This window comes from Theropithecus gelada, chromosome 3 (genome assembly GCF_003255815.1).
Source record: "Theropithecus gelada isolate Dixy chromosome 3, Tgel_1.0, whole genome shotgun sequence".
NCBI classification, from domain to species: Eukaryota; Metazoa; Chordata; class Mammalia; order Primates; family Cercopithecidae; genus Theropithecus; species Theropithecus gelada.
In genome coordinates, this window is record NC_037670.1 from 106,702,829 (window position 1) to 106,774,917 (window position 72,089).

Below are 72,089 nucleotides of genomic sequence, written 5' to 3' on the forward strand. Positions count from 1 at the left end.
AAACTCATATTCACATAGAAACTGCTACATGAATGTTTATAGCAGTCTTATTCATAAAAGCTTAAACAGGAAACAACCCAGATGTCCCTTAAGGCATGAGTTACACTGTGGTACATCTATACCATGGAAAAAGAGCAATGAAAAGGAACGGACCATTAATATGTATACCCTGTATGAATCTACAGAGAATTATGTATGAAATGTCAGTATCAATATCAAGGTTTAAAGTGTTCTGTAGTTTTGCAAGATGTTAAAATTGGGGGACATAGGGTAAAGGGTACATGTGATCTTTCTGTAGTACTTTCTATAACTGTATGTGAATCTACAATTATCCCACAATGAAAAGCTTTAAAAAAGCTTTAGACTGTTGACCAAAAATGAAGATTTCCACAAGAACGTTTGCCTTCTTGCAGCTAAACCACGTGATTCATCATTTGGGCACAACTTTCATGAAAGGATCTGAAAGTACTCCAAATTTCACCAAAGAATGAGTATCTTGAGAGCAATATTCAGCAAGTAGAACCACTGCTGCTTAAAATTATAGCCTTTTAGAAGGCAATGTAAGAACTATGGTATTTTTTGTCAGTAGTGTCTTATCGTTTTAATGTGTATTTTGATTGCACAAATGATGCCCCTTCATTCTTGAAAAAACAAACTTCATCTATTTATTTTACTGGTAACTTCCCTACCCACCCCCACATCTACTCCTTGACCCTCAAAACAACCTTCCCCTCCCCACCATGGATAACTGATACTGGACTTTTGTGGTAATAATTTTGTTGCTTTTCTCTATACTTTTCCCACCTAAATATGAGCTGCTATACACTGTAACTAGGCTTTCCAGGTTTTCAGTGAGATTATTCTTAATCTGAACTATGGAAAGAATCATTTCATTTACGTGAAGATTAAACACCTGGCAAGCTAAGCTACAGTGTTTAGCAGTTCCTGCTTAGATGGGAAAAGTATAGAGAAAAACTAGAAAATTATTACAACTTTGTAATAATTATTTTTAAATTGTAATAATTTTCTATTAAAATCAGTATTTTAAATTCATCCATGTTTCTTGTGCCTGTGATTTATCTTTTTAATTTTCATTTTTATTTCAGTAGTTTTTGGGGTACAGGTGGTTTTTGCTTACATGGATAAGTTCTCTAGTTGTAATTTCTGAGCTCGTAGTGCACCCGTCACCTGAGCAGTGTACATTTTACCTGATATTTAGTCTTTTATCCTTCACCTTCTCCCAATCTTCCCCAAGAAGTCCCCAATGTCCATTATATTCTTATGCCTTTGCATTCTTATAGCTTACCTCCCACCTTTATGTGACAATATAAGACATTTGGTTTCCCATTCCTGAGTTACTTCACTTAGAATGATGGTTGTTCATTTTTATTGCTCGATAGTATTTCATTGCATGTCTATTCCTCAATTTATTTCTTTTTATATTATAATTAACATAATTCTATGTTTATAGCATAGAATATGATATGTTGATATATGTATACATTGCGGAATGTCTAAACACCTTACTAATACTTTTTAAATCTTGCTAGTTATTATGGTAAAGAGATCCCCCAAGGGACACCATAATGACAGCAATTGTAAATCCTCGGTTATATCCTGGAGTTTTTAAATGGTGCATCTACTTTCCACTCTTAGAAAGGTAGGTGATCTCCCAATTACTCTTCTCTAGGGTCTTCTCCCCTCTCGTTATCTTAATTTTCCACTTCCATCTACCTTCCAAAGACCACCAAATTCAATGTGGCATTCCCATTTGGCATCCTTGTTGGCCGAAAGAGGAAACCCTGGGTTATGCATGGAGAAAATAAGTGCAGCCCGGAGACAGTAGCAGATTATTTCTCTGTCATGGCCCTCTTAGATTTTAACATGCCTCCCCCATGACTCCCTGCCAAGACCCTTTTCTTTGCAAAGGTAGCAAAGGTGTGTCTATGGTCTCAGCCTCCAGACTTTGGATGACTTCATCAACTTAGAAACACTGGGGATTCTGTAGAAACAGAGCTATAAAAGTCCTCTGAAGTTTAGAAAAAGTTTTGCATAATTCAGGCAAGAGTATTCTTACTGGTTCCTACAGTAACGTTTCAAATGATGACGAGTGTTTCCACTGACCTTTCCTGGGCAACATGCATGCTAATTGTTCCAGTAGGAAATGTCTTTGCATAGCTTGGTACACTTAGGTAAATTACCAATGGTAAGAACAGAAGCAACAGACTTCATCTTGAAAATAATTTTAGTTTTGAAATGAGTAATAGTTCTTTTTCACAAATTAACTTTTATTGGCACTGAACTGGTACCAATACTGTGTTTCATGGGAAATAAAGAACTCTGAGTAAACTTCTGAGTTCCTTATCTATGAGCCACTGACCCACATTACCTCCTTGAATATACATATCCAAACCTGGCCACTTACCTATGTTTCCTTTCAAAAGAGTGCTGTGGGCCACTGCTTTCTAATAATAAAACTACTATACACTTCTTATAATAATGTAGCTATATGAAAGTATGTGATATAAAATTAACTGTTTTGGCCAGGTGCGGTGGCTTGTGCCTGTGTTCCCAGCACTTTGGGAGGCCGAGGCGGACGCATCGTGAGGTCAGGAGATTGAGACCATCCTGGCTAACACGGTGAAAGCCCGTCTCTACTAAAAATGCAGAAAATTAGCTGGGCGTGGTGGTGGACACCTGTGGTCCCAGCTGCTCGGGAGGCTGACGCGGGAGAAAGGTGTGAACCCGGGAGGCGGAGCTTGCAGTGAGCCTAGATCACACCACTACACTCCAGCCTGGGTGACAGTGCGAGACTCAGTCGCAACAACAACAACAACAACAAAATTAACTCTTTCGATTTTAATTCATCTTTCTATGTTTATAGGAAATAGGTATATACACATATAAAGGTCCTTATATTTCTATTTTAATTTAAAAATCCAGACTACACATATTGTCCTAAAATTTTTTTCATATGACATATAGTAGACATTTTTCCAAATCAATCCTTTTTTGACCATATATCATAAATCACATATGCCACATATCCTCTGAGTTTCTTATAGTGGACAGGAATCCTCATATTGCCAGAAGCAGATAGAGCGGGTCTCCAGATAGCATGTGAGGACTACCATGTGCCTTTCAGAAATCCACACATTCATGATTAACATTTTCACATATACCTAGTCCTCTGTTTTTGGTGATAAAACCCCCCTCAAATAGAGCTCTTAATTGCTTGAGAGTAAAGGACAAGGGGAAAACACTGGGACTCTAAAAACGGAAACCAAACTTACAGCTTTTAAATTATAATCAAATTAGTGGCCCCAATGTATTCACTGTATCATAAGCATTGTGGTCAACAATTCACATACATTCTCACATCAGCTCTATGAAATGGCTGCTATTTTCCCATTTACAGGCGGGGGGCTGGGACATTGAGCAGTAACTTGCTCGAGGTTATCTGGCTCGTAACTGGTTACATTTTCAATTTGTTTTTTTTTTCTGATTAAAAAATATAATAGTACAAAGCAATCTACAATAGAAGATAAATACCAATTCTGCCCACCCAAATGTCAGTTCTATGTCAGGGATATCTTCTTTTAACTATTTCTAGTTTTGTATTTTCTGATGGTTACACAGCAATAAGTTAGATTAAACTCTATATTTTGAATTAACACCTTTGGGCATTGTCTACTGACTCGTAACTATGAAAGATGGAAATTTAAGTCCTTATGTTACCCCCAAACTGCCCAACATTCCTCTACATTTCTGACATATTATCTTCATCTTATTGTATACTTTTACGATATGGAACATACATAATCAATGCTTATGACTTTTATTAAAATGTTTCAAAAAACGTTCAAGTAAAAAGAAAAAAGATAATAACCAGTAGAGTTACTACTCCAGATGCTTAACTATTAACGTCAATTCCCTTTGCTAAAGAACCTCAGATATTTAAATTATGGTTAAGAAAAATGTACTGTATACTTCCAAATAGCTAAAAGAGAATGATTGTAATGTTCCCAACATAAAAAGATATTTGAGCTGAGGTGATGGATACCTCAATTACTCTGATTTGATCATTACGTATTGTATGCAAGTATCAAAATAATCACCTTTACCCCTAAAATGTGTACAACTATTATAGATCAGTAAAGAAACTTCTTTAAAAAAAGTTGTCATCTACCAGCAATGACTAAAATGCAAAAAGAAAGAATTTAAAACTTGAAAGTAAAAAAAAAAAAAATCAGATATAGAAGGTTTTAGATAAATTGGATATCACATATGAAATTCTGGAGTAGATGCTCAGTCATCTTGAGATTTTTGCTTCCCCATTCCACTTCTCAATTGATCAATGTAAACAGTTTCGTGTGTGTGTTTTCACACCTTAGATGGTGGTTTTAACATCAATGATGTATATAAAGGTAGACCTATACTTTGGTGGTGAGGGAGATTGTCATTGCTTTTTTTTTTTTTTTTTTTTTTTTTTTTTGAGACTGAGTCTCCCTCTGTCGCCCAGGCTGGAGTGCAGTGGTGCGATCTCGGCTCACTGCAAGCTCCACCTCCTGGGTTCAGGACATTCTCCTGCCTCAGCCTCCCAAGTAGCTGGGACTACAGGCACCTGCCACCACTCCCGGCTAATTTTTTGTATTTTTTAGTAGAGATGGAGTTTCACCATGTTAGCCAGGATGGTCTTGATCTCCTGACCTTGTGATCCACCCGCCTCAGCCTCCCAAAGTGCTGGGATTACAGGCATGAGCCACCGTGCCTGGCCTCCTTTTTTTTTCTTTCATGTGATAATCAATCAAATACGTTCCAGAGTCTTGTTTTTTTGTCACTCAGCCATACATGATGGAAATCTCTTCAAGTCTACTGTTACAGTTCAAGCTGGTTATGTGGTTTTTATTTTAATAAATATTAAGTTCCTTTCCAAAAGACTGTAGCACTTCCTATTTTCATTAGCAATATGAGTACCTTCTTCTCCACTTTCCCCAGTTAACTGCAAGCTCCATGAGGACAGAGGTTTTTGTCTCTCGGTCACTGCTGTATCCTCAACACCTAGAATCATGCCTGGCTCATGTAAGGCACTTAATAAATATGTGTTAAATAGAAGAATGCATGAATAAAGAAATCATGCCAGAACTAGGTTCTCACTCTTGTTAATTTTTGCCAATATGATGAACAAGAAGCGATACATCTATATTTAATTTGTATTTTCCTGCTTTTTAGCGAGGTGACACATCTCATGTTTATTAACTTCTAGGTTTTCTCTTCTGATTAACTGCTTTTTCATAGCACTTGTTCACTTCTCCATCGGGTTATCTTTCTCATATTGATTTACAGCGGCTTTTTGTAAATTAGTCTACTAACCTCTTTTTCCATCAGATATATTACAAATATTTTTTCACGATTGGCATTTGACTGTGGTTGTGGTGTTTCTTACCACACAAAAAATATTAAATTTTTCTACAGTCAAGTATTTCCATTTCTTCCTTTTGGGTATATTGGTAGTCAGGCCCAGTGGCATGCACTTGTAGTACCACCCAGCTATTCAAGAGGCTAAGGCAGAACGATCGTTTGAGGCCAGGACTTTGAGATTGTAGTGCACAATCACTGTACCTATGCATAGCCACTGCATTCCAGCCTGGGCAACACAGTGAGACCCCATCTCTTAAAAAATAGTCAAAATACAAACATTTAAAATTTTAAAAACTACCTGGTTCCTATTTTAAGATTATAGTCTCTGAAATTTTTTCAGATTTATATTATTATGTTTTAGTAAGTTTATTTTTAAATGTCTTTATTTAAACTGTGTGTGTGTGTGCATGCACACACACGTGTTCCAATAAAACTTTATTTGTAAAAACAGGCAGTGGGCCAGATTTGGCTCACGGGCCATAGTGAACACTTATTAGAACCCATCAGGATAAAGGTGGAAACCCATCTGCCATTGTTTTTTTCATGGGACTCTCCTAAAGCGTAATTCCTTATGTAAGTGCATTGGGCACACTCAGGCCACTCCAAGGAGACAGGAAGTGGGACGCACAGGAGCCTCAAGCACTGGCTTCACCTGTACCAGCCATGTGGCTGAAAGCAATTATTTTCAATCGCTCATGCCTTAGTTTCTCATCTGTGAAATATATAGTTTGAAATAAGTCATCCAACTTAATTTTTTCAAGTAGATAGCCATTGCTATCAATAAAGTTTATTAAACTATCCTTTTCATACTAAATTGAAATACTACATGTCATATATTAATTTTCTAATTACTGTGAAATGTATTATGATAGCCTCTATTTTGTCTCACTGACCTAAATGTATTTCTCTGGCTAATATGCTATTTCAATTGTGTGGCTTTATTTAATAAATTTCCCCCTCACAGCTTTTATTTTTGATAAGTTGTGACTGTTCATATAGTCTTGTATTAACATTTAAGATAATTTTATCCAATATTCCTCCCAAAAAAGCATTGGAATATTACAATTGAATTATATATCAAACTTGAAAGAATTGAATTTTTATCATTTGTTTTCCACTTAATAATGTTAAATTTCTCTTGTCTTTCAATAAGTAATTTCTTCATGTTGACCCTATATATTTTTTGTTGATTCATATCTAAATATTTTACAGCTTTATTGCTATTAATAACAGATTTTCTATCTCTTATATTACTCGAGAAGATGTTTGAACTTGTATATATTTATTTTGTATTCACTCACATTAATACCCTTTGATTTTTATACCTAAAGTTTTGATTTTTATAGTTTTTAAAGTTCTAGAGGTAAGCCCTCTAGAACTTAGGGCTTAAGATTAGGGTTCTAGAAGTAAACCCTCTAGAACTTTGTGGGGATACAATTTAGTGATCAGCAAAAGAGGTCACTTCTTTTTTTTTTTTTTTTTTCCAAAAGCTATGCCAATGATTTCATTTTCTCATCTTATATTCTATGTAATCTCTAGTGAAATGTAAATTATAAAGGTGATAGTTTTAAAATATATTTTTGTGGGAAACTTGAGTCTTATTGATTCCTGTTGTCTTCCGTTTCCATAATCATATAATTTTTATTGATAGTCTGATTTTAGATCATATTTGCATGCTAGGATAAAATTCTACTTGGTATTATTGCATTATAATTTTCCTATCTGGCTAGATTTAATTTGAATTTTTTTTTTTTCGAGACAGAGTCTCCCTTCGTAACCCAGGCTGGAGTACAGTGGTGCAATCTTAGCTCACTGCAACCTCCACCTCCTGGGTTCAAGCGATTGTCCTGCCTCAGCCTCCCAAGTAGCTGGGATTACAGGTGCACACCACTACACCTGGCTATTTTGTATTTTTAGTAGAGACAGGTTTTCACCATGTTGGCCAGGCTGGTCTTGAACTCCTGACCTCAAGAGATCCACCTGCCTCGGCCTCTCAAAGTGCTGGGATTACAGGCATGAGCCACCACACCCAGCCTGATAATATTTTTATATAGAATTTTTACACATGAGTCAGATTGGTCTACAGTTCTGTTTTTGTTATTGTCTTTGTTTTGAGACGGAGTCTCGCTCTATAGCCCAGGCTGGAGTGCAGTGGCTGGGTCACTGCAACCTCCGCATCCCGAGTCCTGGTTCAAGCAGTTCCACCTCAGCCTCCCAAGTAACTGGGATTACATACACATGCCACCATGCCCAGCTAATTTTTGTATTAGTAAAGACAGGAGTTCACCACATTGGCTAGGCTGGTCTTGAACTTCTGACCTCGTGATCTGCCCACCTCGGCTTCCCAAAGTGCTAGGATTATAGGCATGAGCCACCATGACCGGCCTAATTTTCCTTTTTTACACTGATTTCATCAACGTTTGCTATTTAACTTAAATGCTAGTTTCATGAAATTGTTGAAATATTCATGCTTTGTCTGAAATTGTTTAACATTGTAATTGGCTATTTGTGAAGCTATTTGCTTCTGGTATCTTTCGTAATGAAAAATCTTGACTCTCAATTTTTTTAATTGAATTGATCCATTGAAATTTTTAACTTATTCTTGGAATAATATGCTATTTTTTATCTTTTAACAAATTATCCTTTCCTGTAGGTTTTCAAATTTTTTGCCATAGAGTAGTTGCATATGGTACAGTGTTAGAATTATTTTAATCTCATTCACTTCCATGCTTATTTTCCTTATTTTGTCACTCATAATCTTGTATGATTTTGTTATTGCTGTGTTAATTTTTTCCCTATCAGGTTCTTGAAGGTATTACGTATTTTTTGTTGTTTTTTCATTTTCTAAAGATGGATACAAAATTCCTTTATTTTAGCATTGTATCTTTAATACTAAGTACTTTTAAACCTATAAATTTTTCTCTAAACTGCTTCAACTGAGTCCCATTGGTTTAATACGAAGTGTTCTGTTCTATTGCTTTGTAACTATCTTGTCATGTCAGTTTTAATGTTCTCTTTGATTCAGGGATTATTTAGACTCTTTAAATTTTAATCAATTAAGTTTTTATAATTCATCTTTTAATTTCTAATGTCATCAGATAAAGATCAGCGTTAGCCATAAGATTAGATAGCCTAAAGAATTCTCAACTTTTTTTTTTAAAATGGTAAGGTTTTCTTTGTGGTAAAATGCAAATTTATAAAGAAAAATATTTAGATATGTTATATCTATGGCACGAAAAGTTCTATACCTAGCTATTGAATAAAACTGTAGATTCTTCTATATTCCTTTTATTATTTTATAGTAGATCTTATTCTGAAAAAAACATTAAAATATTGTACTTTCATCAACATATTCTTGCATATCTAATAGTAGTTTCTTTATACAATTAGCTGCATTGTCATTGTATGCATATAATTCATCATTGTTAAATCATCTTCATAAACTGTACTTATGATGCAACTACTTTTTAAATTCATTTTTATTGGCAAAAATTGTATATATTTATGGTGTACAACATGTTTTCATATATATACATTGTAGAATGAATGTATCAATGTTAGTCAAGCTAATTATGCATTACTTACATTTTGTGATGAGAACACTTAAATCTACTCTTAGCAATTTTCAAGTATATAATACATTATTGTTAACTGTATTCACCATGATAGTTCTCCATGATAGATCTGTTGAACTTATTCCTTTTAGCTAAACTGAAGCTTTGTATCCTTTTATCAACATTTCCCTAATGCCCTCCCATCCCCACCCAAGCCCCTGGTAAGCATTATTCTACTCTCTACTTCTATGAGTTCAGCTTTTTTAGACTCCACATCTAAGTGAGATGATGCAGCAGTATTCAACCTTCTGTATCTGGTTAATGTCACTTAACATAATGTCCTCCAGGTTCATCCATGTTGTTGCAAATGGCAGAATTTCCTTTTTCAAGGCTGAATAGTATTCCATTGTATATATCTATATCACATATTCTTTATTCATCCATCTATCAATACATACTTTGGTTGATTCCATATCTTAGCTATTGTAAATAATGCCACAATGAATGTGGCATGCAGATATCTCTTCAATAAACTGAATTTGTTTCCTTTGGATATATACTCTTGCTGGATCATATGATTGTTTTATTTTTAACTTCTTGAGGAAACCCCATACTGTTTTCCATAATGGCTGTACTAACTGCTACCAATAGTGTACAAGGGTTCCTTTTTCTCCACATCCTTGCCAACACTTGCTATCTTTTCTTTTTGATAATAGCTATTCTAACAGATATGAGGTGATATCTCATTAAGGTTATAATTTGCATTTCCCTGATTAGTGATATTGAGCATTTTTATATAAAAAATGTGACCATTTCTATGTTTTATTTGGCTTAAATGTCTATTCAAGTCTTTTGCCCTTTCTTTGTTTTCTTACTATTGAATTGTTTTAGTTCCTTGTATATTTTGGATATTAAACCCTTGTCAGATGTATAGTTTGCCAATATTTTCTCCCATTCCATAGATTGTCTCATTACTCTGTTTTCTTCGCTGATAGATTGTCTCATTACTCTGTTTTCTTTGCTGTGTAGGAGCTTTTTAATTTGATACAATCCCATTTGTCTATTTTTGCTTTTGTTTGTGATTTGGGTCATATCCAGTCATTTTCCAGACCAATACCAAGAGGTTTTTTTCCATTTTGTTTGTTTGTTTTTAGTAGTGTACAGTTCAGGCCTTACATTTAAGTCTTTAATCCATTTTCAGTTGAATTTTACATATTATGTGAGATAAGTGTCTAATTTCATTCTTCTACATGTGGATATGCAATTTTTTCAACACCATTTATTGAAGAGGCTGTCCTCTTTACTGTGCATTCTTGATACCTTTGTCAAAGATCTGTTAACTATAAATGCATGAGGTTTATTTCTGTGCTCTGCATTCTGTGCTCTACATGGTCTATTTGTCTGTTTTTATGTTAGGATCATGCTGTCTTTGTAGTAGATTTTGAGATCAGTAGTATGAAGCCTCTAGTTTTGCTCTTTTTGCTCAGGGTTGCTTTGGCTACTTGGGGTTTTTTAGGGTTTATTTCTGTGAAAAAATGTCAATGGAATTTTGATAGCGATTGTATTAAATCTATAGATTACTTTGGGTCATATGGACATTTTAACAATATTCTTCCAATCCATGAACACTGGATATTTTTCCATTTATCTGTGTTTTCAATTTCTGCCATCAGCGTTTTATAGTTTTAGTATACAGATCTTTCCCTTCTTTGGTTAAAGTTATTCCTAAGTATTTTATTTTATTTTTGTAGCTATTGTAAACTGGATTGTTCTCTTCATTTCTTTTTCAGATTGTTCATTGTTAGTATACAGAAACACTACTTATTTCTGTACATTGATTTTTGTATCCTGCAATTTTACTGAATTTGTTTAGCAGTTCTAATGGGTTTTTTTGGTGGAATCTTTATGGTTTTCTATATACAATTATGTGTCACTTAAAGGTAGAATGCATTCTGAGAAATGCACTGGTAAGTGAATTTTGGCATTGTGTAAACATCATAGAGTGTACTTATACAAAACTAGTTTGTAGAGTAAAAATAAGGTATTTCATTATGGCCTTCTGGGGCCACCATTGTATATGCAATCTGTCATTGACAAACATAATTATGTGGTGCATGATTATATAAGATCATGGCATTTGAAAACAGGAACAATTTAGATTCTTCCTTTCTGGTTTGTATGCCTTTTATTTCTTTCTCCTTTGTAACTGCTGTGGCCAGGACTTCCAGTACTATGTTGAATAGAAGTGGTGATGCTATTTTTTCTGATATTAATATAGCCATTCATGGGAAGCCCATTGTTAAGTTTGTGGCTCCCAAAGTGTCAATATGTAGAAAACTACCATATGGCAGTATTAACACATAAACTATAAAACTTTCTATTTCCTAGATTATTCATTTAATTTCTCTAGAGTAAGCCTCTCAGATTTTTGGCCTGGGAATATATTCTCTCTGGTCTGTACTTAGGGAGGCTGAGGATAGGATTATATAGGAAGATATCTTTACTGGTAAATTTTTCTTTGTCAACCTCACTTTTTATTCCCAGCCTTGGTAACAACTGCTGAGTCTAAATCAGAATTAATCTGAGGTTCTCAAATGCAGAGAATAAGAAGGGATATGAATCTGAGAGCATTTATTTGCTTAGGAAACTTCAAGATCTGTTAGTACAAATACTTGTTAATATTCCTGAGGGCACAGGATTGGCAGAAGATGGAAGTTTGGCTGAAGAGCCAGGAAAATGTATTTTCTCTCCATTTGTCTATCATAAGAAGGCTTCTGTAGAGATTACTAGTTACCCTAACTTTTTCTTTCTCTTTCCTGACAACATGGTTGTTCCCAGTGCAATATCAGGACAATTAACAATGAGACATTTTGGTTTCTATCAGATTGTAACCACGGAATGATAGATTCTTGTCATGTTTCCATTATTGACTATGGATCTATAATTGGAAATAGTACCTAGTGGTAAAAGATATGAGTTTAGACATAGACTTCATTGACTCAAATCCTGGTTCCATCATTTAGCAATTGTTGTACCCTTGGCCAAGTGTCTTCATTTCTATAAACTTCAGTCTTCAGTTGAAGAGGTTGGCTATAATTATGCCTCTCTGACGGTTAACCTAAGGAGTAAATGATACAATGTGTTTGTGTTTAATACACCACCTGCCACCTAGAAACCTCTTAATAAGTAGTAGCTGTTGTTGCTACTATTAATATTGCTACATAACATCATGCTTCAGTTTTCTCAACTTAAGATGCAGTGGGTGGCAGTTAATTTAATTGTTATCTCCTTAGAAATGTGCACATACAGATTTTCTGACAGCCTCTCTGGCTTAGATGTATTTAAATTGATTTTAAATGTTGGGACATATAGTTCTTGTTGTCTGACGTGGTATTAGTTTCATCCCATTAGCAGCTCCCTGTGGTGCTCAATGCTTAGCACTTACTAATTACTATAGCCCACCTAGTACTTAGAACACCACTCTTGTAGCTTCATTTTCTCAGCAGCAATAGTCTGTTACACCTTTGACTAAAGGACTTGCGTTACATTCCTGGCCTTGAGGCACCAGAAAAGAGAGTGCCTCAATGTTGAGGGGGTCCATCTTTTTTTTTTTTTTTTAATCTAAAACAAAATGAGAATTACAAAGGAACTCTGAACTTACGCAGATCCCAAACAACACATTGGAATTTTGTTGGCCTTCACTAAGGACATGGAAAACCAGATTTATTTATTGACACGAGATGACAATAAAACACTTTAGAACTAACAGTGAGCACTTGGCTGAAGTCCATGAAGGGAGAAAGAAACGAGATTCAAATAAGCCTAAGAAAAGTTAAAGCAAAAATTTTAAGGACGAAACTGTGCAATATACTAATGCTATTTATATTAATATGTCAAATAGGCATTTTTTCTTTTAAAAATGCTCATAATGATATGACTAATACACATTTTTAGACTAAAAAATATGTTTAATCACAATTTAATGAATTAGGCAATAGTCATCAGTCTTGTCTATACTTTATAGAGTCCAAGGCAAATGCATCAGTCACAAAGTAAAACCAGCCATTTTGCAGAAGAGGACAGGTTTTGGAGTTAGGGCTGGCTCTGAAATCTGACTTCAGACATGTTTGTTCCACCTTTGAGCTCCAGTTTCCTCAATCATAAAATGCCAGAACAGCTAGCTTAAAATATTGCTGCGGTGACTGGAGATAAGTCTCATGGCTTAGAATATATCAGATAATTAAATGACAGCTATTGGGACCAAAGGATCTTGTGTTAGTACTGATGTGAAACGTATACAGGTATTTAAATTTGTGTTAAGATTTGTGTATCACCACCATGGAATACTATCTTGCCATATAAAGAAACGAGATCATATCCTTTGCAGGGACATGGATGGAGCTGAAAGCCATTATTATCAGCAAACTAATACAGGAATGGAAAACCAGACACTGCAGGCTCTCCCTTATAAGTGGGAGCCGAACAATGAGAACACATGGACACATGGGGATAGATAACACCCACTGGGGCCTGTCAGAGGGGAAGCAGGAGGGAAAGCATTGGGAAGAATAGTTCATGGATGCTGGGCTTAATACCTAGGTAATGGGTTAATCTGTACAGCAAATCACCATGGTACATGTTTACCTAAGTAACAAACCTGCACTTCCTGTACATGTACCCCACAACTTAAAGTTGAAAAGAAATGATTTATTGTGTATTGGAAAGAATTTAACCTTGCCTAAAGGGAGGTCTGGCCTATGCCCTCAGCTCCTGGGAGGTAATCTTCAAGCTCTTAGAATGTCCTGCCTCATAAAGATGTCTTCTTTTTCTTTTTTAACCTGGGGTCCTTGGATCACACCAGATAATCTAACAGTGTGACTGGAGTCCTGAGTTGAGTGAGACAGAGGTCAGCCATGTGGATGGTCAACCATGTCCACATGACTGAGCCCCATATAAATTCTGGACTCTAGGCTCAGGTGAGTTTCTCTGGTGGGCCCTATTCCATGTGTACTATCAGACGTAATTGTCAGGAGAAGCAAACAATGGCCAGGACTCCACAGGGAAAGGACAACTGGAAGATCAGTGCTTGAAACTTTCCTGGACTCTGCATTGGACATCTCTTCCCTTGCTTGATTTTGGTCTGTATCCTTTTGCTGTAGCAAACTGTGGCTCTGAGCATGATAGATTACAGTGAGTTCTACAAGTCCTTCTAATCAGCAATTAAACCTAATGGTAGAATTGGTGAACTCTGAACCTGCAACTGGTGTTAGAAGTGAGAGTGATCTTGGGAACCCAGAAATCTGTGTTTGGTGTCAGAAGTGAGAGTGATTTTGTGGACTGTTCCCTAACTTTCCAATTGGCTTTGAAACTTCTCTGTAAATCTAAAATTATTCCAACTAAAAAGTTTATTTAAAAGCAAAACTAAAAAGAACATGGAGTCTACTCTGGATAGATAAAGAAAAAAGGCTTGGGCTTAATATGGGATATTAGGTAAAGGATTTTCAAAGCTAAGGAATGAAGCACCAAACAGCACCATCAAATTTCCCTGTCAGCAGTAACTTGACTTCACTACAATCACTAGCAATGCTGCCACCAGGGCTACTGCTGCCTCAGAAACATAACTTCACATGTGAACTGTGGAAAATGACAACCACTGCTGCTCCTGTCACCTGTACCAGCAAAAATAAGAGACCCACTTACCAGTAGACCAATCAAATGTACCCTACCTATAAGGGAAGCTTAGAACTAGAGTTCTGACATCTCCCTTGTGGAGGGATGACTTATTTTGTGGGTAGAGTATTTTGTGGAAAAGAGGTATAACCAAGTAGATGATAGAACAAATATATCAAAGAAGAATGCAGAGGAATAACTTATTTATATATGATTAGAAAGATATTATTAACTTCACTGAGAGGTAGAGTTGGCAAATAAAATAGCAATAAGAGATATTATTAGTTCACCATCTATTATGTGCCACACACTGTGAATGCACTCCCTCTTAACTTCCAACCTCCCTGTATGGCAGGTATTACTATTCCCACACTATAAATGTCAAAACTGGAGTCAGAGAAGTTAAACATGACCAATATCACACAGCCAGCAGAGCTAACTGATTCCTCCCCTTCCTCATACTGCTGCTTTCAGCATGCCACCAAAACAGATACCTGAAATTGGGTAAACATTTTTACATAAATGTAGAGAAAATATATTTGAAGTTCATTTATATTCAGTTTTTCTGGAAGAATGATTTCGATTCTAAAATCTTAGTCAATGCCATGTGATCCAGGCATTGTTGTAGTAGAAATGTCTAAGCCCAACTAAATGCTAATGAGTAAGAAGTCAAGAAAGGCATCCACTGAGATGGTCACAGTGCAGAACGTTATACAGATGATGTTAGACATGAAGGATCAGGAGGGTCTATCTGGCTTCAGGAACAGTATGGAGGTTCTTCTTTTTCAGGAAGGGAAGTTTGAGTCAGGCCATCATCCTTCTGTTTAGTTCTCATCTGGTGGAGCCTGCTGGGGCCATGGTGATGACACACAGTAAAAATGACCTTGTCTGTTTTTACACTTACAACAAGTTTATCATTAGGAAATTGTTTATCTTTTACCTTGTGAACTGTCGTTAGGTTTTTTGCCAGAAACTTAAAAATATATATTTCTATATTTAGCTGAAATATTACTTGTTGAAGATTATAAAAATTTGCAATAGAAATTTACATATGGGAAAATACGAAGGTGGCAGGATAATTATTTTGACTTGCCACATTTGAAAATTTCTCTTATCTGTGAAGATTTCAATGATACGGACTTACTTTTGCAAGTCTGTGGTATATGGTTCGGTATCTATGAACAATGCTTTCTTTAGTATCTAAAAGAAAGTGTACCCAGAGTGATCTATTTAGTAGGTAAATTATATTAGCTGATTCCTGTGCTTAAAAACCATTTAATGGTTCTCCTTTGCTTTTAGAATAAAATCCAAATTTCATACCACAGTGAAAATTACTTGCTTGCATTTTTAAATTTTATTTTCTGATTATAATCATCTATAATTATGAAGTACACGTGATGTTATGATATATATACACATATATACACATGCACATACAGTATGGAATGGTTGAATCAAGCTAATTAACATATCCATCTTAAATATTTATTGCCTACCATCTAACTGCAACTTTCTACCCTTTTACAAACATCTCCCCATTTACCCCACCCTTCAGACTCTGGAAACCACCATTCTACCCTCTGCTTCTAAGAATTACATTGTTTTAGATATTTCACATGGAAGCGAGAACATGTGGTTTTTGTCTTTCTCTTCCTGGCTTATTTCAATTAATATAATGTTCTCAAAGTTCATCCACGTCATTGAAAATAGCAGAATTTCCTTATTTCTTAAGGCTTGAATAGTATTCCATTGGGTAAATCTATATTTTCTTTATCCATTCATCTGTTGGTGGACACTTAGATTGACTCTAAAACTTGGCGATTATAAATAACACTGCAATGAACAGGGGAGTGCAAATACCCTTGACACATAGTAATTTCAAGCTCTTAGAATATTTACCCAGAAGTGGGATTGCTGGATCATACAGTAGTTTTATTTTTGGTGTTTTCAGGAAATTACATATTATTTTCCATAATGGCTGTGCTAATTTATATTCCCATCAACAGTGTGCAAGGGTTTTCTTTTCTCCACATTCTAACCAACATTTGTTATTCATATTTTTCATGGAAAAAAAGACAGCCGCCACACCATTCTGAGACACGTGAAGTAAAATTTCATTGTGGTTTTAATTTGCATTTCCCTAATGATTACTGATGTCGAGCATGTTTTTCATATACTGGTTGGCCATTTGTATGTCTTCATTTGAGAAATGTCTATTCTGGTCCTTTGCCCATTTTAAAATCAGGTTATTTGTTTTTTGCTATTGAGTTTGAGTTCCTTATATTTTTGCATGTTAAGCCCTTACTAGCTGTGTTGCTTACAATAATTTCTCCTAATCTGTAGATTATCTCTTCACTCTGTTGACTTATTTGCTGTACGAAAGCTGTTACTTTGATTAAAATCCCAATTGTCTTTCTTCACTTTTGTTGCCTGAGCTTTTGGGGTCAAATCCAAAAAAATACTGCCCACACAAATGTCATATAGTTTTTCTCCTATGTTTTCCTTTAATATTTTTATAGTTGTAGGTCTTACATTTAAGTCCCTAAACCATTTTGAGTTGATTTTATTATGAGGTGAGATAGAATCCAATTTTATTCTTCTGCATAGTTTTTGTGATTGTCTAGTTTTTTTGGCACTCTACTGAAGAGACTCTTCTTTCCCCATTGTGTGTTCTTGGCACCTTTGTCAAAAATCAATTGAGGCCGGGCGCGGCGGCTCACGCCTGTAATCCCAGCACTTTGGGTGGCCGAGGTGGCAGATTACAAGGTCAGGAGATCGAGACCATCCTGGCTAACACGGTGAAACCCCATCTCTACTAAAAATACAAAAAATTAGCCGGGGCTGGTGGCAGGCACCTGTAGTCTCAGCTACTCAGGAGGCTGAGACAGGAGAATGGTGTGAACCCAGGAGGCGGAACTTGCAGTCAGCAGAGATCGCGCCACTGCACTCCAGCCTGGGCAAGAGTGCGAGACTCCATCTCAAAAAAAAAAATCAATTGAGTATAAATGCATAGGTTCATCTCTGGGAGCTCTATTCTGGTCCATTGCTTGCTGGCTTTGTTTTTATGCCAGCACCATGCTGTTTTAATTACTATAGCTTTGTAATATAGTTTGAAGTCAGGTAGTGTAATGTCTCTGGCCTTTTTGTTCATGATTGCCTTGGATATTCAGGATTTGTGGTTCCATATGAATTTTAGGGCTTGTTTTTCTATTTCTGTGAAAAACGACATGAGAATTTTGAGATTGTATTGCATTTATAGAAAATTTGGGGTAGTATGGATATTTTAACAATATTCTTTCAATCTATAAACATACAATATCTTTCCATTTATTTGTATCTTCAGTTTCTTGTATGAACAGTTTATAGCGCTCAGTGTACACATGTTTTATTTTGTAGCTATTATAAATGGGATTGTTTGGCCAGGTGCAGTGGCTCATGCCTGTAATCCCAGTACTCGGGAAGGTTGAAGCAGGTGGATCACTTGAGCTCAGGAGTTCCGGATCAACCTGGCCAACATGGCAAAACTTCATCTCTACTAAAAATACAAAAATTATCCAGGCATGATGGTGCATGCCTGTAGTCCCAGCTCCTCGGGAGGCTGAGGAAGGAGAATCACTTGAACTGGGGAGGTAGAGGTTGCAGTGAGGTGAGACAGCACCACTGTACCCCTGCCTGGGTGACACAGTGAGATTCTGTCTCAAAAAAAAAAAAAAAAAAAAAAGTAGGGGGGGATTGTTCTCTTGATTTCTTTTTTGGACAGTTTGTTAGTTCATAAGATCTTTGTATGTCGATTTTTTTTCTTTTTTTTTTTTCTCTCTGTCACACAAGCTGGAATGCAGTGGCACAATCTCGGCTCACTGCAAGCTCTGCCTCCCAGGTTAAGGCCATTCTCCTGCCTCAGCCTCTCGAGTAGCTGGGACTACAGGCACCCGCCACCATGCTCTGCTAATATTTTTTGCATTTTTAATAGAGACGGGGTTTCACCGTGTTAACCAGGATGGTCTCAACCTCCTGACCTCGTGATCCACCCGCCTTGGCCCCCCAGAGTGCTGGGATTACAGATGTGAGCCACTGTGCCCGGCCCATATGTTGATTTTTATATCCTGAAACATTATTGCTTTTTGTTATTAGTTCTATAATAGTGTTTTGGTAGAGTTCTTAGGATTATCTATGTATAAGATCATGTCTTCAACAATTTTGCTACTTCCTTTCCTATTTGTATGCCTTTTACTTATTTCTCTTGCCTAATTGCTCTGGCAAAAACCTCTATTACTATATTATATAGAGAAGTGATGCGAGTGAGCATCTTTGTCTTTCTCCTGATCTTAGAGGGAAAGCTATCACCTACTTCATTCCTTATGTGGATGCCTTTTATGTCTTTATCTTGTGTGATTGCTCTGGCAACACTATGTTTAATAGAAGTGGTAAGAGTAGGCATTCTTGTCTTATTCCAAAACTTAGAGAAAAGGTCTTTAATTGTTACTGTCGAACATAGTTAGTTGTGGGCTTGTCATATATGGCCTTTATTGTTTTGAGGTATATTTCTATACCTGATGTGTTGGGAGTTTTTATCATGCAAGATGTTGAGTTTTGTCAATTTTTTTTCTGCCTTTAATGAGACGACCATATCGTTTTTGTCCTTCATTCTGTTAACATGATGTGTCACACTTATAGACTTGTGTATGTTGAACCATATTTTAATGTGGTGTTATATTTGGTTTGCTAGTGTTTTCTTGAAGATTTTTGTGTCTATGTTCTTTAAGGTTACTGCACTGTAATTTTCTTTTTTTATAATGTTTTTGCTGGCTTCAAATTCAAGGTAATGCTAGCCTCACACAAAATGCTTGGAAGTGTTTCTTCCTCTTCAATTACCTGGGAGAGTTTGAGAAGGATTGGTATTAGTTCTTCTTTAAAGGTTTGGTAGGATTCAGCAATGAAGCCATCAGGTTCTGGCTTTCTCTATGATGAGAGATTTTTGGTAGTGATTCAATTTCCTTACTTGTCATTGGTCTTTGAAGATTTTTTATTTCTTATTGATTCAGTATTGGTAGGTTATGTGTGTCTAGGAATTTATTCATTTTTTTCTAGGATGTCCAATTTGTTCATATGACTGTTCATAGTAATATCTTATAATTCTTTGTGATATCGGTTTTATAATGTCTCCATTTTCACTTCTGATTTAATTTGTATCTTCTCTTTTTTTCTTAGTCTAGGTAAGAATTTGTCAATTTTCTTTTCAAAAAGCCAGCGTTGGAAGGAGGGGAGACAGTTTGATCAATGGGTACAAAATTACACTTATAAAAGAAGAATAAGTTCTGGTGTTCTATTGCACAGTAAGGTGATGATAGTTAACAGTAAGACATTGTATATTACAAAAACAGTGAAAAAAGAGGCTTTTAGATGTCCTCATCACAAAGAAATGATAAATGTATGAGGTGACAGATACATTTATCTGTATATGCTAAATATCCTGATTTGTTCATTATATAACATATATGTATTGATGCCTCAAATTGTACCCCATAAATATCTGCAATGACAATGTGTCAGTACAACAATTTAATAATTTAATTTTTTAAAACCAACTCTTTGCTGGGTGCAGTAGCTCACACCTGTAATCCCAGCACTTTGGGAGGCTGAGGCAGGCAGATCACGAGGTCAGGAGATCGAGACCACCCTGGCTAACACGGTGAAACCCCGTCTCTACTAAAAATACAAAAAATTAGCCAGACATGGTGATGGGTGCCTGTAGTCCCAGCTACTGGGGAGGCTGAGAAAGGAGAATGGTGTGAACCTGGGAAGTGGAGTTTGCAGTGTATCATTGATGGGCATTTGGGTTGGTTCCAAGTCTTTGCTATTGTGAACAGTGCTGCAGTAAACATATGTGTGCATGTGTCTTTATAGTAGAATGATTTATAATCCTTTGGGTTATAATCCCAGTAATGGGATTGCTGATCAAATGGTATCTCTAGTTCTAGATCCTTGAGGAATCACCACACTGTCTTCCACAATAGTTGAACTAATTTACCACCAACAGTGTAAAAGCGTTCCTATTTCTCCACATCCTCTCCAGCATCTATTGTTTCCTGACTTTTTGATGGCCATTTTAAGTGGCATGAGATGTTATCTCATTGCGGTTTTGATTTGTATTTCTCTAATGACCAGTGGTGATGAGCTTTATTTCATGTTTGTGGGCCGCATAAATGTCTTCTTTTGAGAAATGTCAGTTCATATCCTTCACCACTTTTTGATAGGGTTGTTTTTTTCCTGTAAATTTATTTCTTTGTAGTTTCTGAATATTAGCCCTTTGTCAGATAGATGGATTGCAGAAATTTCTCCCATTCTGTAGGTTGCCTATTCACTCTGATACTAGCTTCTTTTGCTGTGCAGAAGCTCTTTAGTTTAATTAGTTTAATTAGATCCCATTCGTCAATTTTGGTTTTTGTTGCCATTGCTTTTGGTGTTTTAGTCATGAAGTCTTTGCTGATGCCTATGTCCTGAATGATATTACCTAGGTTTTCTTCTAGGGGTTTTATGATTTTTGGTCTCACATTTAAGTCTTTTTTTCTTTTTTTTTTTTTTTTTTTTGAGATGGAGTCTCACTCTGTCACCCAGGCTGGAGTGCAGTGGCGTGACCTCAGCTCATTGCAACCTCCACTTCCCAGGTTCAAGCCATTCTCCTGCCTTAGCCTCCCAAGAAGCTGGAACTACAGGTGCCCCGCTACCATGCCCAGCTAATTTTTGCATTTTTAGTAGAGATGGGGTTTCACCATGTTAGCCAGGCTGGTCGTGAACTCCTTACCTTGTGATCCACCCACCTTGGCCTTCCAAAGTGCTGGGATTACAGGCATGAGCCACCACTCCTGGCACATTTAAGTCTTTAATCCATCTAGAGTTAATTTTTGAATAAGGTGTGAGGAAGGGGTCCAGTTTCAGTTTTCTGCCTATGGCTAGCCAGTTTTCCTAGCACCATTTATTAAATAGGGAATCCTTTCCCCATTGCTTGTTTTTGTCAGGTTTGTCAAAGATCAGATGGTTGGAGATGTGTGGCGTTATTTCTGAGGCCTCTGTTCTGTTCCATTGGTCTATATATGTGTTTTGGTACCAGTGCCATGCTGTTTTGGTTACTGTAGCCTTGTACTGTACTTCAAATTCAGGTAGCATGATGCCTCCACTGTGTTCTTTTTGCTTAGGATTGTGTTGGCTATACAGGCTCTTTTTTGGTTCCATGTGAAATTTAAAGTAGTTTTTTCTAATTCTGTGAAGAAAGTCAATGGTAGCTTGATAGGGATGGCATTGAATCTACAAATTACTTTGGGCAGTATGGCCATTTTCACAATACTGATTCTTCCTATCCTTTTTTTTTGAGTCTCACTCTGTTGCCTAGGCTGGAGTGCAGTAGTACAATCTCGGCTCACTGCAACCTCCACCTCCTGGGTTCAAGCAGTTCTCCTGCCTCAGCCTCCTGAGTAGCTAGGATTATAGGCACATACCACCACACCTGGCTAATTTTTATATTTTTAGTAGAGACAGGGTTTCACCATGTTGGTCAGGCTGGTCTCGAACTTCTGACTTCGTGATCTGCCCGCCTTGGCCTCCCAAAGTGCTGGGATTACAGGCGTGAGCCACCTCTCCTGGCTGATTCTTCCTATCAATGAGCATGGAGTGCTTTTCCATTTGTTTGTGTCCTCTCTTATTTCCTTGAGCAGTGGTTGGTAGTTCTCTTTGAAGAGGTCCTTCACATCCCTTGTAAGTTGTATTTCTAGGTATTTTATTCTCTTTATAGTAATTGTGAATGGGAGTTCACTCATGATTTGGCTCTCTGTCTATTATTGGTGTATAGGAATGCTTGTGATTTTTGCACATTGATTATGTATCCTGAGACCTTGCTGAAGTTGTTTATCAGCTTAAGGGGATTTTGGCTGAGTCGATGGGGTTTTCTTAACATACAATCATGTCATCTGCAAACAGATAATTTGACTTCCTCTCTTCCTATTTGAATAGCTGTATTTCTTTCTTTTGCCTGATTGCCTGGGCCAGAACTTCCAATACTGTGTTGAATAGGAGTGGTGAGAGAGTGCATCCTTGTCTTTTGCAGGTTTTCAAAGGGAATGCTTCCAGTTTTTGCCCATTCAATATGATATTGGCTGTGGGTTTGTCATAAATAGCTCTTAATTATTTTGAGATAGTCCATCAATACCTAGTTTGAGAGTTTTTAGCACGAAGGGGTGTTGAATTTTGTCAGTGGCCTTTTCTGCGTCTATTGAGATAATCATGTGGTTTTTGTCATTGGTTCTGTTTGTGATGGATTACGTTTATTGATTTGTATATGTTGAACCAGCCTTGAATCTCAGGGATGAAACCGACTTGATCATGGTAGATAAGCATTTTGTGCTGCTGGATTCAGTTTGCCAGTATTTTATTGAGGATTTTCACATCCGTGTTCATCAGGGATATTGGCCTGAAATTTTCTTTTTTTGTTGTGTCTCTGCCAGGTTTTGGTATCAGGATGATGCTGGCATCATAAAATGAGTTGGGAAGGAGTCCCTCTTTTTCTATTCTTTGGAATAGTTTCAGAAGGAATGGTACCAGCTCCTCTTTGTACCTCTGGTAGAATTCAGCTGTGAATCAGTCTGGTCCTGGGCTTTTTTTTTTTTTTTTTTTTTTGTGGGCTATTAATTACTGCCTCAATTTCAGAACTTGTTATTGGTCTATTCAGGGATTCGACTTCTTCCTGGTTTAGTCTTGGAGGGGGTGCATGTGTCCAGGAATGCATCTATTTCTTCTAGATTTTCCAGTTTATTTACACAGAAGTATTTATAGTATTCTCTGATGGTAGTTTGTTTTTCTGTGCAATCAGTGGTGATGTCCCCTTTATCATTTTTGTGTCTATTTGATTATTCTCTTTTCTTTGTCTGGCTAGTAGTCAATTTCACTAATCTTTTCTTTTTTTATATTCAATCATTCAATATTTTATTTATTGCACGTTTACTGCCAAGTACTTAACTAGTCACTGTGAATACAAACTTGAATAATTAAAAAATGGTAGCAAATGTTTATATCATACATATAGCAGGTATCAACTCATTTCATCTTCACAACAACATCATGAAGTAGGTACCTCAAATTACTTTTTTTCATTCTGACAGCATTTATTGAGCACCTAGTATTTTCTTCAAGCCATTCTATAAATACAATGCAATTCTAATCAAAATCTAATTGGGGTTTTTTCATGGAACTTGACTCCAGGGCTAATTCTGGACATACGCCCTAATGCAGAGACCTACTTCCAGCCTCTTTAGGCCTTTTCAACTCCATCAACAGGGGCTAGAAGGAAGCTGTTACATAGTTGGAGGAAGATCTGGCCTCCCCTGATCAGCTTGCCTTCATCAGCCAAGCGTCAAGTGAGAGCCCCATATACTTGTAGAAAGACTTCTCTCCTGGCAGGAGTCAAGACTCATCCAAGGACATTGGATCTAATTGCTGTTGTCAGGACCAAGAGAGGAATCCTTGAGCCTGAGGAAGACTCTGCCTTCCTAGATGTCTTTGCCTCCTTCTGTAGGATCAAGAGGAATTCCTGGAAAACCACTATTCCTTGTTCCTCAACGCTTACAGCCTTACCACTAGCCTCTGCCTTCAGCCCTCTAAAATTAGTCTGAGATTAAATCTGCATATAGCACAATACTCTGTTTCTCATTCATTTTCCATTCTAATTTCTTTTTTTGTCACTTTTTTTTACATATACTTTAAATTCTAGAGTACATGTGCACAACGTGCAGGTTTGTTACATATGTATACATGTGCCATGTTGGTGTGCTGCACCCATTTACTCATCATTTACATTAGGTATATCTCCTAATGCTATCCCTCCCCCCTTCCCCACCCCACTACAGGCTCCAGTGTGTGATGTTCCCCTTCCTGTGTCCAAGTGTTCTCATTGTTCAGTTTCCACCTAGTGAGAACATGCAGTGTTTGGTTTTTTGTCCTTGCGATAGTTTACTAAGAATGATGATTTCCAGCTTCATCCATGTCCCTACAAAGGACATGAACTCATCCTTTATGGTTAAATAGTATTCCATGGTGTATACGTACCACATTTTCTTAATCCATTCTATCATTGATGGACATTTGGGTTGGTTCCAAGTAAGTTTTTGCTATTGTGAATAGTACCACAATAAACATACGTGTGCATATGTCTTTATAACAGCATGATTTACAATCCTTTGGGTATATATCCTGTAATGGGATGGCTGGGTCAAATGGTATTTCTAGGGCTAATATCCAGAATCTACAAAGAACTCAAACAAATTTACAAGAAAAAAACAACCCCATCAAAAAGTGGGCGAAGGATATGAACAGACACTTCTCAAAAGAAGACATTTATGCAGCCACCAGACACATGAAAAAATGCTCATCATCTCTGGCCATCAAAGAAATGCAAATCAAAACCACAATGAGATACCATCTCACACCAGTTACAATGATGATCATTAAAAAGTCAGGAAACAACAGGTGCTGGAGAGGATGTGGAGAAATAGGAACACTTTTACACTGTTGGTGGGACTGTAAACTAGTTCAACCATTGTGGAAGACAGTGTGGAAATTCCTCAAGGATATTTTGTTAATATTTTCAAACAACCAGCTCCAACCAGATGCAGTAGCTCACACCTGTAATCCTAGCACTTTGAGAGACCAAGGCAGGAAGATCACTTTGAGAGACCAACGCAGGAAGATCATGAGGTCAGGAGATTAAGACCATCCTGGCTAACATGGTGAAACCTTGTCTCTACTAAAAATACAAAAAATTAGCCAGGCATGGTAGCGTGTGCCTGTAGTCCCAGCTACTCAGAAGGCTGAGACAGGAGAATTGCTGGAACCAGGGAGGTGGAGGTTGCAGTGAGCTAGATTTTGCCACTTCACTCCAGCCTGGGCAACAGAGCAACACTGGGTCTCAAAAAAAAAAAAAAAGTTTCTGTAATCATTGATTTTTTTTTTTAAGGGTTTTTCATGTTTCTGTATCCTTCAGTTCTGCTCTGATCTTAGTTATTTCTTGTCTTCTGCTAGCTTTTGAATTTGTTTGCTCTTCGTTCTCTAGTTCTTTTAATTGTGATATTAGGGTGTTGATTTTAGATCTTTCCTGCTTTCTCCTGTGGGTATTTAGTGCTATAAATTTCCCTCTGCACACTACTTTAGCTGTGTCCCAGAGATTCCGGTATGTTGTGTCTTTGTTCTCATTGGCTTCAAAGAATCTATTTATTTCTGGCTTAATTTCCTTATTTACCCAGCAGTCATCTGGGAGCAGGTTGTTCAGTTTCCATGTAGTTGTGTGGTTTTGAGTGAGTTTCTTAATCCTGAGTCCTAATTAGATTGCACTCTGGTCTGAGAGACTGTTTATGATTTCTGTTCTTTCACATTGGCTGAGGAGTGTTTTACTTCCAATTATGTGGTTGATTTTAGAATAAGTGCTATGTGGTGCTAAGAAGAATGTGTATTCTGCTGATTTGGGGTGGAGGGTTCTGTACATGTCTGTTAGGTCTGCTTGGTCCAGAGTTGAGTTCAAGTCCTGAATATCCTTGTTAATTTTCTGTTTCGTCGATCTGTCTAATGTTGACAGTGGGGTGTTAAAGTCTCCCACTATTATTGTGTGGCAGTCTGGATTTCTTTGCGGGTCTTGAAGAACTTGATTTATGAATCTGGGTGCTCCTATATTGGGTGCATGTATATTTAGGATGGTTAGCTCTTCTTGTTGCATTGATCCCTTTACCATTATGTAATGCCCTTCTTTGTCTTTTTTGATCTTTGTTGGTTTAAAGTCTGTTTTATTAGAGACTAGGACTGCAACCCTTGCTGTTTTTGCTTTCCACTTGCTTGATAAATATTCCTCCATCCCTTTATTTTGAGCCTATGTATGTCTTTGCACGTGAGATGGGTCTCCTGAATACAGCACACTGATGGTTCTTGACTCTTTATCCAGTTTGTCAGTCTGTGTCTTTTAATTAGGGCATTTAGCCTGTTTACATTTAACGTTAATATTGTTATGTGTGAATTTGATCCTGTCATTATGATGTTCGCTGGTTATCTTGCCCATTAATTGATACAGTTTCTTCATAGCATCCATGGGCTTTACAATTTGGCATGTTTTTGCAGTGTCTAGTACTGGTTGTTTCTTTCCATGTTTAGTGCTTCCTTCAAGAGTTCTTGTAAGACAGACCTGGTGGTGACAAAAATCTCTCAGCATTTGCTTTTCTGTAAAGGATTTTATTTCTCCTTTGCTTATGAAGCTTAGTTTGGCTGGGTATGAAATTCTGGGTTGAAAATTCTTTAAGAATGTTGAATATTGGCCCCCACTCTCTTCTGGCTTGTAGGATTTCTGCATAGCGATCCACTGTTAGTCTGATGGGCTTCCTTTTGTGGGTAACCCAACCTTTGTCTCTGGCTGCCCTTAACATTTTTTCCTTAATTTCAACCTTGGTGAATCTGACGATTATGTGTCTTGGGGTTGCTCTTCACGAGGAGTATCTTGGTGGTGTTCTCTGTATTTCCTGAATTTGAATGTCAGCCTGTCTTGTTAGGTTGGATAAGTTCTCCTGGATATTAGCCTGAAGAATGTTTTCTAACTTGATTCCATTCTCTCTGTCACTTTCAGGTACACCAATTAAATGTAATCAATCAAACACCAATCAGACCTCTTTTTGGAGCCCCAGCAGACAGGAGTCCAGCTGCCCATATCAGTAACCCCTCATCAACACACCCTTTAGTGACTCTTTCTTCACTGTTGCACTTCTCCATCCCCTCACCATGCTTCCACCACCCACCTGCCCAATAAATTCTTGCACCTAAATGTTGTCATCCATCAATAACGTGTTGCTCTTTCAGTACAATTGTTTGCTACTCATAGACTGCTTGTACTACCGAGACAGTGGTACTGCAGTTCTAGGAAACACATGACGATTTTGTTGTCCTGGCTTGATGTTCTTGTCACATCAAGTTCTTCCCAATCTACACTGAATTCCAAGACCCTTTCAGCCCACATTCTCTCTGATAGAGCTCAAGTAGTCTCAGTTGGAGCAACAACAGATTTTATACACAGATTAGTTTTACACACTGATTTATGAAGGATTAGTGGTCCTAAATATATAACTACATCTTATAAGCAACAGAGTCTTTGAATGGTTTTTAAGCAAGGAATAACATGAATTTTATTTTACAAAAATCACTCTGGAAGCTAGAGTGGAACATGGGATGAAGGAGGGTAAGAATGAGGATAAAAAGCAAGGAGGCCATTTATAATAAACCAGTTAAGAAAATGAATTCAGGGAATACAGTTGGTGACCAGGAGACAGATTAGAAATCATAGTATTCTCAAAATACTCTACTATGCACCTAGAGGCAGTAAGCACAAATGTCTCTAGTTGCCATAGACATTTGAGGACATCAAGTTTTTGTTTATATTCAAAACTATGAGTTCTACAAAAGGAAAATTAATAACATACAACATATCAAAGTCTACAACTGCCTCAAATGGTCTCTAGAGCTGGGACTTAACTTCTTAGGGAGTGCTATGAAAGAGTTTTCCAGAATCTGGAAACTACTGAAGATGTGTATGTGTAATTATGCGTACTTTTGTGGAGAGATGGTTCATAGCTTTACGAATACTCAAATGGGTCCAAGACTCAAAAAAGAAAGTTTTAGCCCAAGACATGTGACGGATTTCAAACACCATTCCTTCTCAATGAAGCCTGTAAGCCAGCTGTTGGTGCTTGTTATGCAGAGCTTCTTCAGAAAGGAGAGTGACTAAGCCCTGCAATGTGCAAGTTTACATTGAGAAGATTCTAATTAATGAAGAAGACAAGCCCTGGATATTAAGGCAGGAGAGTATTTGGCAGTAACTGATGGGAAAGCTTGAGATGGAGATACAGCACAAAGGCCTTCTTAAGTTTATGTCAAGTACCTCCATCAGAGCTGACTGAGAAAATCAGGTTGCATGCAGTGGCTCATGTCTGTAATCCCAGGACTTTGAGAAGCCAAGGCAGGAAGATCTCTTGAGCTCAGGAACTTGAGACCAGCCTGGGCAACATAATGAGACCCCATCTGGAATAAAAATAAAAATTATCTGGGTATGGTGGCACACTTAGATCCAGCTCCTTAGGAGGCAGAGGCAGGAGGACTGCTTGAGCCCAGGAGGCTGAGCCTTCAGTGAGCCATGATTGTACCACTGCACTCCAGCCTGAGTGAGAGAGTGAGAACACCTCTCATTAAAAAAAAAAAAAAAGAGAGAGAGAAAAAAAAAGCATGGCTACAGGCTTTACAGAATGGGTGAGGGTAAACAAGAGCTGTTTTCAAATATGGGAGGGGAAGATGGAAGCAGTATCAGAGCCTAAGGGGCCAAAAAGTGACCAGAAAAAATGCTATTGGTCAAAACTATACTAGCCAATGTGGTGCTATGTGGATTTTAAAAAGCCTCCCTATTTCTTCCAAGGGGATGCCATCTTGAGATAAGGCCCACAGCTTAGTGTGAGGCATCCAGACTGGATTCCAAACCCCCACCAACATGCTCAGCTTGCTGTTTAGTGCAGGGCTACACCTGCACAGCAGTACACATGGTCCTGCCTCTGGCCTACATGGACATTTGGGTCAGCATATCTGCAGCCCTCCTGCCACATCCTTGCAACCTTCCCTAGCCATTCCCTTCTCTACACCCAGCTCTTCAGACCCCTGACAGCTATCAGAGCCATGCTGGATATTCCCTACACCCTTCCCATTATCTAGACAAAAAGTTTGTTTACCTATTATCACCCTCTAACAGGCTTCTTAGCCAGGTCTCCCAACATCTTCCCAACCTCGCCCTTCTCAAGGCCACCTCTATTACATTTACACCCTGTCGTTGAGATCATCCCTAATATTAGGTACCCATGATTTTCCCAGAAACCTCTCTTCCCTTTTCTCCTTTTTTTCTTCACATTTCTCTCTTGCTTTCCTGATGTGTGTTATGTGAACATTTCTTTGCTACTCATTGGCATCTGCCATTTCTTCCCCTGTGGTCTAGTTTAGTTTGGTGGTGGTTTACAGAAGAGGATGGTCCCCCAGCAAAGGCCCCAACCTCAAGCTTGGATACCCATGGGCCTAGGTGAGAAGTATTCCTGCTTTTGTGCCCAAAAAGTTGCCTTTTGGCCTGCCATGCCCCCTATCCTGTACCCATATAAACCCCAAACCCCAGGCTCCAGAAGCAGCAGACAAGGAGACAAATGGTAGAATGATAGCACAGAGAAAGAGAAGGAATGTCAGGAGGAGTTCAAGTGGGGACAGTTAGAGAATCAGCCACTGGACAGCCAAACTCCAGGGGAAGATAATCTTCCCACTACATCCGCTGTCCAGCTCCCCATTCATCCTGCTGAGAGCCACCTCTACCACTCAGTAAAACTCTCACATTCATGCTTCAAGTCTGTATGTTTCCCAATTCTTCCAAGATGCTGGACAAGAGCTCAGGACACAGAAAGCTGTCACACTGGCCCCCGTCTTTGCAAAAAGGCAGAGGGCCCACTGAGCTGGTTAACCCTTAAGCCATCCCTGGACAGCGAGGCTAAAAGAACGCACTGTAACACGTGTCCACTTGGGCTTTGGGAGTCTCAGACACCCACCCATAGATGCTGCTGTGGGGCTGGAGCTCAAAAGCACTCACCCCAGTTCCTGCACCTGCCTGTGTGCCACCCCTCTGGTAAGGGGTTTAAGCTTGCAGCTGCTGAACAGAGAGCCACACCCTGGTCACATGTCCTGTGAGGGGGGCCAGATAACTCTCCGATTTCACTAGGACCCTCATGGCAGTTACACTGCCAAGGTCTGCAAGATCCTCTGTTGCTCCTGCCTAGAGCTAGGCTGTCAATGATCAATGTCAAAAGGGCTGATGTCTGCCCCAGGGGGTGTCATCTGCCATTGATGCTGACACTCATACTGCTAACATCTTGGCTATCACCATCTCATTATCCCTTTATCTTTTTATTTTTTATTTTGAGGCAAGGTCTTGCTCTGACACCCAGGCTAGAGTGCAGTGGCAGGACCACATCTCATTTGTAGCCTTGACCTCCTGGGTTGAAGCAATCCTCCTGCCTCAGCCTCCCAAGTAGCTGGGTCTACAGGTGTCCACCACTGCATCCAGCTTCACCATTCTTTTCAATATATTCCCATGCTATCTTCAATAATTAATTAACCTGCTTTTCTCTTGTTATTTACCAAAGTTATTAGAATTTGAGCTGCTAACAGTTTGGTAAATTATCAAAGAAATTTTAGTTAACATGAAATAGCAGTGAATATTTGTGAATCTAATATCTGGGTCAAACCTGTGTAAACAGTAAATGGTATTTCATTCCACTGACAATTATAAAGACTTCAGTTTAGTTAATTTTCATTCATTTAATATTAGAGGGGAACTCTAGGTGAGAAATACATTTATACCACTTGAGAGATTAATGAATTTCCTGCTACAGTACTTTCACCTCTTTTCCCTAAAAATGTTCCATTTCTGGCTACTATTTATTAAAGCTGCCTGTGATCTTAATTCTAAATCAGGATTCAATTGTACAAAAAGTGGAAGGCATAGACCATGCCTGCTATGGGATTTCCCCTAAGATCCTTACTATATGTTTTGGATTGAAGTGTACCCCCAGAAAGATGAAGCCCTAACCTTCAGTATCTCAGAATATGAGCTTATTTGGGAATGACATCATTGCTGAGGCAATTAGTTAATACATGATCATACTGGAATAGGGTGGGTCCTTAACAAATATGGCTGGTGTCCTCATAAGAAGATAAAAATTTGGACAGAGAAGGGAGACAACCATGTGAGGACTGAGGTAGAGATTGAAGATTTGCTGCCACCAGCCAAAAAACACCTCAGGCTACCAGAAGCTGAAAGAGACAAGGTAATCCCGGCACTTTGGGAGGCTGAGGTGGGTGGATCACCTGAGGTTAGAAGTTCAAGACCAGCCTGGCCAACACAGTGAAACCCTGTCTTTACTAAAAATACAAAAAGTTATCTGAGCATGGTGGTGGGCGCCTGTAATCCCAGCTACTAGGGAGGCTGAGGCAGCAGGAGAATTGCTTGAACCTGAGAGGCGGAGGTTGCAGCGAGCCAAGATAGCACCATTGTACTCCAGCCTGGGTGACAGAGTGAGACGCCATCTGGGGAAAGAAAAAAAAAAAAAAAGACAAGGATAGATTTTCTGCTTTGAGAGGGGAGAGCTCCCTGGCACCCCTCATAGGATGTGCGACGGGGTGTGATTCTCTGTTCAGCCACTGCAAGCTCAAACCCCTTACAGGACAGGGAGCACGCACACAGGCAGGTGCAGGAACCAGGGTGAACACTTTTGGTCTCCGCCCCCACAGCAGCATCTAGGGATGGGTGCCTGCAACTCCTGAAGCCCCAGTGTTACAGTGCCTTTTTAGGTCTGCCATCCGCAGACAGCTTAAGTGTTAACCAGCTCAGTGGCTCCTTGATACCTTGGCCCTTGTCCAGCATCCCAGAAGAACTGGGTCACACACGACTTGAAGGATGAATGCAGGGGTTTTATCGAGTGGTACAGGTGGCTCTTAGCAGGATGGATAGGGAGCTGGAATGGGGAATTGGGAAGATTATCTTCCCCTAGAGTTTGGTCGTCCAGCAGCTGAAGTCCTCTCTGACCACCCCAAGTTGAACTCCTCTCGGTGTTCAAACATTCTTTCTCTCCTCTCTTTCTCTACTGTGCTCTTCTGCCATTTGTCTGCTTGTCTCCTCATCTACTATTCTGGAGCCTGGGGGTTGAGGTTGATATGGGGACAGGATAGGGGGCATGGCAGGCCACAAGGCAACTTTTTGGGCACAAAAACCGTCATGCCTGTCCTCATTTAGGGCCATGGGTATCCAGGCCTGAGGGGAGGCCTTTGCTGAGGAACCACCCTCTTCTACCTAGTATTTTCCTGTCTCCTGTTCATATCACCTAGAGAATTCAGAGGGAGCATGACCCTGCTGACTGTAGAACCATAGGAGAATACATTTCTGTTGTGTAAGCCACCCAGTTGGTGATACTTAGTTACAGTAGCTCTAGGAAACTAAAACACCATCCAAGCAACAACTCTGCCATTAATTCATTTGTTGAATTAGTCAGCAACCACTTATTAGGTGTCCACTGCTGGCTCTCTAGGCTAAGTGCTAGGAAAACAGAGATGAATGACATGGTTTCTGCTTTTGAGGAACTCACAATCCCAGGGAAGGGGTGTCAGGGGCAGGGGGCAGACACACCAGCAGCCAGCACTATCCAGAGAGATACATGGTAAAAGACAGAAGCAGGTACCAGACACTATAAAAGTAAACATATGAACTTAATGCCTAAGGGAACTGAGGAAGTCTTCATGGAGGTGACAATCTAAGGAAGGAGTAAGAATTCTATACAATGAAAGGAATAAGGGCTTTCAGAGACAGAGGGAACAGCAATAGGAAAGGAATTCAATGTGATATTTTGCTGGCATGGCAAGTTAGATCCGATTATCAGCTACATTCAAATCCACAGGGATAACCTCCTATGTTGGCATTGAGGAAAACAATCATAGAGCTCTGACTTTTAATATTACAGGGAATTATCTTAAAGTATTTGTTTGACTGCTCGAAACAAGTAACTGTTGTCAAATGGTAGACTCCTTCAAAAACATCTGGCTTAGGCCAGGAGCGATGGCTCATGCCTGTAATCCCAGCACTTTGAGAGGCTGAGGTGGGTGAATCGGCTGAGGTTGGGAGTTCGAGACCAGCCTGGCCAACATGGTGATACCCCATCTCTACTGAAAATAGAAAAATTAGCCAGGCATGGTAGCACATGTCTGTAATCCTAGCTACTCAGGAGGCTGAGGCAGGAGAATCGCTTGATCCTGGGAGGTGGAGGTTGCAATGAGCCAAGATCGTGCCATTCTACTCTAGCCTAGGAGACAGAGACTCTGTCTCAAAAACAAAAAACAAAAACACCTGGCTTAGATAAGGTACAATTCTACTCCCTAAACTGTCCACCTTAAAGAAATAATTTTAGTATTACATGTCTTCTAGAAATAATAGGATCCAAAACAGTCACTAGTACCAAATAACAGGTTCCTATGGTGAGACACACTGGGGCTTTTGCTGCTAGTAAGACTGGAAGAGGACCATTGCATTTCTGTCAGATTGATTAGCTGACTAGCAGAGGGTCATCTGGACTAAATGGGAGCTAAATGAGTTCATTTAGGTGGTGTCCATCTGTGGCAGAATGATTCATATGTTTTTTATGCAGAACTCCAAGGGAACAATCCCAATTATTTCCACAAATTGAAAGGAAAAATCCAGCTATCTGGAGAGTGTCTTTAACATGCCTATTCCTTTAGGGAATTAGACGTTTCTTTCTTCTTTCCTTTCCCTCCCCATTCTTCTACTTTCCTTTCTTCCTTTCTTTCATCCTTCTTTAGGAAAATTATTTTGAAAATTAAAAAGGTAAAACTCAACATAAGTTTAAATTCTTCCTAGGCCTTTGTTAGGAACAGTGACATTGTCAGGGACATCAATTGTTAGCATTTATTGACTACTTTTTATTTGCCAAGCACCATGTTAAGAGCTTTACAAGTTCTACCTCATTTCATCCTAATAGCTCTTTGAGGTAGGTATTACACTTCCATTGTGTTGCAAATAAAAAAATTGAGGCTTAATGATATGGAGTAACTTGCCCACAGTGGCACCTTTAGAAGAATGACTATGACAGGTAGGACTCGACTCAGTCCTTCTAACATCATAATCCATCTTTCCAATTGCAGTCCCAGTGCTTCCTAAACTTAATGTGCATGGAAACCACCTGAGACCCTTAAAATGAGAGGCCTGAGATCATGCATTTCTACCAAGTTCCAGGTGATAAGTCAGTAGACCACCTTTTGAATCACTAGGCTATGTACTGGCATAATCTGCTCTTTCAAGAAAAGCAGAATCCCAGTTTTCTGGAATGCTGAAAGTCAAATTGTGAAACTACCTGTCCAATTTAAAGTCTTCAAATAGCTTCTATTCCTTTGTGCTCTGCTGATTCATTCCTCCCTCTCTACTAATAGACTTCTCTACTAACTCTCATCCCTTTTTGTCTTTCCCCTGTCATTTAGGACAACCCTTAAATTAGCAGAGGAATGTTCTTTCCATAAATCCTTCCTCTGTACCATCATACTCCCAGGTAAAACCTCAGGTTCTTAGTCTGTATTTTGAAGTCTTTCCCCATCTTTATTTAGCCTCTTTCACTTCCTGCTATTCATCCTACTCTTTATTTACCCAATCCTGAAATACACGTTCTCAGTCCTTCCTTTAATTCATCAGGAACAAAACACTACTTAAATTTAAACCTGCAATCTGTTATATGTTAGAATCATTTTTGTGAGAAAACAAGTTTAGAACCAATGTCATAAAATAATAAATATTTGATTAGCCTCAGATTTTATGAAGTCATCACAATTGAATCTTTGGGCACATTTTAAGTGTGAAATGAAGACCTGTGGACCTCAAGAAGGCTTGGCAATTTGTTTTCATGTCACTGAGGTCAACAAACGAAAGGAATCATATTGTATTCATTTTTCCCGGGGGTTGATAAAGTTCCAAAGAGCTCTTCTGAGCCCCCATTCTTCTGGCCTCTCCATATTCTCTCCATTCCCCAGTCAATAAAGTCTCTCAGACCTTTTCAGGCAAAAGTATAGCATATACTGGTCTTTTCGCGTTGCTATAAAACTAAGGGGAAAAAGCCAAAAGAGCTGGAGGTCATTCTGAGAACTAAGTAACTCAAGATCTATAACATAGGTTATTAGTTTCAAAACTGAGAGCTGAGGCTGGGCACGGTGGCTCAGGCCTGGAATCTCCCAGCACTTTGGAAGGTCTAGGCGAGTGAATCACTTGAGCCCAGGAGATGGAGACTGGCCTGGCCAACATGACGAATCCTCAGCTCTACTAAAAATACCAAAAAGTTAGCTGGGCTTGGTGGCACATACCTATTGTCCCAGCTACTCAGGAGGTGAGGCAGAAGAATTACTTGAACCTAGGAGGTAGAGGTCACAGTGAGCCGAGATCACACCACTGCACTACAGCCTGGGTGACAGAGCAAGACACTGTCTCAAAACAACAACAACAAAAAGAATGGCCCATGAAAAACAGTGAAAGCAAAACTCAGGACACAAAACTCTCAGTGGTTGAACTTCACCAACTGTGTCCTCAAAAGAACTGGTTTCAACTGCACAGGAAGTCAGTCCAGTTATTAACATGTTGCATAATTTATATATACTGTCCAATTAATCACCTACTGTATTTGCCAAGCTTTACTATTTTCCAAAATTGAACTCATCTTCAAATGAAAACAGCCCCTAAGAAATACTCACAATAATTTGCCAAGGATATTTATGTTCTGCCCCCACCCTGCGAGATGGAGTCTTGCTCTGTCACCCAGGCTGGATTGCAGTGGTGCAATCTTGGCTCACTGCAACCTCTGCCTCCCTGGTTCAAGTGATTCTCCTGTCTCAGCCTCCTGAGTAGCTGGGAGTACAGGCGTGTGCCACCACACCCGGCTAATTTGTGTTTTGTTTTTTTTTTTCAGTAGAGATGGGGTTTCACCACGTTAGTTAGGCTGGTCTCCAACTCCTGACTTCTTGATCCACCCGCCTCGGCCTCCCAAGAGTTTTATGTTCTTTATTTCTTCTTAGTTATCTTTGTAATCTGGACCAAATGAATTGCTACAACTAGGTTTCAGTTCATTAAGGTTATAAACATACGCTGAACTGAGATTTTTGGTGAGCATGCTGCGGAGAGGTGAATACCATTTGTCAGTGAGAGGATTTTCATTTCTAAACTACTTAAATCATCTTTCCCAGTCCTCCTTCTGTAATAATTATGCCCCTTCAACATCTTTCTGAATCTTTATATCGTTCTAAGTAGGTAAGGTTATTCCTATGGCGGGGACTTAGGAAACAAGTTGATGAAGAAAGGTAAGCCAGATAGATCCCAAAGTAGCAAATAAATGGTTACATCGATACTCATTCATTGATTTTTGTTTTGTTTTGTTTTGACTTGTGTACCACAGTTCCTTTAGGGATTTTTTTTTTTTTTAAGAGACAGGGTCTCATTCTGTCCTCCAGGCCATCATAGCTCACTGCTGCCTCAAATTCAAGGGATCCTCTGGCCTCAGCCTTGCAAGCATATGGGACTACAGGCCCATGCCACCATGTGTAGCTAACTTTTAAAGTTTTTGTAGACATGAGGCCTCACCTTGTTGCCCAGGCTGGTCTCAAACGTATGGGCTCAAGCAATCCTCCGACCTCAGTCTTCCAAACTGCTGGGATTACACAGGTGGACCGCCATGCCCAGGCGCTTTAGAGATTTTGACTCAGAGTATAATGATCTGGGACTTCTCTTCATCCTGCGTTTTAGGTCCCACTGAGGCAGTGCTGTGGACTGAATTGTGTCCCCAACCCAAGTTTAAAAATTAAAGCTCTAACCCCCAATGTGACTGTATTTGGAGAAAGGGGCTTTAAGGAAGTAATTAAAATAAAATTAATCTTGGACATCCAGCCTCCAGAACTGTGAGAAAAGAAATTTCTGCTGTTTAAGCCAACAACTCTGTACTCTGTTAACTGCACTGCTATGGCAACCCAAGCAGTTTCACTTTTGCTTCAAGTTGATAAAGTGCCACCCAACACAATTTTTTGTATATATTGCTATTAATAAAATTTTTCCAGAAATTAAATGTGTTCAAAAGAATATAAAATATGCTTACAGAGTTTAGGTTTGTAAAACTGAATATTATAAATATGAATTAAAACCAACTGACTTCTATACAAGTCACATTAGAGTAAGAGTGAGTAAAATACTTCACAAATCTGAAAATAGCACAAAGATTAGAGCCAAGTTCTGACATGTCATGATATTTTAATTCAAAAGTATCAATTACACACAGCCAGTCATGTGTCTTCTGTGGTGCTGAAGCTCAGAGATTTAGAATACATTTGCTCCCAAATTATGGAATTAAATAATGTTACAGCTGAACTGCTAAAGCAATACAGTCTGAATCTCTCGTGGCAGCTAAGGAAGCTGAAAAACAAAGTGAGCAGGTAATTTGTCCAAAGTCACAACTTAGGGCAGATAGTTTTAATGGCCCATCGCCAGACACCAAGTCTGGAGAATTTTTAGGTTACCTTGTTTTTGCTTTTAAGTGGTATTTTGGTTCACACAACATCTTTTCTAACCTCCTTATTTGATTTCCTGGACCACTGATGTCAGAAAAGCTCAAAACTGCAATTCCCAGACTCCCTTTCAGCCAGAATTCCACAAGTGACCTGGTGAAAGATAAGAATTAACAGCTGGACTGTCACTCTTAGAGTCTCAGGGACGCTTGAACATAGTTTGATCTTTAGTTGAACTTCTTGACATATCCACTGTGGCTAAATAAGCCTTCGTAAGACATTCCTAAGTATTGTACCTAGTTGTCAAGATGGTTCATCGTGGAACCTGTAATTTATGGACTGTAGCTGCACTAAAGAATGGAAGCATGGCATGCAGCCTTTGGGATGCTGAGGATTAGCAGAGACTTCAGGCTTCAGGGATCCTAAACTCTATGCCTTTCCTATGCTGATGTGATCCCCATTCACTTCAGCTTGTCATTTGTTGTGACCAAAACATGCCCCAATGTATGTGCTTGGGGACATCAGAAACTGCACCCAAGGCTTCTGAGACACTGTTGTTCTGGATTCGGTCTCTTCTGTATCCTTTCTAAGAGCTAGTTAAATGTTGTGGTGGTAAGTTTGTGCCTTGAAAGTTTGACTAACAATCCAAACTAGGAACCCACGCTAATGACCATGCACCTAGGGTCTGCCAAGCAGATCCACCTGCATGAGACTTGGAGGCAGAAGTGAGCGCCAGGTGACCAGGTGATGAAGCCCACAGGAAAAGACATCAGATGTTTTAGTGGGCATGACAAAAGTATTTGTTTTTTCTGGGGCAACTCCAGTGTCTATCGTCCAGTCTCTAGCATCATAAGTACAAGCAGCAAGCTATTGCAGCAGGGATTTTTTTCCGTTATAACTAACTCAGGTATGGTGGGATACTTTTCTCGACTCTTTGCTCCTGACTACTTAAATTCTGTGGGTGAATCAATTCCTTTAAATATGCATCTTTCTATTAGGTAGAAGGGACTCTTTCTGCATTAAGAACCCTGGTCGGCCGGGCGTGGTGGCTCATGCCTGTAATCCCAGCTCTTTGGGAGGCCGAGGCGGGTGGATCACGAGGTCAGGAGATCGAGACCATCCTGGCTAATACGGTGAAACCCCGTCTCTACTAAAAATACCAAAAATTAGCCAGGCGAGGTGGCAGCGTCTGTAGTCCCAGCTACTCGGGAGGCTGAGGCAAGAGAATGGCGTGAACCCGGGAGACAGACCTTGCAGTGAGCCGAGATCGCGCCACTGCACTCCAGCCTGGGTGACAGAGCAAGACTCCGTCTCAAAGAAAAAAAAAGAACCCTGGTCAATAAAATTAGAACCTTTTGTCTGTCACATTGAAGGGATTGTTTTAAACATTTTACTTCAGTTTGGCTTTAACTCCTATGTAAAACCCAGGTCTGAATAAAAGCTGTTCACCTACACACTGTAAGGTTCAAGACTTGTTTCTAAAGGCTTCTACCTGAAATTCAAACTCCCACAAAGCTGCCTACGACTTGTTTATGATTCTTTGATCATCTACTGAGGTTTTCAATCAGGCAGTCAGACAACCACTGGAAGAGGAAAGGAAACTGAGGCCCATGGTTAGCTCTTTCTTGGGACTCGACTGCTGTGAGATGTTTGGATAATTTGGTAGACTCTCTGGCCTCGTGAACATTAAAACAGTCAAAAACAAGGAAGCTTTGGGGGAAAAATGTTTCACAAGAGCCTGCCTTACATGACAGAGGAGCGAAGAAAACTAGTGCAATGGAGCAGTCCCTATGCATCTCGCCAAAGTAAAAATGCTTCACCCTGACTCTCATTGGCTACCACTTATCACATCAACAAGGCTTAGGCTTTAATAGTCAGTGGAATAATTAGCCAAAATATGTTTATAGACCATCTGATAGGTATTGAGACATTGTGAAAGCTACAAAAAGACACACAAGAAGCTTATGTATAAGAATTAAAGTCTCTTTCAGTGTGTTTGGCAGTGTTAGAAAAATTCCAGTGAAGGAGACAGAGATCAGTATGGAGACAGATGGAGACAGAGAAGGCAGAATGGGTTGGCCCATGGTAAGGATGCTGAAGCTGCAGGTCTCTAAAAATGAAGAGGCATTGATGGAAAGGAGAGGAGGAAGGCAGAAGGCTTTCTATACAGGGGGAAAATGGTTTGAACAAAGTACCAGAGGAAACAGAAACAGAGACAGAACTGAAACTCAGTGGACTTATTTGCTTACAGAGAGATGATTACATGGGTGAAGCAGGAAAAAAATGAAATGAAGGACAGTGGCTAGAATAGAGTCCTAAGACTTTCATTCTATTGCTCTGCCTGCCCTCAGATAGAGAAATGCAATACTGCAGCAAGTAGCAAGGCTCTTTTCAGTGTGCAGCTGCCTCCTTTATGTCTTCTGAACTTAGGATTCAAATTGAGTGGCTACAAATATGTAAGCAAAGCCTATAAGCTTTCAAATGAAATAAGGAACTACCGGCTATCTCTAATTCTGATGTGTGTAGGGAAATGTTTCCATCCCTTTGCTTATTTATTCAATAAGCATTAAGTACCCAAGAATTAAGTATTAATTACAACTGAGCACTTACCTGTGTCTGGCTCAATGCATTAACAGCAGAGACAGACAACTGCTTCTCATTTAACAGAACCCAGGACTTAACGCTTTTTGTATTAGAAATGACAGTGAATTCAGCTAAAAGACTGTATTCCTCAGCCTCCTTTGTGGATGTGGCTGTGTGGCTCAGATGGGGCTAGGAGGAGTTGGATACAGGGCTTCTGGGAAAACTCCTTAGAAGGGATGTAGACTCAGTCCTTGATCCACCCTCCTTTCTGTTGCCTGAAACATGACTATGTTAATGGACCTTCTCCTGCTGCATCATGGTAGCATAAGGAAGCCACAGTCAGCCTGGGACTCTAATGACAACATGAAGCAGCCATACTAGGTCTTTGCCGCCCACTTCTCCTTTTTTTTGTTTTTTGTGTTTTGAGACGGAGTCTCGCTCTGTCACCCAGGCTGGAGTGCAGTGGCACGATCTCGGCTCACTGCAAACTCCACCTCCCAGGTTCATGCCATTCTCCTGCCTCAGCCTCCAAAGTAGCTGGGACTACAGGCACCCGCCACCATGCCTGGCTAACTTTTTTGTATTTTTTTTTTTTTTTTTTTTAGCAGAGACGGGGTTTCACCGTATTAGCCAGGATGGTCTCAATCTCCTGACCTTGTGATCCGCCAGCCTTGGCCTCCCAAAGTGCTGGGATTACAGGCGTGAGCCACTGCGCCCAGCCCTCCTTTTCTTATTGTACAATATAAAAATGAATGCCTACTTATCTTTTTTAAACTGACCACAATTCCTAACTGATGTTATCTCATTTAGTATTCATCACCCTATGCCCTTACCATATGTAAGAGCAGGAAGAATCCATTACAAACAAACAACAAACCTTACTATCTGAGAGTTAAGTTCATTCACAGAATCCAAGAAAGAAGAAGAAAGGTTGTCTCTTAGTCACCTGTCAGTCCGTACTCACTTCTTATACGAGCAAACATAAATCCCACCTTTTTCTTTTCTTCATTCAAGTATTGTCAATTCATCTTTTAATCTCTTATCTCTTCCCCTAGGGTTCCACTTCTTTTCTGACTCTGTTCCCCCAGAGCAGGTCATTCTGAGTTCTCTGCTTTGCACTTTGGCCAAGCTGGAATGGAGTTAGAGTAGGGAGAAGAGGTTGGGGGTGAGGGACTGAGGGGGAAATGGGATCAGGTGAAGAGCCCTCTAAGCAGGAAAAAAATGGGATAAACAAAATACAGAAAAAATAGGAATGGGGAGGGAACTGTGAGTGACCCCCCTGTTTGCTTAGTGAGAGAGGATCGATATGGACAAACAGAGGGGATAATGAAAAAGGAAAAAAGCTTGAGCCAAATCCTGAGAGTCTAAATGTAGGAGAATCAGACTCGGGAGGAAATCAGTCCTTTATGGGTCAGTTTGATGATAAAGCATTTATTTATTTATTTATTTATTTATTTATTTATTGAATAATTTATTCCCTGTATTATGATAGTAATGGGAGCAAATACACAATTTTTTATTAATAAAACAAAAAAAGATGAAAAACAGAAGCAACAAATGAAGACATCCATACTGCCCATAATACATCAGCCATGCGATCAGAAAACCCATTTCTAAAGAACAACGGTTGCTGGTGTCCGAGTTTTATTGCATTCATCGGGGGAAAGGGATATGGTTGGAATGAAAAAGATCCATCAGTCTTCTGACAGGAAGATGTTATAAGGGGGCTCCAACCCCAATGGGTACGCCTCTTGTTACCACCTTTGGAGCAGAAGATGAAGGGGAGAGAGAGCTTCTCCCTATGGCCTCATGGCTTCTTGTGAGACAGATCAGTCCAGCCAGATACAGAGCAAAGCAGCTTTGCATCACCACAGGCCAGTTGCTGGTGCCCACCTTTATGTTTAAAAAAAAAAAAAAAGTGGAAGCCTCAAGAGGGATGGAGGATACCAAGAAGAATGGGTGCCTTGGCCCCAGAGGCATTGTAGCGAGGGGAAGATAATATATCTCATCAGGGTTCTCAACATTATGAGAATATCACACATCAACTCAACTATCTTTGGAGGGGCTGAGTGATTGAGTTATGGCTCTGACTCCTCTCTGGGGGTGGAGAGTGAAGATGACAAAGAAGGCCATCTGTCCCCTAGGAGACACAGTTGCAGTATAAGACAGGACAGAAGAGAACAGAAAAACAAATCCAACTGGAAAAAAGGGGAGGGAGAAGGAAGTGTGCTAGGCACACACATCCAGGGAGTAGGGGAAGTTCCCACACTTGAGGCCTCCATCCTCTTGAAATGACCAGAATTGATCCAAGTAGAGATATTCCTTTCTTCTGGAAATAAACCTTGGGGATGGCTAGGCAGGATGAAAGGAAATTTAACATGGAGAATGAATCTTACACCCTGGCCCATCATCCCAGCCTCCAAAACTGGCCACAAACCCACTGAAGGGTTCCAGTCCCAGGAGAGGTGTGAGGTTCTGGTGAAGAGCAGCAGTAGTCAAACACCTTCCCCCAGGCTTGAATGATTTTGGCCATCTCTGGGCTCCTGTGCCCAGATGTAGAGATGAGTGGAGATGGAATTGAGGTGAGGGAAGAGATTACTCAATCTTTGACAGAGACCCAATCCAATTATCTGCATAATCACAAGAGTTCTCTTAGGTCCCACCTCTGTGAGGTGCCAGTTTGCTGACCCACTCTTTACCCCACCTGGGTAGGACTGGCCATATTCCATCGTGTGTGTGCATGCCTGCACCCACATCTGTAGTATCCTGACTGTCATCCATCCTAGGGCCCACCAGGAGGGAAGCATGCCATAGTGAGTTCTATAAAGTTATCAGCAAAATTCAGACACTTTTAGTTCATCCCACACAGCAACGTGCATCCAGAGTAGTTGCTTGAGCCAGGTCCATCTGTCCAGTCAGGTCCTGAAGATGACAAACAACCCCCTTCCCCTAGCTCCTATATCATAGAAACAACAGGAGATATTACAAAGATCAAGGCACTTGGGAGAGAGTCAACAATGACATTCTAATACTACAAGCAGACTTCTTGTGGGGAGGGAGAGGGAAGAAAAATGGGCAAAGGGGGAAAAGGGACAATGTATTTCTGAGGGTCAGAAACAGCCTACTCAACAGGATGGAGTTATCTGGATGGAAGGAGCCTGCAGCCTGAATTTAGCAAAGGAATAAGAGAAGTGGTGGCTAGAATATCCACAATTCCCCCAAGCGTCTCAGAACCCCACCACCTTGAACATCAGAGAGAATCAGGCAGTCTCTTAGGCAAAGATGTTGGTAATAAAATCCAGGAATCGCTTAGCATACTGCTCCGGATGGACAGTAGAGATCACTGCCCCAGCCCCATGCTTGACAGTTTTGGCTGCATGAGCTGCTTTCTTCTTGGCATCATACTGTGTAAGGATATCAATGAGGCCCATGAAATAGACCTCCTTCTGGGGGGCTCCTTCAGCACTCCGGATGGCATAGACATCAATGAAGGACTCAAACTCTCCTGGGCCCAGGGGCCGATGGGAATGGATGTAGCCTCTGATACCCTCTGGGGAGGTGCCATAGGAGCCCACCAGAGCAGGAGGTCCAGTCAGGCTGCAGTCCCCATCCACCTCTGACTCATCCTCCCGCACGGGCCCTTCCTCCTCTGGTTCAGAGCCCCGAATGATGTCGTGGATGCCCAGCAGAAGGCTGTAGTCCATGATCTTCAGCTGCACTAGAAACTCCACATCTCTCTTTAGCTTCTCCAGAAATATTTTCTTCTCTTCTTCACCAATATATACTTTCTGGTTCTTGTTGAGAAAGTCCATATCCTTAAGGGTGGGCAATTCTTTAACCTTTTCCTTATCGCTGGCTTCCCGGGACACTAGGGAACCCTTTAGGTCATACTTCCTGTGCACAGGAAGACGGTGGCTAAACATATTGCGCATCACAAGCATGTAGCTGTCTTCATTGTCCACACTGACTTGGTACATCCCCAGGAACTGGGGCAGAAGTGTGTTGCCATGGCACTTCACAATGTACTGGTGATAGTTGGAGAGGTTGCTATGCATGTCAGCAATGTCCTCACTGGATACTTCTTTGATGACCAGAGTCCGATCGTAGGAGATAAGGAAGCGACCACCACTGCCTTCACTTTTGCTGGGGGGGTTTCGGGTAAGGGACACCAAGTAATCTTGGTCATCAATGCCAAATCGATCACGGAGGTTCCTGAAGACCTGGGGACAATACTCCTTGAACTTGAAATGACTGGGTAGATTTTTCCTGTGGAAAAGGTGATTGTTGACCTTGATCTTGGAGCTGGCCTTAAAGTCATCTGGCAGTAGCATCACTGGGAGAGGCACCTGGCTGAGCTCATTGATCGAGTGGGCTACGCCCCACAGGAACACACCCATCAGCGGGTCGGCCGCCCGGAACACCTTCACCTTCTGCTGCACAAAATGCTTCTTCTTGGTTTTGGAGGCAAAGCCGAAACCTGGGCCGGGGCCTGCTGTCGCCGCCGGTACCGTGGCTGGTGGGACCGAGGAGGACGCCATAGTCTCCCACGCAACCGACTAAGTGCTGATAAAGCATTTATAACAAACATTTTAATTCTAAGATTGTCCCCTCTTAGTATAATCAATTGCATTTCCCAGCTAACAGAATGTGTACTCTTCTCTGTATTACCAAAGGTCCCCTTTTATTATCCTAGTCTGGCATAGACCAGAGACCCAGGAGTGTGGATGTACACTCCACTTTAGCAGTGGGATGTCTACTCCTTTGATATAGTTACTATTATTTCCATTTATCATATGATAAAAGAGACCAATAATTTAAGTAATTTGCCAAAGATCACAAGTGGTCAAAGGCAAAGGGAGAACTCAAATATGGACATGCCTCTACTACTCCACTATTTCCTTTGATGTCTGAAACCATGTGTGGCACAGGAGATACAAGACTGGGTAAAAAGTGGTTCTTGCCTTAGGGGATTTCTCAGTCTGTCTGGTAGCTTGATATACAGTAAACACAAATAAATAATACTAAGAGAGCATAGAGGAAGAAACAAACAAATAGGCAATGGTTTATAGAAAAGTCTCTTACAGGCCGGGCATGGTGGCACATGCCTATAATCCCAGCACTTTGGGAGGCTGAGGCAGGTGAATCACGAGGTCAGGTTAACACGGTGAAACCCCGTCTCTACTAAAAATACAAAAAATAAGCAGGGCGTGGTGGCGGGCGCCTGTAGTCCCAGCTACTCGGGAGGCTGAGGCAGGAGAATGACGTGAACCTGGGGGGCAGAACTTGCAGTGAGCTGAGATCACACACTGCACTGCAGCCTGGGTGACAGAGCGAGACTCCGTCTCAGAAAAAAAAAATCTCTTACAGCCTTGAAGCGAAGTCCCAGTGAAATCACCTTTCTTTATTATTATTATTATTATTATTATTATATTTTAAGTTCTAGGGTACATGTGCACAACGTGCAGGTTTGTTACATATGTATACATGTACCATGTTGGTGTGCTGCACCCATTAACTCACCTTTCTTTTTTGACCCCGTCCTTAGGGTTTAATTGAAAACTAATGATTTTCTGGAAAGTCTTAACTTATTCACTTGAATATTTCAATGAATATTCATTGAATACCTTCTGTGTGCAAAGCCCTGTGATTTATGTTTCTCCAAGGGGTTGACAAATGGATGAGGAATGGTTCTAGCCTTCAAAAAGTTTACAAGAAAAAGTATAAAAAATTAAAGGCATAAAAATCATAGCCTAGCAAATTCTGTAAGGGGAATCAAAGGTAAAAGGTAGGAATACCAATCTGCTTTCATCTGTGATCTTAGGTCTCCTTTAAAAGTTGATTCATTCATTTACTAACTCATTTGTTAACATTTTTATTGAGTCTTTACTAGATAAGTACCATGCTAAGCTCTGGTAAGTCAACAAAGAACAAGACACAACGTATGTCTCAGGAGTGCTTAGAGACCAGGCATTCCCGAGAAGGGGCGTCGGAGAGGGGGAAAGTAATACCACCCACAGAGCGGATGAAAGTTGGCTCTTGGTGGAGGTGAAAGAAAATCTTTTTTTTTTTTTTTTTTTTTTTTTTTTTTTTTGAGACGGGAGTCTTGCTCTGTCGCCCAAGCTGGAGTGCAGTGGCGCGATCTCGGCTCACTGCAAGCTCCGCCTCCCGGGTTCACGCCATTCTCCTGCCTCAGCCTCCCGAGTAGCTGGGACTACAGGCGCCCGCCACCATGCCTGGCTAATTTTTTGTATTTTTCAGTAGAGACGGGGTTTCACCGTGTTAGCCAGGATGGTCTCGATCTCCTGACCTCGTGATCTGCCTGCCTCGGCCTCCCAAAGTGCTAGGATTACAGGCGTGAGCCACCGCACCCGGCCAAAAGAAAATATTTTTAAGAAACATATAGGACACAGATATACATGGAGTACAAAAATATATAGCATATACAGGTCATTAAATTTTCAAAGAGGAGGGGAATGGTGATTAGGAACAAAATGTCTAAAAAGACTCTAGATGGGTGATAATAAAAAGGGCTGAGAAACACTGATATAAACAATCCACCAAGGAATTTCAACATAATATGCTAAATGCTGTGATAAGAATAAGTCAGGTGGGCTGTGGGAACACAAGGAAGGGACACCTAACCCAGGCTTAGGAAGACAGGAAAGGCTGCTTAGCAGGCAGTATCTAAGGTCAAAAAGCACATAAGGACCAGAAAAGGGATAAAAATGTACTCTAGATACATGGAGCAGTATATGCAAAGTTCTAGGGTTGAGAAAGAAAGCATGCTGCACTAATGGTACAAACTTCACCATGAAGTTCAAGTTTGAAAGGGAAAGAGATGATAGGGGGCTTCTACTCTTATCCAATAACTGTTTTTAAAAAAATTCTAATAGGCCACTTGGCTGAGACAGCCACTATGCTTTAGGTTTCTATGTGAGCAGACCAAAGCCCAATGTAAACAGTAAAATGAAACAAGAGACTTAGCCAATCAGAAACTGCCAACTAACCTCTGAGATTGTTTCCATGTGAAACTAATCAATGTCTTTGTCTTCCCTCCACATAAAACCTCGCTGCCCATGCTGCTGTGGTGGTGCACTCTGAACCTCTCCTGAGTTCTACCAGATTAATGAATCATTCTTTGCTCAAATAAACTCTATTAAATGTATATTGTCCAAAATGTTTCTTTAAGGGTATTGCATAAGGGTGCCACCTTTGAGTGTCATCCAAAGCAATAAAGGGCTCTGTAGCAAGTCAAGACTGCAGAACAAGCTACTCTTCTACTTGGGACTTATGATTAGCAGATCCAACGAGACATAAAATGTCTGTAGCAAATAGAAATGACGTATGGAGTCTCTGACAAACAAAATATGAAAAATCACAGCATAGGCTTCTAGGGTTGAAGCAAACTCACACTCCCTTCAGCAGATAACTATCCTCGTTTTGAGAAACAATCTTTTCTATGAGGCAATGATATAGACTAAATGCTAACTATATCAAGTGAGCATGCAACCTGGGATGTCTATAAAAAACTGGGTGTTACCTAATTTGCTGAGCCATAATTTGAATATATACAGCAGCCATCTATTTTCAAGTTCTATAACTAGATGGCTCAGATTTCTTTGATACTTCTGTTGCATTCCCTCATATTTTTTTTTCTTTTTTTTTTCTTTTTTTTTTTCAATCCACACTTATGGCCCCATGGGAGTTCCTATGACTAACTGAGAAGGAAAAAAGTCAGTATTGGTTTATAGATGTTTCTATATAGTATACTAGTACCCACCAGAAGTGAGTGGCTATAGCATTATAATCCCTCTTGAGAGGATTGGCAATGAAGGGCAGTAGTAATAGAAATTTATCTCAATGGGCAAAACTTCAGCCAGTTCGTTTGATCACTTTGCCTCAGAAGGTGGACAAAAGAATGTGTCTATATTGATTTATGGGGATTTGTTAACACTTGGGCCTGATGATCAGGGATTTAGAAAGAACAAGATTAGAAGATTGGTGACAGCAAGGTCTGGAGAAGTATGAGGGTAGACCTCTCAGAATGGGCACAGTGTGAAAATATTTGTATTTCAACTGATGGCTTATCAAAAAATATCCAAAGCATGTCAACCACAAAGCAAAAATCTATATTAGATGCACAAAACAAAAATATAAAGGATTTAAAGCATGCCACTCCAAAAAATAATCACACTACGAAGTCAGCAAGAGAGTAAAAAAGAAAAAAGTCTACAAAACAACCAGAAAACAATTAACAAAATGGCAGTAATAAGTTCTTACCTATCATTTTCTTGAAAATAAATAGATAAAATTATCCAATAAAAAGTCATAATGACTGAATAGACAAACAACAAGACCCAAATATACGCTGCATTCAAGGAATTCATATCAGTTTTAAGGACACACATAAGCTGAAAGTAAAAAGATGAAAAAACATTTCATGCAAATAGAAACCACAAAGAACAGGGGTAGCTCTACTTAGCAGACAAACTAGACTTTAAATAAAAAACTGTAAAAAGATAAAGACAACATTCTACAAGGGGGTCAATTCATCAGGAAGACAAAATAATTGTAAATGTATATGTACACAACATCAGAACACCTAAATATATAAAACTATTAAAGGATCTGAAGTGAGAGAGAGATTACAGCACAGTAATAGTATGAAACTTCAATAATGGACACATCCAGACAGAAAACAGGAAAACATTGGATTTGAAAAATCCTTTAGACCAAATGAACCTAACAGTGACATACAGAACATCCCCTCCAATGGCAACAGAATACACATTGTTCTCAACTGCACATGGAACATTCTCCAGGGTAGATCATATGTTAAGCCAAAAAACAAGCCTTAGCAAATTTAAGAAGGTTAAAAATAATATTAAGCACCTTTTCTGACCACAATGGTAAGAAACTAGAAATCAATAAGAAAAATGTAAACACAACATACTAAAACTTATGGGATGTGCAAAAGCAGTGCTAAGCAAAAAATTCATAGCAATAAACATCAAAAAAGATATCAAAGAAACAATGTTATGCCTCAAGGAAATAAAAAAGAACTAAGCCCAATGTCAGCAGAAGGAAACAAAGAGATTAGAGCATAAATGAAAGAGACTGAAAGAATACAAAAGATCAGTGAAAATAAATTTTTTTTGAAAAGAATAATTGACTAAGGAAAAGAACTCAAAATGAGAACTGAAAAAGACATTGCAACTAATAACACCAAAACAAAAAAGATCATGAGAGACTTATAAACAATTACATTCCAATAAATTGGATAACTCAGAAAACAAATTTCTAAACACATATACCAGGACAGAACCAGGAAGACATAGAAAATCTAAACGGACCAATAATGAGCAGCAGATTGAATCAGTAATTAAAAGTCTTCCATCATAGAAAATCCCAGGACGTGATGGCTTTAATGCAGAATCCTACTAAATACTTAACAAACTGATACCAACTCTTCACAAATCCTTGCAAAAAGTAGAAGATGTAGGAATACTTCCAAACTCTTTTTATGAGGCCAGCATTACCCTGATAATGAAACCAGAGGACACTACAAGGAAAAAACACATTAAAAAAAACTGCAGGTCAATGTCTTTGATATATATCGATGTAAAAATCCTCAACAAAATATTAGCTAATTTCAACAACATATTAAAATAATTTACCATGATCAAGGGGGATTTACCCCAGGGATACAACGATGTTTCAACATACACAGATCTATAAGTGATACATCATGTTAACAGAATAAAAGACAAAAACCATATGGTCATCTCATTAGATATAGAAAGAACATTTGACAAAATTCAACATATTAGATGTTCCAAGATGGCCAAATAGGAACAGCTCTGGTCTGCAGCTCCCAGCGTGATCAATGCAGAAGACGGGTGATTTCTGCATTTCCAACTGAGGTACGCAGTTCATCTCAATGGGACTGGTTGGACAGCGGGTGCAGCCCACAGAGGGCGAGCTGAAGCAGAGCGGGGCATTGCCTCACCTGGGAAGCGCAAGGTGTCAGGGGATTTCCCTTTCCTAGCCAAGGAAACCCATGACAGACTACCTGGAAAAACAGGACACTCCCGCCCAAATACTGTGCTTTTCCCAAGGTCTTAGCAACCGGCAGACAAGGTGATTCTCTCCCGTGCCTGGCTTGTGCAAGGCTCTCCTGTGCCTGATTCTCCCCTGTGCCATGCCCACGAAGCCTTGCTCACTGCTAGCACAGCAGTCTGAGATGGATCTGCAAGACGGCACCCTGGTCGGGGGAGGGGCGTCTGCCATTGCTGAGGCTTGAGTAGGTAAAGTCGCCAGGAAGCTCGAACTGGGTGGAGTGCACCGCAGCTCAACAAGGCCTACTGCCTCTAGACTCCACCTCTGTGGGCAGAGCATAGCTGAACAAAATGCAGCAGACAACTTTTGCAGACTTAAATGTCCCTGTCTGACAGCTCGGAAGAGAGCAGTGGTTCTCCCAGCATGGCGTTTGAGCCCTGAGAATGGACAGACTGTCTCCTCAAGTGCGTCCCTGACCCCGTGTACCCTAACTGGGAGACACCTCCCAGTAGGGACCAACAGACATGTCATATGGGTGGCTGCCCCTCTTGGACAAAGCTTCCAGAGGAAGGACCAGGCAGCAATATTTGCTGTTCTGCAATCTTTGCTGTTCTGCAGCCTCTGCTGGTGATACCCAGGCAAATAGGGCCTGGAGTGGAACTCCAGCAAATTCCAACAGACCTCCAGCTGAGGGACCTGTTAGAAGGAAAACTAACAAACAGATAGGAATAGCATCAACAAAAAGGCCATCTACACCAAAACTCCATCTGTAGGTCACCAACATCAAAGACCAAAGGTAGATAAAACAACAAAGATGGGGAGAAACCAGAGCAGAAAAGCTGAAAATTCTAAAAATCAGAGCACCTCTTCTCCTCCAAAGGGTCACATCTCCTCACCAGCAATGGAACAGAGCTGGACAGAGAATGACTTTAACGACCTGACAGAAGTAGGCTTCAGAAGATCGGTAATAACAAACTTCTCTGAGCTAAAGGAGGATGTTGAAATCTATCCCAAGGAAGCTAAAAACCTTGAAAAAAGATTAGATGAATGGCTAATTAGAATAAACAGTGTAGAGAAAACCTTAAATGACCTGATGGAGCTGAAAACCATGGCACAAGAACTTCATGACACATGCACAAGCTTCAACAGCCGATTTGATCAAGTGGAAGAAAGGGTATCAGTGATTGGAGGTCAAATTAATGAAATGAAGTGAGAAGAGAAGTTTAGAAAAAAAAAGTAAAAATAAACAAACAAAGCCTCCAAGAAATATGGGACTATGTGAAAACATCAAATCTACATTTGATTGATGTACATGAAAGTGATGGGGAGAATGGAACCAAGTTGGAGAGCACTCTTCAGGATATTATCCACAAGAACTTACCGAACCTACCAAGGCAGGCCAACATTCAAATTCAGGAAATACAGAGAACACCACAAGGATACTCCTCAAGAAGAGCAATCCCAAGACACATAATTGCCAGATTCACCAAGGTTGAAATGAAGGAAGAAGTGTTAAGCACACCTAGAGAGAAAGGTCGAGTTACTCACAAAGGGAAGCCCATCTGACTAACAGTGGATCTCTCAGCAGAAACCCAACAATCCAGAAGAGAGTGGGGGCCAATATTCAACCATCTTAAAGAAAAGAATATTCAACCCATAATTTCATGTCCAGCCAAACTAAGTTTCATAAGTGAAGGAGAAATAAAATCCTTTACAGACAAGCAAATGCTGAGAGATTTTGTCACCACCAGGCCTGCCATACAAGAGCTCCTGAAGGAAGCACTAAACATGGAAAGAAACAACCAGTACCAGCCACTGCAAAAACATGCCAAATTGTAAAGACCATCGATGTTATGAAGAAACTGCATCAATTAATGGGCAAAATAACCAGCAACCATCATAATGACCGGATCAAATTCACATAACAATATTAACCTTAAATGTAAATGGGCTATATGCCCCAATTAAAAGACAGACTGGCAAATTGGATAAAGAGTCAAGACCCATCAGTGTGCTGTATTCAGGAGACCCATCTCACATACAAAGATGCACATAGGCTCAAAATACAGGGATGGAGGAAGATCTACCAAGCAAATGGAAGGCAAAAAAAAAAAAAAAAAAAAGGCAGGGGTTGCAATCCTAGTCTCTGATGTAACAGACTTTAAGCCAACAAAGATCAAAAGAGACAAGGCCATTACCTAATGGTAAAGGGATCAATTTAACAAGAAGAGATAACTATCCTAAATATATATGCACTCAATACAGGAGCACCCAGAATCATAAAGCAAAGTCCTTAAAGACCTACAAAGAGACTTAGACTCCCACACAATAATAAAGCAATACTTTAACACCCCACTGTCAATATTAGACAGATCAACAAGACAGAAGGTTAACAAGGATAGCCAGGACCTGAACTCAGATCTGCATCAAGCAGACCTAACAGACATCTACAGAACTCTCCACCCCAAATCAACAGAATATACATTTTTCTCAGCACCACATAGCACTTATTCTAAAATTGACCACATAGTTGGAAGTAAAGCACTCCTCAGCAAATGTAAAAGAACAGAAGTCACAACAAACTGTCTCTCACAACACAGTGCAATCTAATTGGAACTCAGGATTAAGAAACTCACTCAAAACCACACGACTACATGGAAACTGAACAACTTGCTCCTGAATGACAACTGGGTAAATAATGAAATGAAGGCAGAAATAAAGATGTTCTTTGAAACCAAGGAGAACAAATACACAACATACTGGAATCTTTGGGACACATTTAAAGCAGTGTGTAAAGGGAAATTTATAGCACTAAATGCCCACAAGAGAAAGCAGGAAAGATCTAAAAGTGACACCCTAACATCACAATTAAAAGAACTAGAGAAGCAAGAGCAAACAAATTCAAAAGCTAGCAGAAGGTAAGAAATAACTATTATCAAAGCAGAACTGAAGGAGATAGAGACAAAAACCCTTCAAAAAATCAATGAATCCAGGAGCCGGTTTTTGAAAAGATCAACAAAATGGATAGACCACTAGCAAGACTAATAAAGAAGAAAAGAGAGAGGAATCAAATAGACTCAATAAAAAATGATAAAGAGGATATCACCACTGATACCACAGAAATAGAAACTACCATCACAGAATATATAAATACCTCTATGCAAATAAACTAGAAAATCTAGAAGAAATGGATAAATTCCTGGACACATACACCCTCCCAAGCCTAAAGCAGGAAGAAGTTGAATCACTGAATAGACCAATAACAGGGTCTGAAATTGAGGCAATAATTAACAGCCTACCAACCAAAAGTCCAGGACCAGATGGAGTCACAGCTGAATTCCACCAGAGGTACGAAGAGGAGCTGGTAACATTCCTTCTGAAACTATTCCAATCAATAGAAAAAGAGGGAATCCTCCCTAACTCATTTTATGAGGCCAACATCATCCTGATACCAAAGCCTGGCAGAGACACAACCAAAAACGAGAATTTTAGACCAATATACCTGATGAACATTGATGTGAAAATCCTCAATACTGGCAAACTGAATCCAGCAGCACGTCAAAAAGCTTATCCACTTCGACCTAGTCAGCTTCATCCCTGGGATGCAAGGCTGGTTCAACATACACAAATCAATAAACGTAATCCATCACATAAACAGAACCAAGAACAAAAACCACATGATTATCTCAATAGATGAAGAAAAGGCCTTCAACAAAATTCAACAGCCCTTCATGCTAAACTCAATAAACTAGGTATGGATGGAATGTATCTCAAAGTAATAAGGGTTATTTATGACAAACCCATAGCCAATACCGTATCAAATGGGCAAAAACTGGAAGCATTCCCTTTGAAAACCAGCATAAAGATACGTGTGCATGTGTCTTTATAGCAGCATGATTTGTGGCACTATTCACAATAGCAAAGACTTGGAATCAACCCAAATGTCCATCAGTGACAGACTGGATTAAGAAAATGTGGCACATATACACCAGGGAATACTATGCAGCCATAAAAAAGAATGAGATTGTGTCCTTTGTAGGGACATGGATGCAGCTGGAAACCATCATTCTCAGCAAACTATCGCAAGAACAGAAAACCAAACACTGCATGTTCTCACTCATAGGTGTGAACTGAACAATGAGATCACTTGGACTCGGGAAGGGGAACATCACACACCGGGGCCTATTATGGGGAGGGGGTGGGGGGGAAGGATGGCATTGGGAGTTATACCTGATGTAAATGACGAGTTCATGGGTGCTGATGAGTTGATGGGTGCAGCACACCAACATGGCACAAGTATACATATGTAACAAACCTGCACGTTGCGCACATTTACCCTAGAACTTAAAGTATAATAATAATAATAAATAAAATAAAATAAAATAAAAAAGAAAACCAGCATAAGACAGGGATGCCCTCTCAGCACTCTTATTCAACATATTATTGGAATTTCTGGCCAGGGCAATCAGGCAAGAGAAAGAAATAAAGGGTATTCAATTAGGAAATGAGGAAGTCAAATTGTCCCTGTTTGCAGATGACATGATTGTATATTTAGTAAACTCCATGGTCTCAGCTCCAAATCTCCTTAAACTGATAAGCAACTTCAACAAAATCTCAGCATACAAAATCAATGTTCAAAAATCACACCCATTCCTGTATGCCAATAATAGACAGAGAGCCAAATCATGAGTAAACTCCCATTCACAATTGCTACAAAGAGAATAAAATACCTAGAAATCCAACTTACAAGGGATGTGAAGGACCTCTTCAAGGAGAACTAGAAATCACTGCTCAACGAAATAAAAGAGGACACAAACAAATGGAAGAACATTCCATGCTCATGGATAGGAAGAATCAATATTGTGAAAATGGCCATACTGCCCAAAGTTATTTATATATTCAATGCCATCCCCATCAAGATACCAATGACTTTCTTCACAGAATTGGAAAAAATTACTTTAAAGTTCATATGGAACCAAAAAAGCGCCTGCATTGCCAAGACAATCCTAAGCCAAAAGAACAAAGCTGGAGACATCACGCTACCTGACTTCAAATTATACTACAAGGCTACAGTAACCAAAACAGCATGATACTGGTACCAAAACAGAGGTACAGACCAAGGGAACAGAACAGAGGCCTCAGAAATAACACCACCCATCTATAATCATCTGACCTTTGACCAATCTGACAAAAACAAGCAATGGGGAAAGGATTCCCTATTTAATAAATGGTGCTGGGAAAACTGGCTAGCCATGTGTAGAAAGCTGAAACTGGATCCCTTCCTTACACCTTATACAAAAATTAATTCAAGATGGATTAAAGACTAAAATGTTAGATCTAAAACCATAAAAACCCTAGAAGAAAACCTAGGCAATACCATTCAGGACATAGGCACGGGCAAGGACTTCATGACTCAAACACCAAAAGCAATAGCAACAAAAGCCAAAATAGACAAATGCGATCTAATTAAACTAAAGAACTTCTGCACAGCAAAAGAAACTACCATCAGAGTGAACAGGAAACGTACAGAATGGGAGAAAACTTTTGCAATCTACTCATCTGACAAAGGGCTAATATCCAGAATCTACAAAGAACTCAAACAAATTTACAAGGAAACAGCCCCATCAAAAAGTGGGCAAAGGATATGAACAGACACTTCTCAAAAGAAGACATCTATGCAGCCAACAGACATATCAAAAAACGCTCATCACCGGTCATCAGAGAAATGCAAATCAAAATCACAATGAGATACCATCTCACACCAGTTAGAATGACAATCATTAAAAAGTCAGGAAACAACAGATGCTGGAGAGGATGTGGAGAAATAGGAACACTTTTACACTGTTGGTGGGAGTGTAAATTATTAAAACCATTGTGGAAGACAGTGTGGCATTTCCTCAAGTATCTAGAACTAGAATTACCATTTGACCCAGCCATCCCATTACTGGGTATATACTCAAAGGATTATAAATCATGCTACTATAAAGACATATGCACACGTATACTGAGGCACTATTCACAATAGCAAAGACTTGGAACCAACCCAAATGTCCATCAATGATAGAGTGGATTAAGAAAATGTGGCACATATACACCATGGAATACAATGCAGCCATAAAAAGGATGAGTTCATGTCCTTTGCAGGGGCATGGATGAAGCTGGAAACCTTCATTCTCAGCAAACTATCAGAAGGACAGAAAACCAAACACTGCATGTTCTCACTCATAGGTGGGAATTGAACAATGAGATCACTTGGACACAGGGTGGGGAACATCACACACTGGGGCCTGTCATGGGGCGGGGGCCTGAGGGAGCAATAGCATTAGGAGAAATACCTAATGTAAATGATGAGTTGATGGGCGCAGCAAATCAACATGGCCCATGTATGCCTATGTATCAAACCTGCATGTTGTGCACATGTACCCTACAACTTAAAATATAATAAAAAAATAGAATCAATAAAACCAGTGACTTTCAAAAAAAGTCAACATCTTTTGTGATTAAACACTCTCAGTACATTAGATATAGAAGGAATATACCTCAACACAATAAAGGCCATATATGATAAGCCCACAGTAAACATACTCAACAGTGAAAAACTGAAACCCTTTTCTCTACGATGTCAAAAAGGCAAGAATGCCTACTCTCATTATTTCTATTCAATGTAGTGTGGGAAGTCCTTGCCAAAGCAATTAGACAAGAGAAAGAAATAAAAGGCATTGAAATAGGAAAGGAAGTAGTGATATTACTGTTTGATGACAAGAGCTTATATATAGAAAAACTATAAAGATTTCACCAAAAACTCTTAGAGTTAATTTAAGAAAATACTAAAGTTGTAGAATACAAAATCAACATACAAAAATTGGAGGTCTTTATGTACACTAACAATGAACATCCCAAAAGAGAACAATCCTATTTATAATAGCCATACAAATAATTTAGAAATAAATTTAATCAAGGAGATAGAGACCTGCACACTAAAAACTATAAAATGTTAATAAAATAAATTGAAAAACACACAAATAAATGGAAAAATATCCCATGTTTATGGATTGGAAGAATTGATATTGTTTAAATATCCATAATACCTGAAGTGATCTACAGATTCAATGCAATCCCTATCAAAATTTCAGTGTCATTTTTCATGGAAAAGAAAAATTCTAAAATTCATACAGAACCACAAAAACCCCAAATAGCCAAGGGAATCATGAGGGAAAAAAAACTGGATGCATCATACCACCTGAAGCAATCATAAAGCAATCATAAAGCAGCATGGTACTGGCCTAAAAATAGACTCATTGACTAATGGGGAAAAATAGCCTGGAAATAAATCCATGCACATATGGACAACTGATTTTCAAGAAAGGTGCCATGAATACAGGAAAAGGACAGTCTTTCATGAATTCTGTTGAAAAAAAAAAGAAAGGGTATCCATATGCAGAAGAATGAGATTAGACCCTTATCTCGCACCATATGTAAAAATTACTTCAAAATGGATTAAAGACTTAAACATAAGACCTGACACTATAAAACTACTAGGGGAAAACATTCTGGAAAAACTACAAGACACCGGTCTGGGCAATGATTTTTTAGATTTGACCCCAAAAGCACACTCAATAAAAGCAAAAAGAGACAAACAGGATTACCTAAAAATACAAATCCTCCAGACAACAAAGGAAACAGAGTAAAGAGACACCCTAAAGATCAGGAAAAAATACCTGCAAGCCATGCATCTGATTAGGGGTCAATATGTAAAATGTATTAGAGTCAATTCTATAGAAAGAAAACAAATCAGATTTAAAAATAGGTAAGGGAACTGAACAGACATTTATCCAAAGAAGATCTACAAATGGCCAACAGATATATGCAAAAATGCTCAATATTTCTAATACTAGAGAAATGCAAATTAAAACCACAATGAAATATTGCCATACACGTGTCAGAATGGCTATTCAAAAGATGAAAGATAATGAGTATTAATGAGAATGTATAGAAAAGGGAACCCTTGTACACTGTTGGTGGAAATATAAATTAGTACAGCCATTATGGAAAACTGTATAGAGATTTCTCAAAAAATTAACATAGAATTACATATGATTCATCATTCCCACTTCTGAATATTTACTCAAAATACTTGAAATCAATACATTGAAGAGATGTCTGCATTCCCATGTTCACTGCAGCACTGTTCACAGTAGGAAAGTTATGGAATCAGTCTAAGTGTCCATCAGAGGAATAGATAAAATATGATATTACACATGATGGAATACTATTCAGTTAAAAAAGTTGCATTTGTGGCAATATGGATGGAAGTTAAAAACATGCTAAACTAAATAAGCCAGACACAGATGAAGAGTGCATGTTCTCACTATATGTAGAATATAAAACACTCAAATGCAAAGAAGCACAGAATTGAATGGTAGTTACCAGGGTGTGAAGGTTGGGGGGTGGTGCAGGAGGAATGAGGAGATGATGGTTAAAGAAAACAAAGCCTCAATTAAAAGAAATATTTCTTTTTTCTTTAGATATATTGCATTGCAGAGTGAATATAGCAAAATAACCTATTGTACATTTCAAAATCACTGAGAGTTAAGTTCAAATGTTCTCACCGTAAAAAAAATAAGTATTAAAGGTAATGAACATATTAATTAGCTTGATTTAATTATTCCACATTATATTCATAAATATCACTTTGGGCCAGGCGTGGTGGCTCACACCTGTAATCCCAGCACTTTGGAAGGCTGAGGCAGTTGGATCACCAGGTGAGGAGTTCGAGAGCAGCCTAACATGGTGAAACCCCATCTCTACTAAAAATACCAAAAAAATTAGCCGGGCGTGGTGGCACACACCTGTAATCCCAGCTACTGAGGAGGCTGAGGGCAGGAGAATGGCTTGAACCCAGGAGGCAGAGGTTGCAATGAGCCAAGATCACACCAATGCATTCCAGCCTGGGCTACAGAGTAACACTCCATCTCTCCAAAAAAAAAAAAAAAAATCACTTTGAACCCCATAATTGCATGCAATTATAACTTGTCAATTTACAATTAAAAGTTTTTTAATAGGCCAGGCATGGTGGCTCATGCTTATCTCAGCATTTTGGGGGCTGAGACGAGAGGATTGCTTGAGCTCAGGAGTTTGAGACCAGCCTGGGCAACAGTGAGACCTCATCTGTACTAAAAAAATAAAAACTAATAAAAACATCTATGGGCTGGGCGTGGTGGCTCACGCCTGTAATCCCATCACTTTGAGAGGCCGAGGTGGGTGGATCATGGGGTCAGGGAGATATAGACCATCTTGGCTAACATGGTGAAATCCCATCTCTATTAAAAATACAAAAAAATTAGCTGGGCGTGGTGGCACGTACCTGTAGTCCCAACTACTCGGGAGGCTGAGGCAGGAGAATCACTTGAACCGGGAAACAGAGGTTGCAGTGAGCTGAGATGGTGCCACTGCACTCCAGCCTGGGCGACAGAGAGAGACTCCATCTCAAAAAACAAACATCTATGGCAGAGGAGATTCCCAGTAATCAGGTGAATAAATTGACATAATTTGTGAATATCTTTCAGCTTCTTTCTCCAACCATCCTAGTGCTTGATGGGCCTATGTACAAAGTGGCCATGGCAGCAGGGATATGGTGGCAGGATGCTATGCATGGGCTAAACAACATGGACTTGCCCTCAGCAAGGCTGACATGGATACCACTGTTGTTGAGCGTAATCTATCAACATCAGAGATCAATGCTGAGCACTTTGATGTGCCAGTACCCGCTAGGGGACTAGCTAGATATCTGGTAGCAAATTAATTACATCTGTCTCTTCTTCATGAGGAATAGGCAGGGATTTACCCTCATTGGAATAGGTATGTATTCTGGATATGAATTGGGCTTCCCTGTTGATAATACACTGCCAGCGTCACAATTTGTGAACCTGTGGATTGCCTCACTCATCATTATGTGATAATACAAATGTTGCTAGTAACCGGGGAACTCATTTCAGAGCAAAAGAAGTGCACGATGGGCTCATGCCCATGGAGTTCGTTAATCTCCCAGCACCAATTACCTAGAAGCAGTTGATCTAGTAGAATGCTAGAATAACCTAGTGAAGATTCAGTTATGATGCCAGTTTGGAGACAATGCCCTGAAAGTATGGGGTTCTATTTTACAGGATGAAGTTTATAGTTCGAATTAGTGACCAATATTTGGTGCTGTCTCTCCCAAAGTCAGGATGATGGACCCAGAAATTAACATACAGAACTGAATATCTGAATATCATTCCCTTCACTATTAGTAATATACTTGCAGAATTTTTGCTTTGAACTTTGCCAATTTAGAAGACATGGTTCCAAGGGAAAAATGTTTCTACCGGGGGACACAATGATGGTTCTATTGAATTAGAAGTTAGGGCTACCACCTGGCCATTTGGGGTTCTTCATGCTGCTGATCCAGCAGGCAAAGATGGGGTTAATAAACTGGCTGGGATGATTGACTCTGATTACTAAGAAGAAATAGGGTTGCTGCCTAAACTGGAGCCAGGAGGACTATGTTTGGAACCCAGAAATTTTTCCGCCTCAAAAGGGCAGGTCCACTGAAGATTCAGGTCCTTCAGAATGAGGGTTTGAGACATCTCACCAGGTTGAAAAGAACAGTAAAGACAACTTTGATCTGGTGGAGTTATGGCAGAGAACAAAAAAGACAGGATTTGTAGTGAAAGAAGAAAGTTATAAACTATTACCTTGGGACTAGTTATAGAAATAATGACTAAATAATGTATTTTCTGTTTATTGTATAAGTGGGTGTTCATCTCTGTACATGTAAATACAAATTTTTCTTTCATATGCTTCCCCTTATTAATTTTCACAAATTTTGTTGGCATGTAAGTTTACAATTTGGTCTTTAGGTGACCAAATATTTACATGGAACTGTGACTGAATTTGGGAAGAAGTTATCATAGACCAGAGATAAATCATTTATGGACAAGTGGATGCTTTTATTGTTGTAACTTTAGGCTACTCATTTTGAGAAAAGGATGAGAACATCTTCATTGTACAAAGGATAGTTGCATTTCTAAGTGAAAACATAGAGTTGTTTTTGTTGTTTGTAAGACGAATACACATATAAGGATGCGAGCATGCTGAGTAGCTAAAGGGATGGATTTTGCCAGTTTCTGAGTTATTGTCCTTTAGCTTCAAACCTACTCTTCTAACTCAGCTTTGTGATGCTGGTATTAGGACTCTACAAACTACATTTCTGCTTTGCCAGATGGTTTCCTTAGGCTCTGCCAAAAGGGGATACCAGAGGAAAACTACTGGATTGGAGAGAAGGAAAAGCCTTGTTACTTCCTGTTTGCTTCTTATTCCTATTCCTACCAGTGTCCTCCAGCCTCTTTTCACTCTAGAAGCTGCAGCCCATTCTAGTAGCAGCAGTTGAAGCGAATTTACACTTTCTAACATTTGCAAAACTAGCTGCATCATACTCCACCTAAGATACACCAGCTGTCCACTGCCCCTCTCCTCAGAGGCCTGAGTTTCAGCTGCTTGGGGCACACTTCTTTTAAAGTTTAATAATTTTAACCTCTTCCCATTATTCCCTCAGCCCTAGAATTGATAGCTTCTTCCTGCAATTGCCAACTCTATGACATCTTATTGTTCTCTTTTGCTTTACTAGTTCTTAATAAGTAATAAACAACTTTGCATGTTAAATTCAATGAAAATGACTGGTGTAGTTTCTGTCTCTGAGAGTAGTTTCGGTCTTCTGACTGGACCCAAGTTTAGCCTAAAACTGCCTTCTCACCTATTTTAAGTTCAGCTTAAAGGTTTCTCCATACAGAGAAATACTGTAAACCAGAGCTGTAAACAAATTATAACCTAATCTTGTTTCAGTCAAGAACTTTTGGCCAGTTGAAGGCAGCCAGCTGTTCAAACCATGTTCAAATAAAGCAAACACAAAGATGTAATCAATCCAGCTGTTTCTGTACCTCAACTTCTACTTTCTGTATGTCACTTTCCTTTTCCTGTCCATAAATCATCTTCTACCAGAGAGCTGTGTTGAAGTCTCTCTGAACCTATTTTGGTTTGGGGACTGCCTGATTTGCCAGTCCTTCTTAGTTCAATTAAACTGTTTGTCTACGGTTGTTTCTTTTAGCAACTCTAAGTGATTCAAGAGGTAAACTCAGGCTAGATTGTAAAGCATCTAACAATACACATTGAGGAGTTTGGAATTACCTTGAACAAGATAGCATTGAAGAGTTTTTAAAGCAAGGAAGTGACATAATCAGATTTGAATTTGAGAAAAATTACCCTTGTGGCACTCTAGAGAACAGATTGGAGGGGCTAATACTAGAGGAAGTTGGGAAGATATTGTAGAAATCCAGATGAGATAATGGGTTGAACTAGAGTGAAAGTGTGGATAGAAAAAACTGAGTGAATGTAAGAGTTATTAAATAGAATAAACAAGACTTGGTGAGAGGTTGGATAAAGGTGGGGAGGGAACAAAAGGAATGTATTTCATGCAGAGGTAAGGAAGAGAAACACATCAAAGATGACACTCAGTTTTGGGTAATGACAGCTGGGTGATTGTTCATAAAAAGAAGCCCAGACAGGGTGACCAGGTTTAGGGCAATTGAATGAATGGAGTTTTGAACTGTCGTCTTGGGTCTTAGGATTGCTAGGGGTAGATATCTAAGGAATGCTTGGATTCAGAGGTATGGAGCTCATGAGAGAGATGTAGCCTGGGAAGAGATCTGGATATCATCAAATACATGGTTCAGAGAGCCAAAGGAGTTGATGGAGTACTCAGGGAGGGAATGGAGTAAGAAGAGATCTAAGACCAAAATCCTAACAACAAACTATGAGGATGTTTGGTGTGGTAGTTTGAGTAAGCAGGTGTTTCTTTCCATTCCTGAATTTGAAAGATACTATTAACTGTGTCCAGAGGTAGGGCCCATTTACATGATCTCAGGAAATTTGCCTCGCAGCCTCTTTTTGGAAGAGTTACTATCATCTACTGTTGACTGTCACGCCTGCACTGTCTCCCTGCAAAGGGGACTCTAGTGGGACTACCCTATTGGCATCACTATTCGATGACCAGTATGGGGTGCTTGTCTGTGAGGAACTGATGCAGAGGTACCTAAAGGAATGCTTAGCACCCTACGAGAAACATGAGAACCTTTGAGTGGGTAAGACCGCTGAAAAGCAAGTGTCTAAAGGGGACACTTGATGGGGACATGACCAGTAAGTGCTGACCCAACAGGTCACCTTTAAAAATTCAATTACATTTTCCTCTGGGAGGAAGTGTAATGGTATAGTGGTTAAAGGCATAGGTGCTAGGAAAACTAAAAAGGTTGTAATCCCACTTCTTGCTCTTATCAGCTATTTGACACCTAGCAAGTCATTTCATTCCTCTAAGCTTCAGATTATTCATCTATAAAACAAATAGCAAATCATAGGGAAGTTGAGGTTTAAATAATTTTTGTAACATGATCTATATAATAGATGAATGCTGCATACTATATGTAATCTAATAATCAATGTAAATCTCAGTATCTGGCATACATTCTATCTTAACTACCTATGCTTGATGTCAGTTTATTGCCTCTCTTCTCCAAAGTGATTCTGCCTTACCAGCTCTGTGATGATGGAGATTTAAATATTTTTCCTTTGTAGTGAGAAAATATCTAGCTTTATCAGTGGAGAGTGCTGAAGGATCATTGCAAAAGCAGGGATTTATCTAGTGTGCTGCCATTTTTGCTTCTCCTTTGCTCCTACTGCACAGATGCCAGCAGCATGTATGTTGGGACACTGGCATACTCTGCCTACCTGCATGTCCAGGATGTAAAGTCTCTTACCAAGCTTGTAGCCTGGCCTGGACTGGTGATCACCTCACCTGGCACTCAGGACATGATCAATGAACATTTCATGCTATGGGGCACCCTGCTCACAAGTAAACTCCAGATGCCTGACTCCCTCTTTGTGCCTACCTGGTTATCAGCTCTGCCCATCCATACCTGAGTTGCTTATTATGTAACTCTAGACACACACACACTGTGCACTCTAAGCCACACATTTCCTTAGGCCTCATACCCTCTGTGTGCCTGTTACCATCCTCAACCTGTCTGCATTGCATAAGGTTGTTTCTTAAGATGCCCAGATATCCACACTGCATATCCATCTGTACACGGCCTTACCAATGAGCAGAATCCCCAAACTCCCAATTCCTCTGTAAGCCTGCCTGTCTGCCATCACCATCACACCTGCCAGAGGGTAGTTTCCTGCTTACTTAGCAGGTATACACTAGCTGTAGCCTGGGCAACACAGCAAATGCCTCTGCTATTTACTAGGCTCTGAGTTCTAACCTTGGGAAGGGCCTCTCTTTCCAAGTTTGTTCTTCTGTGGGCACTCTGCCTTATCCCTAAGGTATTCCTTTGAGTTCTCTTTACAGCTTTATAACAGCTTTACAGTTACTACCCTACTTAATACTTTTTATATTAAACTTTCCATATTCAAATTGATCATTTGTTTCCAGAATGAACACTGACTGCTATACTATTTTTAGATATTATCTTATTCAACTAATGTTTATTGAGTCCCTATAGTGTGGCTGGCACTTTATAACTATTGGTCAAACATCAGAGAACAAAACAAAATTTCCGCCTATGGAACTTGCATTCTCTATAGAAAGACTGAGATTGGGCTCTCTCCTCCCACCACCCAAGATGCCAAAAAGAAAGGGCAATGGGAAAAAGCAGGTGGCCAAGAAAGTGGTGAATCCCCTGTTTGAGAAAAGAATTAAGAATTTTGGCACTAGACAGGACATCCAGCCCAAAAGGGAGCTCACCTACTTTATGAAATGGCCCCATCTTATCAGATTGCAGCACCAGAGAGCCATCCTCTATAAGTGGCTGAAAGCGCCTCCAGCGATTAACCAGTTCACCCAGGCCTTGGACCGCCAAACAGCTACTCAGCTTCTTAAGCTGGCTCACTGACCAGAGAAGAAGCAGAGGCTGTTGGCCTGGGCTGAGAAGAAAGCTGCTGGCAAAGGGTAAGTCTCCACTAAGAGATCACCTGTCCTTCAAGCAGGAATTAACACCATCACCACCTTGGTAGAGAACAAGAAGACTGCAAAGGACATGGATCCCATGAGCTGGTGTCTTCCTGCCTGCCCTGTGTCATAATATGGGGGCCCCTTACTGCATTATCAAGGGAAAGGTAAGACTGGGGCATCTAGTCCACAGGAAGACCCGCACCACTGTAGCCTTCACAGCTTAACTTGGACAACAAAGGAGCTCTGGCTAAACTGTTGGAAGCTATCAGGACCAATTACAACGACAGATATAATGAGATTCCCCATCACTGGGGAGGCAACATCCTGAGTCCCAAGTCTGGCTCGCACTGCCAAACTGGAAAAGCCAAAGGCTAAAGAACTTGCCACCAAATGGTTAAATGTACACTGTTGAGTATTCTGTACATAAAAATAATGAAAATAATACAAATTATCCTTTTAAAAAAAGACAGATTATGGCAACAGAGTTAAACAATGTGAGATGTGTCTTTAGGTCTAGAAGACACAAAGGTACCCTCACATGTTTCATAAAGCTAAGCTTTGAGAACAAATCCAATATTTTGAAGATATTCACTGTACTATTTTATTGAAGTGTTACAATGTTGCCTTTCTCCCTACTTGAGATTAGTTGGTTTAAAATATTATCTATTCCAACTCCCATTCATTCAAATGTTTTTACCATAATCTTTTTGTTTAGTCATATTTTAAAATAAAATTGCTACTGAGTAAGCTTGTCTTACAAGTTCATTATGATATACATTTTAAATGTAAAATTTTACTATTCTTGTACCCTGGTGCTTTGTTCTCCTTTCAGTCATCTAATGTGAGTGGCAGCATTCATTAGACATGCCATTACTATGCAGATAGTTATTCTTTTAATGTTGCTTAGCAACAATTATTCAACATTCAGCTCCTTTCAGCTTTTGCACTGATACATTTTGAAATCCTGAAAAGGGTGTACTATTTCAGGTATCTAGCATTGAACTCTATTGTTTCTTTGCTAAAACATTATAAGCTAATCTTACAATTTGTACAAAAATAATACATTTCCTAAAGCCCATAACTGCCAACTGACCCCAGCATTTCTGCAAGTTTCTGTAAGTCAGACTTAAAGATGTCTAAAATACTCAACTAGGTGGAATAAGTGAATTTATCTTTCAAATTCATTAATGTCCAGAGTCAAAATGCATTCCTTGATCAAATAAGGTCTGAAAATAAAAGGGTAAAAAATGTGGTTAAACTAGATACATTTATCAGCCTCTTGAAATTCCATAATTTTATAGGAATCAAATTGATATAACACTCTCATTTATAAGGCTCAATATGCCTTCGGAAAAGGAAAGGATGGGGTTCCATATCATATCCGCTCTTCAAATGTTTCCAAATGTCTTTGGACTGTCTATTTAGAGATTACACTTTCTCTTTCATATGCGCACACTTTGAACAATTATCTTTTCCATTCCAGAAGTTTTTACTGGCTTAAAAATGGAAGTCAATGACGTACACATACAATTTGAAGAATAATTGTGAACACTCACATAAACATAATACAACTTAAAATATGAAACACAGCCCCCTAGGATCCGAGAAGACCCCATGTGCCCATTTCCAATCACAACCTTGTTAGTGGAGTTAACCACTATTTAATTTTTGTGATTGTAATTTGCTTGCTTTTCTTTAACATTTTACTATGAATACTTGCATCCCTCACAATATTGTTTTGTTTTGCCTGTTTTTCAATTTTGTACTAATGCAGTCACACCATATTTATTTGACTTCTTTCTTCAATCAGTGTATATCAAAATAATAGTTCATTCAGGTTTGCTGCTATATGACTATATCATAACTTTTTTTCCATTCTACTATTGAGGGACATTAGCATTGTTTCTGGCTTCACAAAAGCAATGGGAAAAGGATTCCCTATTTAATAAATGGTGTTGGGAAAACTGGCTAGCACTACACAGAAAACTGAAACTGGACCCCTTCCTTATACCATATACAAAAAATAACTCAAGATGGATTAAAGACTTAAACATAAGACCTAAAACCATAAAAACCCTAGAAAACTGAAGCTGCTAAAATAATTCTTATATGAACATTCTTGTATAGTATCCTAATTCACACATGCACAAAATTGTCTAGAACTGGTTTTGTGGGTTGCAAAGTAATAACAGTAACAGCAGTAACAATAATAAATGCTTTGCAGTGTTTATTACATTCCAGGTACTGTTCTGAACATTTCACACAGACTAACTCGTTTAATGCTCAGAACACTATGAAAGCAAAAATTGGTTTTGGGGTGGGGAAACAAACCTTACTTTTATGAATCAAGTCACATGTTCAAGGTCAAAAGGCTAGGAAAATGGGATTCAAATCCATGTAGTTGGCAGAAGTGTCTGTACTCAACCATCATACTACAGTGCAATACCATTAATGCAGTAACATGAAAATGCAATAGTATTATGCATAATAATCTTCAAATTTACTAGAGAATATCAAAATCTATTCCAAAGACATTATACTAATCTACACTCCCAAGAGCAGGATAAGAGTTTTTAATATTTCCTTATCTTTTTCAACACTTGTTATTGTCAGACTTTATTTTATTAAACCTGGAAGTTGTGTAATGTAATCTCATTGTAATTTATATTTAAATTTCCCTATTACAAATGAGGCCAAGGATTTATTTATTTATTTATTTATTGAGACGGAGTCTCGCTCTGTGGCTCAGGCTGGAGTGCAGTGGCCTGATCTCAGCTCACTGCAAGCTCCGGCCCCCGGGTTCATGCCATTCTCCTGTCTCAGCTTCCCGAGTAGCTGGGACTACAGGCGCCCGCCACCACGCCCGGCTAATTATTTTTGTATTTTTAGTAGAGATGGGGTTTCACCATGTTTGTCAAGATGGTCTCCATCTCCTGACCTCGTGATCCACCCGCCTTGGCCTCCCAAAGTGCTGGGATTACAGACGTGAGCCACTGCGCTTGGCAGAGGCCAAGGATTTTTTTGTTAACTAACCATATAAATTTCTTTTATTTGTGAATTTACTGTTCAATATTTTTGCCCTTATTCTATTGGAATGTACCCCTTTTTCATTGATTTATAGGAGTTTTTCAGATGTTCTGTTGGTCATTAATATGTGTAGCAATGATCTTTTTATACTGAGGCTTGTGTCTGCATTCTTTACTACTTTTAATAATAAGCTGTATGTTAATCAGATGTATTCATTTTGTTCTTTAGAACTTGTCTTATTTTAAAAGTTCTCTCCTACTCCAATATTTTGAAGATATTCTCTGTATTATTTTCTTGCAGTGTTGTAATACTGCCTTTCATATTTTGATCTTTAAGAAACCTATAACCAATGTGAGACACCAAAGTTTTGTTTTTTTTTTTTTCGTAGAAAAATACCACTTTCCACAACAGTTTCTTGAAAAGTAGTCATTTCTCCATTATACTGCAGTACATCATTGCCGTAAGTCAAGGCATCCTATAATAAAAGGCTATACTATCTTAATAACTACAGCTATATTTTGACAACTGGTAGGGTAAGTCTGATTATATTGTTCTTAAGGGCGACTTGGTTATCCTTGGCCCTTTACAATTCTGTATCAATTTTAAAATAAGTTTGCCAATTAAAAATAAAAACATTTAGAAATTAGAAGAAGACTGCATTGCAACTACAGACCATTTGGAAACAAGGTATTTACAATATTAAATATTCTAATCCTTGACTGTGGAGTGCCACTTCCTTTAAGAGTTCCTTAGTGTCTTTAAGTAAAAAGTTCACAATTTCTTCCAGAAAATTTTTTTTAGTATAGTTAATTCCAATTATTATTTTTTTTAAATTATACTTTAAGTTCTGGCGTACATGTGCAGAACATGCAGGTTTGTTACATAGGTATACCCGTGCCATGGTGGTGTGCTGCACCCATCAACCTGTGATCTACATTAGGTATGTCTCCTAATGCTATCCCTCCCATAGCCTCCCACCATCTGACACGCCCCCGGTGTGTGATGTTCCCCTCCCTGTGTCCATGTGTTCTCATTGTTCAACTCCCACTTATGAGAACATGCAGTGTTTGATTTTCTGTTCTTGTGTTAGTTTGGTGAGAATGATGGTTTCCAGCTTCATCCATGTCCCTGCAAAGGCCATAAACTCATCCTTTATGGCTGCATAGTATTCCATGGTATATATGTGCCACATTTTCTTTACCCAGTGTATCATTGATGGGCATCTGGGTTGTTTCCAAGTCTTTGCTATTGTGAACAGTGCCACAGTAAACATACATGTGCATGTGTCTTTATAGTAGAATGATTTGTAATCCTTTGGGTATATACCTAGTAATGGGATTGCTGGGTCAAATGGTATTTCTGGTTCTAGATCCTTGAGCAATTGCCACTGTCTTCCACAATGGTTAAACCAGCTTATACTCCCACCAACAGTGTAACAGTGTTCCTATTTCTCCATATCCTCTCCAGCATCTGTTGTTTCCTGACTTTTTAATGATCTCCATTCTAACTGGAGTGAGAAGGTATCTCAGTGTGGTTTTGATTTGCATTTCCCTAATGACCAGTGATGGTAAGCATAAGTTGTCCGCATATGTTGTCCGCATAAGTGTCATCTTTTGAGAAGTGTGTGTTCATATCCTTTGCCCATTTTTTTGATGGGGTTGTTTTTTTTCTCATAAATTTGTTTAAATTCTTGGTAGATTCTGGATATTAGCCCTTTTCAGATGGATTACAAAAATTTTTCCCCATTCTGTAGGTTGTCTGTTCACATTAATGATGAGCTTCTGCACAGCAAAAGAAATTTTTAGTTTAATTGATCCTAATTGCCAATTTTGGCTTTTGTTGCCATTGTTTTTGGTGTTTTAGTCACGAAACCCATGCCTATGTCGTGAATGGTATTGCCTAGGATTTCTTCTAGGGTTTTTATGGTTTTAGGTCTTATGTTTAAGTCTTTAATCCATCTTGAGTTAATTTTTGTATAAGGTATAAGAAAGGGGTCCAGTTTCAGTTTTCTGCATATGGCTAGCCAGTTTTCCCAACACCATTTATTAAATAGGGAATCCTTTCCCCATTGCTGGTTTTTATCAAAGATCAGATGGTTGTAGATGTGTGGTGTTATTTCTGAGGCCTCTGTTCTGTTCCATTGGTCTATGTATCTGCATTGGTACCATACCATGCTGTTTTGGTTACTGTAGCCTTGTAGTATGGGTTACCTTGAATTGTGTTAACATCCTCAAATATGGGGCTGCTTAATCATTTACTTACCAGGTAATGCCAAACTATTTATTTATTTGAGACAAGTCTTGCTCTGTCACCCAGGCTGGAGTGCAGTGGCACAATCTCAGCTCACTGCAACCTCCGCCTCCTGGGTTCAAGCAACTCTCCTGCTTCAGTCAGCATCCCAAGTAGCTGGGATTACAGGCATGCACCACCACACCCAGCTAAATTTTGTATTTTTAGCAGAGACGGGGTTTCACCATGTTGGTCAGGCTTGTCTCAAACTCCTGACCTCAAGCAATCCACCCACCTGGGCCTCCCAAAGTGCTGGGATTACAGGTGTGAGCCACTGCACCTGGCTGGTAATGTCAATTTTGAATTGCCTCCTAGTGGACTGAAATTTTTATTATATGACTCTTTCCACAGCAATTTTTTTCCAATACTAATATATCTACATCAGCTTCCTTTTGGTTTGTGTAACTTTACCCATCACCTTACTTTCCAATTGTTTGTATTTTATGGTTTAGGTGTTGTCTTTTATAACAGTGTACGATTGGTTTCATTTTTTAATCAGTTAACAATCTGCCTTTAACTGGATAACTCGGTCCATTTACATTTAATGTAATTACTGACATATTTCGGTTATGTCTATTAATACTGTCTCTTTTTTTCTACTTATTCTGTTCCTTCTATGTTTCTTCTATTTCTCTTATTTTATAATATTTTTTCTATTTCATTTTTCCACTCTACTAGTTTTGAAGTTATATATTCATTTCTATGTAACAATCATTTGTAGTGGTTACACTAGAAATTACATCTATACTTATTACATCTGTTAATATCTTTTTCTACTTACTCTGTTCCTTATATTTTTTTCTATTTCTTATTTTATAATTTTTATTTCATTTTTCCACTCTACTAGCTTGAAAGTTATACATTCATTTCTATTTAACAGTCATTTGTAGTGGTTACACTAGAAATCACATCTGTATTTACAATTAAGTTTATCAGTACATTTTTTCACTTCTCCCACCGTCTAAACTTAAAGCACTTCCTTCAACCATTACCATACCAATTTATGTATTATTCTTGTATGTTTTTAAATCTCTCATTTTTAACCCCATGAAACATCATTATTCAATAAAAGCTCCTTCAGAGTTACCCATTTTTACAATCTAATTGGTCCTTTAGTTCTTCTCATTACACAAAGCACATCCTTTTTTATTGAAAAGAAACTTATTTTAAGTTCAGAGGTACATGTGCAGGTTACATAGGTAAACTCGTGTCATAGGGGTTTGTCATACAGATTATTTTGTCAGTTATTAAGCCAAGTACCCATTAGT

General features: G+C 39.3%; 1 protein-coding gene and 1 pseudogene across 3 annotated transcripts; one reads left to right on the forward strand and one right to left on the reverse strand.

The window, feature by feature from the left end:
- Nucleotides 1–41,870: 41,870 nt before the first annotated feature.
- LOC112621803 (phosphatidylinositol 5-phosphate 4-kinase type-2 gamma-like) lies at nt 41,871–44,972 on the reverse strand. Of its 3 annotated transcripts, none has more exons than XM_025381219.1 (2): nt 44,579–44,972; nt 41,871–44,434 (listed from the first exon to the last, which is right to left on the reverse strand). In XM_025381219.1, the coding sequence occupies exons 1-2, from the start codon at nt 44,945–44,947 to the stop codon at nt 43,682–43,684; spliced, it is 1,122 nt and encodes a 373-aa protein (XP_025237004.1). In that variant the 5' UTR covers nt 44,948–44,972; the 3' UTR covers nt 41,871–43,681. The 3 variants fall into 3 exon arrangements, with proteins under 3 accessions (XP_025237004.1, XP_025237003.1, XP_025237002.1); XM_025381218.1 differs by having other exon boundaries at nt 41,871–44,644; nt 44,699–44,948; XM_025381217.1 differs by having other exon boundaries at nt 41,871–44,966.
- A 20,204-nt stretch (nt 44,973–65,176) lies between these two features.
- LOC112621650 lies at nt 65,177–65,955 on the forward strand (annotated as a pseudogene).
- Nucleotides 65,956–72,089: the final 6,134 nt, after the last annotated feature.

Bases quoted from the DNA above. Each gene is read 5' to 3' on its own strand.
- LOC112621803 (XM_025381217.1), bottom strand. From the start codon at position 44,947: ATGGCGTCCTCCTCGGTCCCACCAGCCACGGTACCGGCGGCGACAGCA.